This window comes from Pezoporus wallicus, unplaced genomic scaffold (assembly GCF_028554395.1).
Source record: "Pezoporus wallicus isolate ANWC-B61680 ecotype Strahan unplaced genomic scaffold, APGP_CSIRO_Pwel_v1 contig_7520, whole genome shotgun sequence".
NCBI lineage: Eukaryota > Metazoa > Chordata > Aves > Psittaciformes > Psittacidae > Pezoporus > Pezoporus wallicus.
Window position 1 is genome coordinate 29,113 of NW_026639089.1, and position 71,791 is coordinate 100,903.

General features: G+C 45.5%; 2 protein-coding genes and 1 pseudogene across 2 annotated transcripts; 2 read left to right on the forward strand and 1 right to left on the reverse strand.

The window, feature by feature from the left end:
- The first annotated feature begins 5,788 nt into the window (after window positions 1–5,788).
- On the forward strand, window positions 5,789–27,785 carry LOC130601498 (E3 ubiquitin-protein ligase KCMF1-like). The gene is made up of 5 exons (XM_057413606.1): window positions 5,789–5,925; window positions 14,041–14,142; window positions 17,423–17,597; window positions 24,914–25,193; window positions 27,162–27,785. Exons 1-5 carry the CDS (start codon window positions 5,860–5,862, stop codon window positions 27,412–27,414), a joined length of 876 nt encoding a protein of 291 aa, XP_057269589.1. The 5' UTR covers window positions 5,789–5,859; the 3' UTR covers window positions 27,415–27,785.
- Window positions 27,786–33,030: 5,245 nt separating this feature from the next.
- Window positions 33,031–33,812, forward strand: LOC130601497 (cytochrome c1-like). The gene has a single exon (XM_057413605.1). It carries the CDS (start codon window positions 33,033–33,035, stop codon window positions 33,795–33,797), a length of 765 nt encoding a protein of 254 aa, XP_057269588.1. The 5' UTR covers window positions 33,031–33,032; the 3' UTR covers window positions 33,798–33,812.
- A 9,592-nt stretch (window positions 33,813–43,404) lies between these two features.
- On the reverse strand, window positions 43,405–50,678 carry LOC130601496 (atos homolog protein B-like; annotated as a pseudogene).
- Between the last annotated feature and the right edge of the window lie 21,113 nt (window positions 50,679–71,791).

A 71,791-nucleotide genomic window follows, 5' to 3' on the forward strand; every position in this document is an offset into this window, starting at 1 on the left:
TTTATAGAGCTATTGAAACTAAAATCTGATCCCTGTAAGTTTTCATTTCTAACCCTAGTTGTACAATTAAATTTCTCTCTAGCAATTTGCTTCTTGTTTCAGGACTGTATACAATTGTCCTTGAATTGTTTCGCTATTTAATTCAAGGTAGTGTCTTCAAAAATGGGAACTCAAACTCCCTCTCCTTTTACTCCTGAAACAGTTATCCTTTGGTTTAATAATTTCAGTGTTCCTGATTAAGTGTGTGATTACATGTGCACATGCATGCTATTAAGTGTATGGCTCCACATGTGCATGATTATGTGTGCAAAGTGTGCTGTGCCTGCACTGGGCTGCTGGTGAGCAGCGTTTTCAGAGCTGTGGCTGGGGTACAGCCATCTAATCAGCTTGACTGCACAAATTCAAACAGCAAGTTGTGGAGCAGGCATTTCTACTGCAGGGTCAAACACCAATTTGGTGGCCTTCTATGATGGGGCTACAGAACTGATGGACGGGGTATAGCAGTTGATGTCATCTACCTGGACTTGTGTAAAGCGTTCGACACTGTCCCACATGACATCCTTTTCTCTAAATTGGAGAGACATCAATTTGATGGATGGACCACTTGGTGGATAAAGAACTGGCTGGATGGCCACACACAAAGAGTTGTCGTCAATGGCTCAGTGTCCAGCTGGAGACCAGTAACGAGTGGTGTCCCTCAGGGATCGGTGTTGGGACCGGTCTTGTTTAACATCTTCGTCCCTGACATGGACAGTGGGATTGAGTGCACCCTCAGCAAGTTTGTCGATGACACCAAGCTGTGTGGTTCGGTTGATACAATGGAGGGAAGGAATGCCATCCAGAGGGACCTTGACATGCTTGTGAGGTGGGCAGGTGCCAACCTCATGAAGTTTAACCATGCCGAGTGCAAGGTCCTACACCTGGGTCAGAGCAATCCCAGGCACAGCTACAGGTTAGGCAGAGAAGAGATTCAGAGCAGCCCTGTAGAGGAGGACTTGAGGGTGTTGGTTGATGAGAAAATGAACATGAGCCGGCAGTGTGCTCTTGCAGCCCAGAAAGCCAACCGTATCCTGGGCTGCATCAAAAGGAATGTGACCAGCAGGTCGAAGGAGGTGATCCTGCCCCTTTACTCTGTTCTTGTGAGATCTCACCTGGAGTACTGTGTGGAGTTCTGGTGTCCTCAACATAAAAAGGACATGGAACTGTTGGAACAAGTCCAGAGAAGGGCCACGAGGATGATCAGGGGACTGGAGCACCTCCCGTATGAAGACAGGCTGAGAAAGTTGGGGCTGTTCAGCCTGGAGAAGAGAAGGCTGTGTGGAGACCTCATAGCTGCCTTCCAGTATCTGAAGGGGGCCTATAGGGATGCTGGGGAGGGACTCTTCATTAGGGACTGTAGTGATAAGACAAGGGGTAACGGGTTAAAACTTAAACAGGGGAAGTTTAGGTTGGATATAAGGAGGAAATTCTTTCCTGTGAGGCTGGTGAGGCACTGGAATAGGTTGCCCAGCAAGGTTGTGAATGCTCCATCCCTGGCAGTGTTCAAGACCAGGTTAGACAAGGCCTTGGGTGATATGATTTAGCGTGAGGTGTCCCTGCCCATGGCAGGGGTGTTGGAACTAGATGATCTTAAGGTCCTTTCCAACCCTAACTATTCTATGATTCTAACTTTCCTGAAATACTCTAAGTCCTTGATAGCTCCCCCCCCCCCCCCCCTTCTCTTTCGTAAGATCAGTGAAAGAATTTATTGTTCCTGAAAGTGAGGGATTCTGACTGCTGGCTCGACCTGGCTGCAGCAGAGGGAGGCACCATGTGAGCCTCACACAGCCATCTCTGCAGCTTAGATCTGACCTGCATATGCACTCATCCTATGCCAGCCCTGGACATCCCCAATGCATCCTGCCCTGGCACTCCTGTGCCAGCATGGTGCTGGCAGCGTGCAGAGATGGCCTCTTTCCAGAGAGGCTGTGTCAACTGCCCTTGTCACCATCACATGACTGTACACACACAGCAGTGATCTGAGCATGGTTAGACTTCTCTGAGCCCAGTGACACTACACCTACCACGGCTGCAGATGCTGCACCTCCTGCTCATCAGGATTTTCAGGGGGTGGGCTATAAACTATTTGGGGGGAATCATATGGAGGGGGTAAACTCTTTAGAGGATCCCATGCCTTAGGTTCCTCAGTATTTCCCTTAATTTTCATTTGTTGTTTTTAAGGGGAACAAGTGAACTGCAGGGAGGGGTAGAATTTCTACCTCCTGCTTCACTGTTAATCCTGACTCAAGTCGCCCAGGAGACCTGTTACAATTCTCACACTCCCAGCATACTGCATAATCAGACTCTTCTTGTGAGAAAGGTTCCTTAACACAGAATCATAGAATAGTTAGGGTTGGAAAAGACCTTAAGATCATCTAGTTCTAGCCCCACTGCCATGGGCAGGGACACCACACACTAAACCATGTCACCCAAGACTCCATCCAACTTGGCCTTAAACACTACCAGGGATGGAGCATTTACCACTTCTTTGGGCAGCCCATTCCAGTGCATCACCACCCTCACAGTAAAGAACTTCTTTCTTATATCTAACCTAAACTTACCCTGTTTAAGTTTGAATACATTGCCCCTTGACATTTACATATTTTAAAGCTTGACATTCTTATGTTTCCTCAGCCCCATACTTTAGCCAAAAAGCCACCAATGGCTGAATACTTTCTCCATATAAAACAACAGTATTGTGTCATCTTTTTCCTATCTTTTCCCTTGGTATAAGACATGTCTTTCCAATTTTTCAACATCCTCCCTAAGGGACTTTCTGGAGGAATATTATTCCCAGGATGATTCCTCTAATCCCTTCTCTTTTCCTTAGGCCTATTTTTCTTATTCTCCATTCTGTTTCCCAAGAATTCCTTTCAACAAGTCCTTACACTTTGTCCTTCTCCAGCTGCATCCCTCACGGAATAACAGAAACCTGGATCCAGATTCCACACTTGTTTCGTACTTATTTGTACATCTCAGACACACACACTCACTCATGTCTTTTAGAATGTCCCAACCACCAAGGTAATACTTGAAGTCCAATTTTCTTACCTTGGTCTGTGCACAGAGTTGCCTGGTTACTGTAGTGGTGCCTACTTTTTCCTCTGTCTCTTTTTCCCCCTCTGGTTTACTGGGTCTACCTTATAAAAATGGTCTCAGGATTTCAGTCAGTGGCTGTGGAACCCCCATTGGCTCAGCACGAGGCCTTTGAAATCAACGGGACGTGTCTCCCTGTCCTTTGTCAGCAGAGGTCCCCTCAACTATGATTTGATCCCATATGAGCTCCCAAATTGTGAGAAATGGTCTCTAGATAAAAACTTAAGCTCAGGGTAGACACAGCAGTGAAGCAGCTATTTATTAATGTTTGTGCAAAAACAGGTGTCCTGGCAAGTAGGCACAGACAGCAAAAGCTGAACTATGATTTATATTTCCTATCCCGTCCTCAAGTTCCCTCCCTTGTTTCCCCATTGGTTGGGGACTCCAAGGTTTACAGCCTATCCGACGCATATAATCTACGTGCTAACTGTCCCACCTCTGGTTACATCTCCCCTTACTCGATTTCGTATGCCCCTTCCTCTTATTTATTCATTTATTTCCTTTTATGGTTTGATTTCATAACTCTCTGGCAGAAATGTGGTACCTCAACTTACTGTTTAACCTGCCTGCACCTGCTTAGTTTCATAGGTTGTAAAAAGATAGTATTCTTTTTAATCACAGAGTGTATCTTTCGTCTAGAGATGATCTTGTCTTTAACCACAGAGTGTGTCTTTCTAAGTTATGGAATCTCAAACAGTTTGTTTTGTTTCTTAGTAACTTAGCCCCAGCCCCAGTATTGAAAAATCTTAATATTGCAAACCCTTAATATTGATCTTAAAACTTGAATATTGTAAATCCTTGTATTGCAAAGCCACATTCCCAATTATGCAAAAACAACAGCTGCTCTCACAGCCATGGCTCCTCATCCTGTCACCTGTAAAGAGTCTGGCATCATCTTCTTGGCACCCACCTTTCAGATATTTATATGTATTAATGAGATTCCCTCTATTTCAGATATTAACGGTAAGCGTCCTTCCGCTCAAGAGGGAGGATATAGAAGGTACACATCATGGGGTGCAGAGTGGGAGGGTTGACCTTAGACCTGATCCTATAGTGAATTCTAATCTGTTTTTACAAGTAAGTGGAGAAATAAGTGTTATTTAAATTCTTCTGTCTTCTGCATACTTCATTAAATTAATGTTTCTCCTCAGTCTGCAAGCTCAAATTGTTACTTTTATTTCTGAATCAGCTCCTTAAAATACTGGTTTTGCCTGAGGAATGCCAGTGTATTTCTGGATGAGTGCCAGGAGGTTTGCAACCAGAGAGAAGAATGTGCTATCTCAGTAGTTGATGAAACAAAATTGTTCTTTTCCTTCCCCACTGAGATTGTCAGATGTCCTAAAGCCTTTTACTTTAGGAAACACTAGTTTCCAAATAGCCTTAGGCTTGAAATCTAATTTAGTATGGTATCAAGTTCCCTTTAGAGAGTGTTCTGAGCCTAAGCATCATCTAAGTGCTCTTACTCTATAAGCAGTAAAGGAAACTTTTCCTGGAGCAATACAATTTAGTATGAATTTAGCATGGTTTGTTAAATTTTCATGATCAGTTTGGCTCATGCTAATTGCTAAACTAGCAGCTTAAGGGAGGCTGCTACTTTGGTATTCAGGAAGTGCTGAAATACTGAAACTAGTACATAACATCTCCTTTTGCTTCACTGAAATTTCCCCTTATTGTTAAACACTGGTTCAGTTATGGCACCAATATCAACATATGAAGTGCTGGTGTCACTGAATGTTCCAGAGTTTGAGGATTCCTGGTTGAGAGAAACACAACACAATAAAGAATCATAACTAGTTTATTAATACAGGGAAAATATAGAGGTAACAAAAGATACAGTAAAGGATATCTCTGATGTTTGGTTATCTTACCAACCCCAAGGACCATGTAATGACGATCAGGAAACCAGCTCTGAGAAACATCATTGTAGTGCAAGGTAGCAGGCTCAACCTTAGCGGGCGTCCCCTGGGAGGCAATGTTGACCTGGGTGGCATGAGGTTCTGCCTCTCCACATTGCCTGAGGCTCGGGCCTTTATACTAGCAAAAATGCATACTCATTCTGACGTAGGGGGCCAGCCTACATCAGAAGAAGTGGCCAGCTATATCTAGAAAGGTCTCCAAGGGTTGGGACTTTTCCAGGGAGGAGCCAAAGCAGGACCTTCCTAGGAGGAGCTACCATGGACAAACAGTACTTTTCTATTTTTGTGTGTTCCACCACAGACCATTATTTAGTGTCACTGACACACTGAAGCATTTTAAATTATGATGTTTAACATTTTTTATTTTGCTACGAGTAAGGCTGTGAGAGCACAGAGCATCTACAGTGATCTTATCTGTAGTATGGTAAAAACAAGGATGGGGAGGAAAGTGATGTTTTGGCAGCACTGTCACCTCTTCCTGAATATTAGAAAGTTATGTTGTTTACGAGTGAAAATTGTGTAATCTGTCTATTCTTTTGGAAGTTGAGTCATTGAACAACTTTATAATATTGGCATATGCAGAATTAAAATGTTTATTTTGATTAAATAATGAATTAATTTGACAGTACTGCATGTGATTACATGCACATAAGTATATATATAAAGAGATTATATAAATAAAATAATGAGCTATTCTGCTTGAAAATAATCCCTCCTAAACTATCATCTTTTTCCAGATTTGTATTATGGTGGAGAAGCTTTCTCTGTAGAGCAGCCACAGTCCTTTACTTGTCCTTATTGTGGAAAGATGGGCTATACGGAAACATCTCTTCAAGAACATGTTGCTTCTGAACACACAGAAACATCAACAGAGGTGGTAAGCCGCTTCAGCACTGTTTTTCAATTCCAATGAAAGTATATGAAAATTTTGAGAAAATTAGTTGTTTTTCTTTTTTTTTTTTTAAGTATGTGTTCATTTAAATGCTGACTAGGAAGGTATGTACCATACATACATACACATCATGATGGTGTTTTCCCTCTTGACTCCTTGAGCTACTAAGTCCCAAGCTCAATGATACTACATCTGCCTACAACATCACCTGACATTCTCTCAGCAGTCTGAGTCAAGGTTATGCAGCTGAGTCCTTGGATCCTTGCTATGCAGGCCACTAAATCCTGATGTTACAGAGAGGGTTAAACCCTTGTAAAAATAAATAGCTTTTAAATATATTGTTTTTTTTATAAAGCAGCCCTTGCTTTTTCTCTTTACCCTACCACTTGATTTCTCTGATGATTTCAACAGTAGAGATTGGTGCAAAGCAATTACGGAACAATTATTTTGCTTCTGTTTTTGTCAGCAAGTGTTCTGATTGCCTCAAGTTTTTATATCTAGATGTTACTGTTGCTTTTGCCAGAAAGTCAGAAATTTTTCTGAAATGTGAGGTGACTTTGCTATGTAAATGATAAAATAATAAGTAACTTGGATTTTGATACTATTAGAAATAGTTTCTTCTCAGCTTTCATTTCAGTGCTGAGAAACATGCTACTTAGCGTTTGGACTACTTTCTCTTTAGAAAAGCGTAGCCCTGTTTTTAGATTTCCCTTTATGGTGCAGGGGTATGGTTTGTATTTATTTTTAAAGCCCACTTAACTAATTCGACAGTTCTGTGTGTTAGCAAACCAAGGTTAAATTATTGACCAAGAAATTTGGGTATCTTTCCAGCAGTGGGTGATATATTCATGTTTATGTGTGAATACTGTTTATGACTGACGAATGTATGATTATAGAAGGACATTCAGGGAACTCTTGTCTTATTTTTTTTTTTTGTAGATTCCCATAAAAAACGTGCATGCTTGAGGAAAATTATTAAAATCTTAATAAGTTGTGGGGAAATGACTTGTGATTTTGAACTTGTTTGTTCTGACCTCTAAGCTGTCTTCACTTTTTGAGAAATTATGTGGGAGGAGAATCTCTCTCCTTAGAGTCTACTAAGGGCCTTATGTGAAGGAATAGTAGAGGAGGTAAGACTGTCAAATCCATTCTGAGACTCAAAGGTGTCTTAGTCTTTCATAAGAACATATAAACTATTGGCATATATTTATTTTTAGAACTAAAACCTCAGTAATTATTATTTCTCCATTAAAGGATCAAGGATAATGATCAGCAATACAGGGCAAGTGTGGACAGACATGGCTGGTATTATGATGATTATTAATGTTGCCATTGCATTTCAGTAGAGCGGAGTGATTAATAAATAAAACACAGCATTCAGAAGTTTTTTAGGGTTGCAGCTGTACAAACTGTAAGAAATGCCATCAGATATCATAGAATCATAGAATAGTTAGGGTTGGAAAGGACCTTAAGATCATCTAGTTCCAACCCCACTGCCATGGGCAGGGACACCTCACACTAAACCATGTCACCCAAGGCTGTGTCCAACCTGGCCTTGAACACCTCCAGGGATGGAGCATTCACAACTTTCTTGGGCAACCTATTCCAGTGCCTCACCACCCTCACAGTAAAGAACTTCTTTCTTATATTTAACCTAAACTTACCCTGTTTAAGTTTGAACCCATTACCCCTTGTTCTATCACTACAGTCCCTAATATTTTAATTAAGTTTCAGAATAAAGAAAGCAGTTTTCTGCTACTCAATTACACTTAGATTCATTCTGTACTTACTAAGGCAGCAACTAGCCTGAAGTGAAAGGACCAGGTGGGGTGGGCCGTCTTTGGCTGGCAGCCAGGTTCCTACCAAACTGCTCTATCTCACCTCTCTCCCTAGCAACAGGATGGGTAGAAAATATGGTGAAAAGCTCATGGGTCAAGATAAGGACAGTGACATTACTTAGCCATTACTGTCATGGGCAAAACAGACTTGACTTGGGGAAATTAGTTTAATTTATTGTCAATTAAACTGAAAAGAACAATGAGAAATAAGAATAAATCTAAAACCACCTTCTCCCATCCCTCCCTTCTTCCCAGGCTCAACTTCACTCCCAACTCTTTCACCTCCTTTTCCCTCCCTGAGGAGGATGGGGAATGGGGGTTGCAGCCAGTACATCAGATATTGTCTCTGTGGCTCCTTCCATCTCATATTCTTCCCCTGCTCTAGCATGGAGTCCCTCCCACGGGATACATACTTCATGAACTGTTCCAACATGGGTCCTTCCCACAGGCTGCAGTTCTTCAGGAATAGACTGCTCCTGCATGGATCCCCCACAGGGTCACAAGTCCTGCCAGAAATATCTGCTCCTGTGTGGGTTCCTCTCCATGGGCTGCAGCTTCCTTCAGGGCACATCCACCTCCTCTGGTGTGGAGCCTTCTACAGACCACAGTAGCTGAGCTTGGTTCTCTCACATTTCCTCACTCCTCTCTCACAGCTACTGCTGTACAGCTTTTTTTACCCTTTCTTAAATATGTCATCACAGACATGCTATCACCATCACTGACTGGCTAAGCTTTGGCCAGGGGTGGGGCTGTCTTGGAGCTGATTTGAACTAGCTCTGCAGGCCATGGGGGCAGCTTCTGGTGTCTTCTCAAGCCCAAAAAGTTTTTAACATGTACAGCAAAAAAGGGAGCATGGCACAGATCAGATAAATTAATATTAAGAACAGATAAGTTAATATCATGTTCAGCAACAGTTAAACATATAATAATGATATGTTCCCTCTAATGCTCTGGTCAAATCTATCATCTCAAAAATTTTGAGTCCCACATTGGGTGCCAGAAACGTTAGTTGTGGTTTAATCCCATTTGGCAACTAAGCATGACACAACTGCTTACTCACTTCCCCCCTGCCCCTACTGTGATGGGGGAGGGGAGAATAGGGGTGAAAGTGCAAAAAATTGTGGGTTAAGATAAAGACAATTTAATAGGTAAAGCAAAAGCTGCCTATGCAAGAAAAGCAAAATAAGGAAATCATTCACTCCTTCCCATTGGCAGGCAGATGTTTAGCCATCTCCAGGGAAAAAAGGGCTCCATTGTGCATAATGGTTAATTAGGAAGACAAACAACATAACTCTGAACATCACCCCTTCTTAATTCCCTATGTTTTTTATTCCTGAACACAATTGCATATCAAAGAATCATAGAATGGTTTGGGTTGGAAGGGACCATAAATATCATGTAGTTTCAACCCCTTCCACTAGACCAGGTTGCTCCAAGCCCCATCCAAACTTGCCTTGAACACTGCCAGGGATGGGGCAGCCACAGCTTCTCTGGGCACCCTGTGCCAGTGCCTCACTACCCTCATAATGAAGAATTTTTTTCCTAATGTCTAATCTAAATCTATCCTCTTTCAGCTTAAAGCCATTTCTCCTGTCCTATCACTACATGCCCTTGTAAAAAGTCCCTCTCCAGCTTTCTTGTAAGCACCCTTTAGGTATTGGAAAGCTGCTATAAGGTGTCCCCAGATCCTTCTCTTCTCCAGGCTGAATAAACCCAACTCTTTCAGCCTGCCTTCATAGGAGAAGTGCTCCAGCCCTCTGATTATCTTTGTGGCCCTCCACTGGACTTGCTCTGACAGGTTTACATGCTTCTTATGTTAGGGGCCTCAGAGCTGAATGCAGTCCCCCAGGTGGGGTCTCATGAGAGCAGAGCAGAGGGGGAGAATCTCCTCCCTTGACCTGCTGGTTATGCTCCTTTTGATGCACCCCAGCATACAGTTGGCTTTCTGGCTGGGTCATGTTGAGCTTCTTGTCAACCAACACCCCCCAAGTCCTTCTCCTCAGGTCTGCTCTCAGTCCATTTTCTGCCCAGCCTGTATTTGTGCTTGGGATTGCCCAGACCCAGGTGCAGAACCTTGCAGTTGGTCTCGTTGGAGTTCTTGAGGTTTGCACAGGCCCACCTTTTGAGCCTGTCCAGGTCCCTCTGTATGGTATCCCTTCCCCTCCAGGGTGTTGATGGCACCACACAGCTTGGTGTCATCAGCAAACTTGCTGAAGGTGCATCAGTCCCACTGTCCTTGTCGACAACAATGATGTTGAACAGTGCCAGTCCCAATACCAACCCCTGAGGAATGCCCCTCATCACTGATCTCCACTTGGACCTTGAGCCATTGATCACAACTCTTAGAGTGCAACCATACAGACAAATCCTGCCACAGAGTGGTCCATTCATCAGATCCATTCCTCTCCAATTTAGACACAAGGATGTCATTCAGGACAGTGTCAAATGCCATGCACAAGTCCAGGTAGATGAGGCAACCTTCCCTTATCCACCAATGCTGTAGCCCCATTGTAGAAGGCCACCAAATTTGTTAGTGTCTTGGTTTAAGCCCAGCCGGTAACTCAGAACCACGCAGCTGCTCGCTCACTCCCCCCCTTCTTCCTCCCCCCACTCCCAGAGGGATGGGGAGAATGGAAAGAATGTAACTCCCACAGGTTGAGATAAGAACAGTACAGTAACTAAGGTATAACACAAAACCACTACTGCTACCACCAATAATAATAATTATTCCACTCTATTCTGCTCTTGTGAGATCTCACTTGGAGTATTGTGTACAGTTCTGGTGTCCTCAACATAAAAAGGACATGGAACTGTTGGAACAGGTCCAGAGGAGGGCCATGAGGATGATCAGGGGGCTGGAGCACCTCCTGTATGAAGACAGGCTGAGAAAGTTGGGGCTGTTCAGCCTGGAGAAAAGAAGGCTGCGTGGAGACCTCATAGCAGCCTTCCAGTATCTGAAGGGGGGCCTATAGGGGTGCTGGGGAGGGACTCTTCATTAGGGACTGTAGTGATAGGACAAGGGGTAACGAGTTAAAGCTTAAACGGGAAGTTTAGATTGGATATAAGGAGGCAATTCTTTCCTGTTAGGGTGGTGAGGCACTGGAATAGGTTGCCCAAGGAAGTTGTGAATGCTCCATCCCTGGAGGTGTTCAAGGCCAGGTTGGACAAAGCCTTGGGTGAGATGGTTTAGTGTGAGGTGTCCCTGCCCATGGCAGGGTGGTTGGAACTAGATGATCTTAAGGTCCTTTCAACCCTAACTGTTCTATGATAAGGGAAATAACAAGGGGAGAGAATACAATTGCTCAGCACCTGGTGACCGATACCCAGCCTGACCCAAGCAACGATCCCAGGGACTGGGAGAATGAATAACTGTCCACTGTAGGAGAAAATCGGGTTTGAGACCATCTAAGGAACCTGAAGGTGCACAAGTCCATGGGACCTGATAAGATACATCCATGGGTCCTGAGGGAGCTGACAGACATTGCCAAGCCATTATCCATAGTATTTGAGAAGTCATGGCAGTTCAGTGAAGTTCCTGCTGACTGGAAAAGGGAAATATGACCCCCATTTTTAGAAAGGTGTCCTGGGTTCAGCTGTAGCAGTCATTTTTCTCCTTCTTAGTAGCTGGTTCATTGATGTGTTTTCAACTTTAGCCTGAGAACAATGCTGATAACACACCAATGGTTTCAGTTCTTGCTAAGTAATGTTTACTCTGACCAAGGACTCTCATGCTCTGCCAGCGAGGAGGGGAACGGGAAGCCAGGAGGAAGCAGAGACAGGACACCTGACCCAAACTAACCAAAGAGGCGTTCCATACCACAGCACGTCATGCCCAGTATAGAAACTGGGGGGAGTTACCCAGAAGGCCCAGATCTCTGCTCGGGTCAGGCTGGGTATCAGTTGGCAGGTGCTGAGCAATTGTATTGGGCATCACTTGTGGGTTATTTTTGTTTTGTTTCGGTTTTCTTAGTTTTATATTCTCTCCTCATTATTTCCCTTAGTAGTAGTATACTGTACTGTAAGTGGCGAGGAGAAGCAAGACAGGCCAACCCAATATGGGTGATAAGCAAACTTCTACTTTATTTGTGACGCAGTTCACTTATATAGGCGTGGTATTTAGTCACGCCTCCTAGGCACAACAGTATTGGTTAGATCCACACAGCTTCCTCCACATTCTCCTCCCACATCAGGTATCCAGTTACCTGTGGGGCCTACCCCTTGCCTTGCTCGCACAGGCCTCTAATGCTCCATGGCCTTGCTCTTAGAGCCATTCTGCAACACTGTACTTTACTTATTGGACTGTTCTTATCTTAACCTGCAGCTTTTATGCTCTTTTGATTCTCCCCATCCCACCCAGGGAGGGGGGAAGGGGGGGGTTGAGAGAGAGGGTGCATGGTACTTTGTTGCCAGCTGGGTCTAAATCACGACACACAGGTTTCCTGCTTGCCAGATAGTCCCTCTTGATTCCCACTAGAATCACACATGCACTCATCCCACAGGCACTACACATTTGCAAGTTCCCTTAGGCCTTACTAGCACAGACTCTTGCCTACTTCATACTCCTGCCCAGACTCGAGGCTTCTCCCTACTTATTGGCTAGTCCAGCTTGAAGTTTGCACACATGCACACCCGGTTTGGGCAAGATGCAGACACCTACCTTCTCCCCCTTTACCCTAGCAGCTCTCACCAGGCACCACATGGACTGTGGGTGGTGGTCTTACTCCAGCCACCAGTGCTGGGCACCTCACTCATGCTGCCCCTTCCCAGCTATTTTTTGAGACACACACAGTTTCTGCCTCAGTGGCTGGAGGCAGAGAGCATGACTTGCTCCAGTAGCTGATGTTAAGACTTCACTCATTCCAGCAGCTGACACCACAGTGCTGGCATCCCTGGTCTGACTGGAGTAGCTGGCACCAAATCCACTCATGACAGCCCCCCCATAGTGAGCACTCCAAGCACAGTTTGTAGTACCTGCCCTAGGTCTAGAGAGGTATGGCCCCTCCAGCTACTGATGCTGGGACCCTCACTTGTTCCAGTAGCTGACACCACAGGGGCACCTACAGCCCCAGACTGAATCTAATAGCTGGCACCAAATTTCATTCACACATACACAGGTCTCACCAGTTGCTGGCACTTAGTCCTTGCAGCACACATACACATGGGATAGAGACTGAGATTATGCAGATAGATTGCTAAGATTTAATAAGAAGATATAAGAAGACGGGACAGACTGTGATGAACAGGCTCAGGGCTCAGCCAGACAAACATACTGACCAGCTCTGTTTTACATGTGACCTGACCACTTTATACCCCTTTCTGTCTACCCTCCCCTTTGTTCTTTGTTCCTCCCAGCTCTCCCTTACCCCTGCATGTCTCTTCATCATTTTGCATGGTTCATTTGATTCCCTCACCCCTCCTGGTCTGGTGCCCAGGGTCTCCCACCTAGTTTACAGTCTTATCAGTTGCAAAGTCCAGGTTGATCTCCCTGGAAGAGTAGTTAAGACCTAACATACTGTATGGAAGTATCTCCTTTCTCGCTTATTAACCTGTGATCTGTCAAATTTTAAGGCTGCCCTGCAAAACTGTTGCAAAGGACTTTTAAGGCACACTTCTCTCTGGTGGATGCAAAGTCATTGGGAGGAAAAATAAAAAATAATAAATGAAGGTTGCTATGGCAGCAAGTGTCCCTAGAATTTTTAAAATATGTGTTTAGGCTTAAGGAAAAAACAAAGCTATAATGCTGTCTCACAAAATTCTTGGTAAAAATAAGGAGTTTCTCTTCACTGCCAAGTCTCTACTTGCATGTTACTTCAGAGGATAGCCTCAGTGGTGATACTTTAATGAATATTCATATCTGGTTTCATTCTCCTTATCACACTTCTCTGGTGAGATGAATAAGAAGTTGCTTGGGGATTCAAAGAACAGTAAATAAACTTGATAATGTCATACGTAGGTGCATACAAGCAGGAATCCTGCATAACCAGACTGAAACACTGCAGATAGGATTTGCAAATTTTACTTTTCTTTTTTTTTTCATGGTATTATTAAAAGCATAATTACAAGGAAAAGTGTGTCTTAAAAAGATACTAAAATTAACAGCTGCATTTGAATACATTTACTGTTTTAAACCTGTGGCTGTTTAGATATAGGATTAGAATGTGACATTTAAAGTCAAGTGATCAACTCTGAATTATGTGTTTAGTGATTTATGTAAAGTTGGTTGTGTTTGGTTTTTTTTTTTCTCACTTTGTTGTTTCAGATCTGTCCAATATGTGCAGCATTACCTGGAGGGGATCCTAATCATGTCACAGATGATTTTGCAGCTCATCTTACACTGGAACACAGAGCTCCTAGAGATTTAATATCCTTTCTTAAATTGAGGGAAAAGGGATACTGTTTCTTATGATAGCTGTAACTACTTATTTTGACTTCTGTAGTCAAGTGGCTACATCAGTTTTGCTTATTTTTTAGAATTGGTGTTTAGTTATAGGGGATCTGTATGTCTGAATTTTTTATATGTATATATATTTATATCTATCAGACTGTGAATGGGCTTTAGGTGTAGCTTGGAAATGTGGGTGTGTGGTTTTATTTCTGAGAGCAAAACCTTTTAAAGATGTCTTTGATGCTGCTTCTTTCTGCACTTCATTTTTTACCCTTCTTGGTCATTAGTTCTGATACCATTTTGTGTATGAGAAAGCAGCAATCCATATGCAGTAGTGTATTATAGATAATTGCAAGACTAAAGGCAGTAAATTTCACTAAAAGCAAATGTGTTAGAGAATGCTTTGAGCTTTGAAACTGAGTGGGTTTAAGTGTTTGATTAGTTTTATCACCATATTTCAATGGGGTAGTTCCAGCCTGTTATTTATTGTGGTTTTTTGTAAGATATAACTAGAAGAGATATCAGGAGACTTCCTAGGAATTAAGGCTGTCTTTCAGTTATATGCAGATTGTAGTGATATAACTACTCTCAATGAGTGAAGAGCTCAAAATGTCAGCTTCTTTGCACTTTAAGTACAATTTTCTTTTATGTTACTTGGTGTTAGGAATAGTAATGTTGCTTGTGTTTTTGCTATACAATACCTACAACATAAATTTAGAAGGTACTCTTACTCCATGGAAGTACAAGCCATCATGAAAAGCTCTCGTTAAGTGATCTCTATAAATTATTTATCTTTCTGTATCTCATTAAAAAAATACACTACTAGTGTAATTTAATAGTGCCCTTTTTGTTCAGGGCTTCTTAAAAGAAAAAAAAAAGGCCTAACAACTCAAGTTCATTATATTTATGAATAGCAATATTATAGGAAGTGGTTTCACTTTGGTTGTGATCTGTATTTACATTTACATTTAAATTTGTTATTTAAATAGTCCCAATTACACAGTTTCCTACTAAAGTGAATGAGGTGTTGGATTAGAATTCACACTTCTGGAGCTTTTTCTCCCTCTCTCACATCAGTGATATCAGATGATAACTTAATTGGGAAATGTGTGTTTATTATTAGCTACATAAGAGCTAGAGAAATCAAAATAATCTTTTCAGTTACTGAGTAAAGGCCACAGTGTCAGTCATCACGACACTGATGGGGGGGAGCTTTATAAATTGGACCATGTTATAAATAATTATAGAAAATGCATGTGGAAGTTTTTGTACAGCACTGCTTTATCAGTCAGTGTTGCCAAGTCCATAAAACTTGACAGAGAAAATTTTTCTGGGCTAACTGTTCAATGTTGGGTGCTATTTCATGTCTTCTGACAGCCAAGACTAAAAGGAAGAAAAGGGGGGAAAGATTTCCCCCCATGCAGTTGCTAGCAGTTTAGAAAAGGATATTGTCTTCTGTGTAGTAGTTAGAAGGGTTTTAAAGCTGTTTTAAATGGCTGCACATATTTCTCTTGAAGAATCCTGTGCAACCACTGCAAGATATCACCTTTATCCCTGGAGACTCTGAACAGCTGAATAAATTCCAGTTTCTTTCTTAAACAATTTTCAACTGTTTTACTGATTAAAACATGATTTTTGTCTTGACCGTATAAATGTTTCGAGCTTGGTTGCTTTCAGTATATGTTTGCAATGAGTTAAGAGTTCCCAATGCTTTTTTACCCCCAGCATAGTTGGGTGATATACACAATATGCATGATATACATCAATATACTCTAAACTAGTATTTAAATAATGTTGTCTTAACACTTTCAAAGGTGCAGTGAGCAAGCTACTAAGATCCTTTTCTAAATGAGATGAAGGCTGGAATTTTCCAAAGGATTTATATTAAGCATGTTCTAGTTATCTTATTTCCTAAGTTTACTTAAAGAAAAATAAAATCCCAGAATGGGGGCATTTTTCTGTCAGATGTAGCTATGGAAAGCTTCCCAAACTGCATGAGAGCAGTAGTCAATATTAGTGCCAATGTTCTGTCACTACCATTATACAGTATCAACAGATTCAAAGCAAGAACAAACCAATCCGTGCTAGACAACTATATTCTGTCCTAGGGGAGATTCCCCTCCCCAAACCCTGCAATTGAAAAGTTTTATGCTTTATAGCATAATAAATTTGAAAGAGTCAATTCTTCCTGAAAATATTTATTATAGTAACTGTATATTCTTACTTGCCAAAAGAAGTCTAATAGTTTTCCAGTATTAAACTTTTCAACTCATGAGGAAATGAATTCTACACCATAATCGTACGTTGTAGGATAAGTTGGGCACCGGTCTGATACAAGTAATAGATTTTATACAAGTGATAAACATGCTATTATTGAAAATAAGAAAATTGGAGATAAGGTGAGCTAAAGGTACTAATTTAGAAATTTGGAAAATCAAATATGTCCAAGTACATTATTTCCTAGCTTAGTAGTTAATTCCACTAGTGTTTCTTAAGATAAAAGGAAGCTTTAGCTAGACTGTATTAAGAGAACTCATGTTAACACTGTTTTGGGAAAGGTAATCTTTAAATTATTTGCTGATAGTCTCTTAGTATGTATGAAAAAGCTTATATTTCAAGTCATAGCTTTTATAGACATTTCCTAAGAAACACAGGAAAAAAAAGTGGAAGAGCTTGTTTTCATAATTGGAGCAAATTGAATTTGTGTGGAGAAAGAGAAGGAAGATGAAGCAAAGGGGTATTAGAGAAGTGCTGAATTCTCTGTTGACCTGCATTTCCTTGAAGAGTGGAGTGGGTGAAATTTCTTGGATAAAAGTATAAAATGCAATAATTACTGTGTGCTCTTGGCAAGACTGGCAATAAAACTTTGTAGATTATTTTCAGTATTGAAATACCCTTTTTTCCCAATTTTTATGTTAAAATCTTTATGTTTGTTGAGTAATGTGTTTTGCTGAATATGCATCATCAGTTTAAATTACTTAGTAGAAAACTGTTCCAGAATGCAGGAAATCCATCCTGACAATTTTTAAACATGATAAAAAGTCTGGGAAAGATGAATTTGGTGCAAGCAGCCCTGGATGCCTTGGGTTCAGATCTATAGGTCTGACTGGCACTATAGCTATGATTTCAGTACACTTAAAATTTGAGTCATTGTTTTATGAATGAGGAATAGTGTGTTGCCTGATTGTTCCACCTGGTAAACGTTCTTGCTATTTAATACTTGATAGCAAAAGACTTTTCTTAACTGTTTGGTTATGATGAATCTAGTGGTGTTCGGCATGTACGTAGAATGTTTCACCCAGGCCGGGGTTTGGGAGGCCCCCGTGCACGTAGATCAAACATGCACTTTACTAGCAGTTCCACTGGTGGGCTTTCATCTTCTCAGAGTTCATATTCTCCAAGCAATAGAGAAACCATGGATCCTATAGCTGGTAAGAGCTGTAACCACAGATTTTAGCTCAGAGTCCTTCAATAGACTTTGAAACAAAATCCAAGATTATAATAGTTGCCTTGGTTTTCTGTGTTTTGAAAAAAAAAAATAATGTGTGTATATTTATATACGCTTCCCAGTGTTATAATTGTTGGGTGTTTACTGATGAAAAGTATCTTTACTTGGACTGTCCATTACACTCCCTCCCCCTCCCCCCCCCCCCCAATATATACATAGATAAGATTCCTCCCATCTTGAGCCTTCCTGTTTCCAGGCTGAAGATTCCCAGGTCTCTTCTCATATGATATGTATGTATGCATTTTTAAATGTAATTGTTTCTAACTACCATTACCTACTTCAATGTATCTAGCCTTAATTTGCTGTGTGCACAGTGGTGTTCGAGATTAATCTTAATTTTTTTTAGCACAAACCAAGTGCTGTACTTGAATTCATCAAGATGAAATTGGTTTAATTGGAATATTCTTGTTAGACATTTAAAATGTGCTCAGTTTACTTTCAGATTACAGTTTGGATGACAGGCTTGCTGATCTTTAGGAGGTCTTTTAACTCTTTAAAAATTCTTTAAGAACTATTTTAATAAGCATTTTATATAAAGCTGAACAACAACCCTGCCTTAAGGTTGTGCAAGGGGAAGGTAAGTCTGAATCCAACCTTGAGCTGATTGACGCAACTCACAAGATGAAGGAGACTGGACCCTTGTCCAGTTACAGAATAAAGAGCACATGAGTGTGAGAACTGGTCTCTAGGTTCAGGCAGGCCTCAGTTAGACACAGTAGTGAAGCAGCTATTTATTAACATTTGTGAAAAACAGGTATCCCAGCAAGTAGGCACACACAGCAGAAGCAGAACTATGATTTATATTTCCTATCCCGTCCGCAAGTTCCCTCCCTTGTTTCCCCATTGGTTGGGGACTCCAAAGTTTACAGCCTATCCGACACATAAAATCTATGTGCTAACTGTCCCACCTCTGTTTACACCTCCCCTTACTCTATTTTGTATGCCCCTTCCTCTTATGTCTCCTTTTATGGTTTGATTTCATAACTCTCTGACAGACATGTGGTACCCCAACTTACTATTTAACTACAGAACCAGTTTGCACAGGCTTAGTTTCATAGATTGTACAAAAAAAGGATTCTTTTTAACCAGAGAGTGTATCTTTCATCCAAAGATGACAATGTCTTTAACCACAGAGTGTGTCTTTCTAGGTTATGGTATCTCAAACCCTTTGTTTTGTTCCCTTAGTAACTTAGCCCCAGCCCCAGTATTGAAAAATCTTAATATTGTAAAGCCTTAATACTGCAAAGCCCCATCCCCAATTATGTGAAAACAACACTGTTTCTCTCACATGAGTAATGGACAGGATCCAGAAAAAGCTGACCATGGAAAGTTGATCCAACCACCCACCCAACATTAAAACCAGTGCCACCAGAAAAAGCGTGTAAAGTATTAGTAATTGGAGATTCTGTACTAAGACATTGAAATACCCATTTGCCATCCAGGCAATTTCTCTAGAGAAACTTGCTGCCTACCAGGAGCTTGCATTTGTGATATTACTGAGAGGCTGCTGAGCCTGGTGAACCCAGCAGATTATCATCCACTCCTACTATTCCACATAGGATCCAATGATACTGCAACAAAGCAACTTAGAACCATCAAAAGAGAATATATGTCCCTTAGAACAACTGAAAAAGGATCAGGAGCATAAATGGTATGCTCTATCCTCCCAGTCAGATGAAGGAGTTCAGGAAGAAGACCAATTGAACAGGTGAATGTCTGGTTGCATAGCTGGTGCCATACTTAAGGTTTTGGCTTCTATAATCATGGAACTGCCTTTGGGAAAGTGGGTCTGTTAGGAGCTGATGAGATTCACCTGATCAAATGGGGTAAGAGGGTCTTCATCAGCAAGCTGACTAGACTTATAAGGAGGGCTTTAAACTAGATTTAATGGAGAAAAAGGGTTGGGGTTGTGAGTATCAGATAGGAATCATAGGTTGTTGATGTATTAGGAACCAACAGGGAAACACCTGTGAAAAGCCTCAAAGGAATTTGGGCATGTTCCTCTAAAAAGGTGACAAGGTTGATAGCTCAGCTGAAGTACTTCTATATCAATGCACATAGCATGGGTAACAAAGAGAAAGAGCTAGAAGCCACTGTGCCGCTAGAAAGGTATGATGTAATTGCTATTGCTAGAACATGGTAGGATGAGTTGTGTGACTGGAGTGTTGCAACTGATGGCTGTAAACTGTTCAGAAGGGTTAGACAAAGAAGAGGAAGTTGCCTTTTATGTAAAAAAGAAAAAAAAAAGGGCTGAGTGTACAGAGTTGTCTTTGAGAATGGACAGGTTAAGAGCTTATGGGTAAGAATTAGTGGCCAAGCCAACAAAGGAAACTTTGTGGTTGGTGTTTGATACAGGCCACCCCATCAAAAGGAGCCTGTTGACAAAGTGTTCTTACTCCAGCTACAAGAGGCATTGCACTTGCATGCTCTGATCCTGCTGGGGGACTTCAGTCACCTTGCCATCTACTAGAAAATTTGGATAATTTTTTAATCTGGATAATAGCCCAACCAGAGGAGAAACACTGCTAGACCTGTTGCTTACTAACATAGATAAGCTAACTGGAGAGATCAAGATTGTTGTAAGCCTGGGTTGCAGTGATCATGCCCCAGTGGAGGAAAGCTTGAGGGATATAGGCCAGGTGAAAAGAATAGTCAGGACTCTAAACCTTAGGAAAGCAAACTTTCAGTTGTTTAAAGAACTAGTGGATGTGACCCCCTGGGAAACTGCCCTCGGGGACAAAGGAGCAGTAAAGCAGATAACTCTTTAAGAGCATTTTTCTTGGAGCACAAGAGCTCTCAATTCCCGTGTACAAGAAGTCAGGCAAGGAGGGTGGCAGACTGGTATGGCTGAGTAAGGGCCTCCTGATTAAACTGAAGTGTAAGAAGGAAATGCACAGGCAGTGGAAACAGGGATGTGTATCCTGAGAAGGGTATAGGGATGCTGCCTGGATGTGTAGGGATGGGACCAGAAAAGCCAAGGTGCAGTTGGAGCTGAATTTGGCAAGGTATGTGAAGAATAATAAGGGCTTCTATCAGTATGGTGGCCAGAAAAGGAAAATTAAAGGAAATGTACCCATCCCAAATAAGATATGCGAACTAGTGACAACCAATGTGGAGAAGGCTGAGGTGCTCAACAATTTTTTGCCTCAATTTTCAATGGTAATCTCTCTTCCTACATATCTCAAGCCCCTGAACCTCAGGGCAGGGACTGGGGAAGCAAAGTCGCTCCCACTGTAAGTCAGGCCAGTCAGACTCATCTTTGTGCCTGGTAAGATCATGGAACAGATCCTCCTGGAAGCAATGTCGAGGCATATGGAGGACAGGGAGGTGATTAGAGACAGCTAACATGGCTTCAGCAAGGGCAAATCGTGCCTGAGTAATCTAGTCACCTTGTATGATGGAGGGGCTGCATTGGTGGTCAAGGGAAGAGCTACAGATGTCATCTATCTGGACTTCTGCAAGGCCTTTGACGTGGTCTGCTCCAAACTGGAGAGATATGGGTTTGACAGGTGGACTGTTAGGTGGATAAGGAATTGGCTGGATGGCAACATCAGAAGAATTTCAGTCCAAGCTCAATGTCCAAGTGGAAACCAGTAATGAGTGGTGTCCCTCAAGGGTCTATACAGGGACCAGTGCTATTTAATATCTTTATCAGACAATGGGATTTGAGTGCATCCTCAGCAAGTTTGCAGACAATGCCAAGCTGAGTGATGCAGTTGATTCCCTAGAGGGAAAGGATGCCATCCAGAGGGACGTTGCAAGGCTTGAGGAGTGGGGTCCATGAGAACCTCACGAAGTTCAATAAGACCAAGCGCAAGGTTGTGTGTCCAGCTCTGGGGTCACCAGTACAAGGGCATGGACCTGTTAGAGTGGGTCCAGAGGAAGGCCACAGAAATGGTCAGAGGGCTGGAGCACCACTTCTATGAGGAAAGGCTGAGAGAGTTGGGGTTGTTCAGCCTGGAGAAGAGAAGATTCAAGGGAGACCTTATTGTAGCCTTTCAATATATAAAAGGAGCTTATAAGAAAGATAGAGATATTTTATTATCAAGGCCTGTAGTGACAGGACAAGGGGCAACAGTTTTAAACTGAAAGAGGGTAGGTTTAGATTGGATGTAAGGAAGAAATTTTTTACTATGAGGGTGGTGAGACGTTGGGATGGATTGTCCCATCACTGGAAGTGTTTTAGGTCAGGTTGGACATGGCTTTGAGCAAAGTGATCTAGTGAAATGTCCCTGCCCATTACAAGTCCCTTCCAACCCAAACCATTCTTTGATTTACATGTCATATTTTGGTCAGGTTTAGGAGAATTTTCAAGGGGAAGATGTCTCATTTTTAACTTCTAACAATCACACAGACATGGTTTTAGATTTACAGATATAATCTGTATTTTTTCAACTTTGTAATTTTCAAGAATAATTTCTGTATAAAGACCTAAAAATAAAAATTGATCAAGTTGTTGATTTTTTTTTTTTTTTTTTTTATCTTTTTAAGAGATATATTTTTTCCTAATGTGTAGGACAAGGGGTAACGGGTTAAAACTTAAACAGGGGAAGTTTAGGTTGGATATAAGAAGGAAATTCTTTCCTGTTATGGTAGTGAGCCACTGGAATAGGTTGCCCAGGGAGGTTGTGAATGCTCCATCCCTGGCAGTGTTCAAGGCCAGGTTGGACGAGGTCTTGGGTGATATTATTTAGCATAAGGTGTCCCAAGGTCTCCTTGGGTGCGCTCATTAAGTGAAAGGTAAGTGTCAGGGAAACTTCAGAACTTCCTGCACTTACCTAAGTTCCTGATATTATGTGCCTTTGCTTCAGATCCTGGAAAGGCATGAATGGAGCTGCTTATTGTTAGGCTATGATTCCTTCAGAGGCAGTGAACCAACTTAAGAGTGCATTGCTTTTGAAAGAGGAAGCTGTGACTCCACCCCCTTTCCCCTTTCCATAGGCATAGTTCCTTTGCCTCTGTTGTGCTAGCTGCTCTTCAGGCCCTCTGTGACCTGATTTAACTCATTGAAATGGCAGAAAAATAATAGAAAAAAATAGTTTTGAATTGACCTCCGCAGGTTGTCTGTTTCCAACCCCTTTCTCAAAGGAGGTCTGTTTAGATCAGGTTGCTCAAGGCCTCATTCAGTTGAGTGTTGAATGCCTTCAATGACAGATCCTACAACCTCTCTGGGCAACCTGTTCTAGTATTTTAAAACCTTCATGTTTTAAAATGGGGGGAGGGGGAGATACAAAAAAAAAAAACAACAAGCCAAACCCCTTTGGTTGTAATTGGAATGTCCCATGTTCCCTTGAATAACTTGTCCTACTGCTGCATGACTCTGAGAAGAGTCTACCTTAGTCTTCTCTGTATCTTCCCATCAGGTAGATTCAGACAGCAATCTTCCAAAGTGTTCTTTTCCAGGTAGACCAAACACTCTTTCCTCATGTACTGTGTTCCAGCCTCTTGATTATCTTGGTGGCCCTCCACTAGACTTGCTCCGTTATGTCTATGTGTCTCATCCCAGGGAGCCTAAAAATGGACACAGCACTCTGGATGTGGCTTCACCAGTGCCAAACAGAGGGGAAGAATCACTTCCCAGGAGCTGCTGGCTGTGCTCCTACTACTAAAAATATTCCAGCAAAAGAAGATGAAAAAATTTCTGTCATCTTAATGAGTTAAGTTAGGTGGTGGGTCTGTAAAGCACTAGAGTTAGTGCAAGGAGGAAGGATGGTTGTGTGTCCTGGAGTGCAAGACTTTCTCTTACTGTTACAGTGGTGTTAGTTCAGTTGAGTTAAATGTGAAGTGGCTGCCTTGGTTTATTTCAGCCTCACAAGGCCTTCCCATTTAGGAGCATGTGTAAGAAAATTGTATTCCTTTGAGTCCTGTGAGTTTTTTGTTTGACTGGGTTTTTTTGGTTGGCTTGTTGGTTTGGGGTTTTATTTGTTTTTTTGGTAGAAGTAATATATTTTTTGCATTCAGAGAATGTAGTGCAGCTTGGCTGGGTGTCTGTGTCATGCATGCCAAGCCTGTGTCTCAAATTCATATCTGCTACCAGGGATCTGTTAAGTTGTACTCAAGGTGATCTTACAAACAGTAAGGATAAATACATCTGTTTTACCTGGCAGTGTTGTAAATCTTCCTTTGTACTGGTATAATAATTAGTACATGCTACCAGAAGTTAAAACTTGTGCTTGTAAGAGACTTGTAAACATTATTTATTTATTTTTCTCCTTGTGGTGGTTATCAGTTAATTAGTGAAATAAAATATTGGTAGTTAATCTCGATATGATTATCTGTGCTAATGACTTGAGCATTTACTTTTGGCATTCCAAGTGTTCCTGATGCAAAGTGCTACTGCATTGTGCTTTATTCCCGTAAGAAAAGCCTAGTTTCAAAGGATTATATCTTGAAAGTAAAATGGGGAAAATTTTCATGACATGTAATAACAACTTGCAGCTTTAATGAGAGTTGAATGGATGGGGCGGGGGGAATAATCTATTACTTCTGCCCTCCTTGCATCAAACAAACAAAATAGTACTCACAACTTTGTGTGGAATGTAATCTGTAGTAAATCACTGAGCAATAACTTATTATTAACATTTATTTTGGAAAATGCTTAGCATGGACAGAATTTGTCACAGTCTTGAACTCTGGAGGAAAGGAATCCAGGCTAGACTTTTTTTCTTTGTTTTTTGTTGGGTTTTTTTTTTTTTTTAATTGTTAGAATATCTATCACCAACAAAAAAAAAAAAAGCCTTGCTGTGGTCAAATATTTTTCATGTAATACAACATTTGAAAAACCTTTGTCTTCTCTGCAGCACACACAGCTTCCCACTAGAATATGCATTGGCAGTGCATGGAGGGATGGATATAAAGCCAACAACTGAAGTCAGAATTTAAGAGGTTTCTTAGTCAATAACTATTTTTGACTTGAAGTTAAAATTTTAGAGGATTATTGTACAGGATACTGCTTATATGGTATTCTTCATGGGTTGGCTCTCATTCATTTAAAAAGCTTTAAACTTTGACTCTTATGCACAGTTCTTTAGATGATTCTTAATCTTCCTTACCCTATGGGCTTTGAGACATGGGATACTTGTAATGGATACCCCATGAAGCTTTATTGTTCATTAATTTCATTGATGAAATGTTTTAGGAAGCAAACTAATTGATTTACTGGTTTTCAGGATATTTATGCTGTTCTGTGATCTGTATTTAAACAGATTTCACTGTAGAAACTTCTCTCTTTTCTGGCAGAGCTTTTATCTCAATTATCAGGCGTGAGACGTTCTGCAGGGCAGCTCAATTCTTCTGGCCCTTCTGCTTCTCAGTTACAGCAGCTGCAGATGCAACTGCAGTTGGAGCGACAGCATGCACAAGCAGCAAGACAACAACTGGAGACTGCACGCAACGCAACTAGACGCACTAACACGAGCAGCATCCCCACCACTCTTGCACAGTCTATAGCAGCAACCAATGCATCTAATACAGAAAACAATCCTCAGACTATACAGAATTCCCAGTTTCTTCTTACAAGGTAACTTCTGTGGTTTTAACTCTTCTGTCATTTCTGTTTTCCTTGGTCCTCTTATGGACATTGAGTTCAGTGAAACTGCTTCCAGATGCCTAATGAAGTTTGTAGTTGAGATATTATGGTTTTGTTTGTATTTGTAACGTCTCCTTTTCAAGTCTCCTGTGCATTTCTTCCTAGGCAGTGAATAAATATTACTTCCTGTTTCTCAATTTGAAAAGAAACATAAAGGATATTACTTTTGTAAACTGTGCTTGTTTACCCTGCTATTTCTGATAAAACAGAAGGCTTCTGAGCCTTTGTAATAATATGTTTCAAACTTTTATGCTGATAGTGAGTGGAGAGAACATAAAAGGTAGCTTTATTTAATAGGAAATGATTCTTTAATGAAGGCTGAAGGTTGAATAGAGGTATATATATTAAAGTATTTTGGATGAAAAAAGCAAAGAATTAATTATTAATAAGCAGAGTACATATCTGCTTCAGAAAGTATAGTTAGATCCTAGAGTTCTATAGAATAGAATAGTTCAGTTGGAAGAGACCTACAATAATCATATAGTCCAATATGCTATAGAAGATTTGCCCACTCTCATTCCAGCTCTTTTAGGAGGTTTAGAATCTTGATTTTTCTTCATTGAAGAGTGTGTGTGTGTGTGCCTGTCTGTCTCAATTACATGTTGAGAAAGAGCACAGGCGTTTAAACAGTTTCTGTGTTTAGAAACCTGGGTTGGGATGATTTATTGCTTACATGCTGATTTTTATCAAAACTTGTGACAATATGTCATGGTTTAAGCCCAACTGGCAACCCAGAACAATGCAGCCGCTCACTCACAACCCCCCTCTTCCTCCCCCCGCTCCCAGAGAGATGGGGAGGAGAACTGAAAGAATGTAACTCCCACGGGTTGAGATAAGAACATTCCAGTAACTAAGGTATAACACAAAACCACTACTGCTACCACCAATAATAATAATGATAAGGGAAATAACAAAGGAACAGAATACAACTGCTCACCACCTGCTGACCGATACCCAGCCCAACCTGAGCAGCGATCTAGCCCTTCTGGGTAACTGCCCCCAGTTTATATATTGGGCATGACGTGCTGTGGTATGGAATACCTCTTTGGCTAGTTTGGGTCAGGTGTCCTGTCTCTGCTTCCTTCTGGCTTCCCCTCCTCCCTGGAAGAGCATGAGACTCAGAAAGTCCTTGGTTGGAGTAAACATTACTTAGCAACAACTAAAACCATCAGTGTTATCAGCATTGTTCCCAGGCTGAAAGTCAAAACCACAGCACTGCACCAGCTACTGAGAAGGAGAAAAATGACTGCTACTGCTGAACCCAGGACACAATATTTCAATCCAAATTTTTTTTTTTAAATAATAACTTTAATGAAAGTATCTGCAAATGTCAGTCACTGATATTGTGAGCTAGGATAGAACTGGAGTAAGCAATTTTCTTGCTTCTATTAGGTGATGGTGCATGCACTGATAAGTGAAGTGGATAATGTGCTGTGCTTTGGGAATCTCTGGGCATTATGTGTGTAGTAATGTATTTTGTGTCATGCTTGCATTTAGAGGTTGTCCTGGGGGCAAAATAAGCACTTAAGGGATGACTAGTGGTTTTTAACACCCCTTAAAATAAAGCCCCTCTGAAGGGAAAGAAACTTCAGAAATAGCTTTTTTTGTTTGTTTTTTTTTCCTTCAGCCTTAGAATCTACTTCTGTGAAGTTTTTTTGAAGCATCTGGGAACAAGTTTGTTAAACTTCTGTATTCTTGTATCAGGAGTGCTAGGTATTGTCAATCTGTACATGTCAAAAGAAGTGCAGTAGTACCTAGGTACCTAGGTGGTTTCACAGTGGAATGGCTTTCAGATGTTATACAGCATGCATCAGACCAGCTGTTTAGGTAATTAGTGAAAGCCCATTTTGTTGATGGTACTACTAAGCCTGTCTTTTCTCTTTCTGTGATGCTGTGCAGGTTGAATGATCCCAAGATGTCAGAAGCAGAGCGTCAGTCAAAGGAAAGTGAACGGGCAGACTGCAGCTTGTTTGTTCAGGAGCTTCTACTGTCGACTTTGATGCGGGAAGAAAGTTCCTCCTCAGATGAGGATGAACGGGGAGAGATTGCTGATTTTGGTGCTATGGGCTGTGTAGATATTATGCCTCTCGATGTTGCTTTAGAAAACCTAAATTTAAAAGAGAATAATAAAGGAAATGAACCTCCTCTTTGATGGCATCCCGCTTTGCAGACAATGTCCTCTGTGCTGTATTTGCCAATGAAAGTGGACAACATCTATCTTGGATTTGTTTTGGTGATTGTAGTTTCAGGTCTGTCACTCTTGTTACATTGTGCACATACAAAGGAAGAGAGAAAAGATATATACAATAATCATTTCCACTTAACCAATTTTTACTTTTAGCGGGTAAATATAGGTTGCAGTGCAGAGAAGAAAAGCTCTGTATCCTGTAGCTTGACATGCAAAAACCTCTCCTAATACTCCACATTCAAACTGAAAAGAAAAAAAAGAAAAATCTCTAATGAAGCTGCTGTGTGTATTTATGAATATTAATGAATAAAAATTGCTTGGATGGTTTAATGTAACTGCTGCATGATTTTTACTTTTTTTTTTTCAGCGTGCATGAGTTTTAGTGATCTTGTCATTTAAAAATGTAACTACAAGGAGTACAACTATAAAACCCTAAAGCTTTCCCATTATTCAAAGGTAATGAAATAAAAAAAAATAATTAACACTCGCTAGCAGTTTGTGACCATGAAGTAGCTTTTGAGAAACACGTGACCAATGATCTTTTTATGTTCTATTCCTGCATATTAATGCAAGCTCTTCTTCAGTGGGCTGTATTTTTGTGTGACATTTTGCTATATTGTGACCACTGTGTTGCCCTGTTAGACATCACATCCATGTGGAGTTGAACTTTGCATTCATCTGCAGGAGACAAAAAATAAGCAAGGGCCACTACTGGGATCTATTACAAAGGGCTTCTTTGTGCCCTAAAACCAAATTTTGTTCACCTTTCTTTAAAGTTTTTTGTTGGTGTTTTATTTTTATATCCCCCCCTCGTGTGTGTGTTAAATATACTGTATTTAGGTGTAAATGATTCGTATATTCACTGTTGGGGTGGGAGGGAGGAGTTAACCTGGATGATGTTTTCTTACTTCTAAGCCTTCACAGTCCTTATCATTTTGAGTCAGTTATGTATTTGCTTCATAGTTTGTAGAGACTCCTTAGTATCAGGAGGCCTTAAGGATTTGACTTCCCAGATATCACCATATGTTACAATCAAGTTCTTAATGCTAACTTCCCATCAACCTTTATTTGTTGGGGTTTGGGGTTATAGTTCTGACAAAAAATAAAGCCTTTTTAATTGAATCATGTTACCTATTTGCCTATACTGTTAATCCTTTAAGTTTTTTCTGGATGGATTATTATAATAGCCCCAAAGCGAGGGACAGCAAGGCTTTAGTTATTTGGTATGAAAAGTTAGCTTATAAAGGTAAAAATGCACACAACTAACTTCTAAAAACTAAACTTGAAGACCTGATGATGTTCCTAAGAGAACTGTGATATGTATGTTAATCTAACAGCAACAAAATAAGCTACCCCAATAGCTAACATTTGAGTTCTATTCTCATTTTCTCAATTCTCAAGTTCTGATTGTTTCCATTTAGTACTGTATTAGCATTGGTTTTTTTTTTAGTCTCTGCAGTAGAAAATGGTTTAAGGGAACTTTTTACACTAGTCTTCTGGCTATCTCAGGAGCTGCCCTCAATAAAGATTTATTTTTATTTGATTGTTGAGGATGTTAAAAAGAAAAAAAAAATCAAACTGAAGTCTTTTTGGACACAACTTCTGCACATTACAGAACGACTCAGTTCAATAAAGCATTTTAAGGGCTGTGGTTCAGTTAATTCTTTGATGATGATGTATTATCCAGATAGCTGTAGAAGAAATTCTGAAATTAAACTGTCCTTCACAACTATATGCAAAGACATTTCATGGTGAAACCCTGGCCAATTTACATAAGCACTTTTTAAAATGTGTGTATTCTGTGCAGTGTATAGTAGTGTTTAAGCATTTAAGCTTATAGATTCATAGAATTTCTAGAAAAGACTTGTTTAAAAACTATCTTAATGACTATTTTTATTTTTAAAAATATATATAGCTGGTCTATTGAGGATGTTTGCATTGCAGGGTTTGCAAACTCCATTCTGCTTTTACACAAAACACTTGGAAAACCTATGAACTTACTGTCCATGCTTATTATTAAAATCTGAGTATCTGCTGGCTTACATTTCAAATTAAATTTAGTTACTGCATTAACTTCTCTAAGAATCACAAGTGTGTTACATTTTGTTTGTTAGCTTAGAAATAATACCAAACAGTGACTGGGAGAGTGTCATTCTAGCACTCTGCTGAGTATTTGTAGGGAAGTGTTCATTGAAAGAATGTTTCCCAGGGTTTTTTTTTATTTTTTGTTTGTTACTTTCAAAATGCTGTTTATTTTCGTAATGCTGTGGGCTATAGTGAAAATAGCTTTTGAGAACTTTTCAAGTGGAGCCGAGAGGGGGGATATCACATAATTTCCTGCCTTAAGACCAACTGCTTCAGAAAAGAGGACCCTAGCATCTGGCATACTTGGCATTCACAAGAAGTCTGTTGAATACTGTGCATTTGTGTGAGAGAAGTTTATTTTCCCAAAAATGTGGTACAGCCTGTGGCAACCTTTACAGAAAGGTTATATTTATGAATAGAGAGCTCAGACGTTGAATTTTGCAGGGGAGGGGAGGGTGCCCATGTGCACTTAGACTGAGTCTTGCAAGATGGCAAATGAGATTCTGCCTGTGTTAGAATGTTGACTCCTGTGTGTGTATGTTAGTTCTGGAGACCAGTGAGACTGTTAGGTCATCTTGGTCTTTTAACTGCATTCTGTGCTGACTGAAAGCTCTGTAGCTGTCCTTAGCATAATGCTGATACTGAGCTTACAAACACTGCAAAAATCATCCCTTTTGGGGAAATAAGAGCATATTCATATATAAAAATGGGAAGAGATGTGAACTTTTTTGAAGCTGTTGAGGAATGAGTCCTGTTTTAGGTGCTTGTGGGTACTTATGTTTAGTATGCAAGGTGCAATTCACATTATTGCAACTCTTCTAATCTGATTTAACCAGGTTTTTCATTTGTTTGGTACTGTGCCAGAACCAGACATTTGCAGGAGGTGGGTGGAACATGCAACAGAATGAAATTACATTTTAACTTAAACATCTCTAGGGACTTTAAAGTAATCAGTCAAATGGGATGGCCAGGAGGTGAAGTGATTAACTACATCTTACTAGTATTATAATTGGTTCTGGAGACTGTCAGACCTAATAAACCTCTCAGTAGAAAGCCTTTAATGGTTGTCACTACTTCCACTGGGTAGTTTATTCTGGAAATGAGGCTTTGTTCTTCCCATAGGAGCGTCTTGGTTCTCTCACTTCTATAATGTTGTTAGCCTTTACCAGCTTGTCCTGTGTTCAGCAGTAGCAGTCATTTTTCTCCTTCTTAGTAGGTGGTGCAGTGCTGTGTTTTTGACTTTAGCCTGAGAACAGTGCTGATAACACACTAATGTTTTAGTTGTTGCTAAATGATATTTACTCCGATCAAAGACTTTTCAGTGTCATGCTCTGCCAGTGAGGAGGGGCACAAGAAGACGGGAGGAAGCAGAGACAGGACATCTGACCCAAACTAGCCAAAGGGGTAGTCCATACCACAGCACGTCATGCCCAGGATAGAAACTGGGGGGAGTTACCCAGAAAGCCCAGATTGCTGCTTGAGTAGGGCTGGATATCGGTCAGCAGATGGTGAGCAATTGTATTCTGTCCCCTTGTTATTTCCCTTATTATTATTGGTGGTAGCTGTAGTGGTTTCGTATTATCCCTTAGTTACTGGACTGTTCTTATCTCAACCCGTGGGGTTCACATTCTTTCGATTCTTCTCCCCATCCCTCTGGGAGCGAAGGGAGGGAGTGAGCGAGCGGCTGTGTGGTTGTGGGTTACCAGCTGGGCTTAAACCATGACACAGCTTCACCTATTGGAAGCTTTTCTATTTTGTGGGAGTTAAGACTATTGGCTCTGATTGGGTCATTGTTCCTGTTTATTGAGAGGGACAAAGTTATTACTGATGTAGCAGGGAAAGGACAGTCAGTTCCTTAGCAAATACTTTGTCTGGGAAATGACTGGGGAAGAAACATGCCATTTGATCTGGATGAGATTTGGGTCTAGATGAAACATGATGGGTTGCAAACTTAAGCATGGGATGTGCTCAGCTGTCTGGGCTCAGCACACAAAGGTAATGTTTTCATAGTGATTCTACACAGAAGGTACCAGAGTTATTGTTCATCTGACATGCAGTGAGGCTGAAAGTGGAACTGTGAGCTTTGGCAGTAGCTCTAACTTGTATATCTCCGTGTCTTTGAAAGAAATTAGAGCCTATATATCTTGAATGTGTTATTTAAGGGTGTGGACTCTCATTCACAGATTACTTAAGGACATTTTAGCTTGCCTCAAAAGCCAAGTTTCTACATCTGCATGCATTTCTGTCTTGGGGCCTCCATCCTTAGAATCATGGAATGTTTGAGGTTGTAAGTGACCTCTGGAGGTCATCTGGTCCAACCTGCTTGTTCAAGCAGGGCCACATAGAGCTGCTTACCTCGGATCATGTCCAAATGGCTTTTGAACATCTCCAATGAGGGAGACTCCATAACCCCACTGGGCAGCCCGTTCCAGTGCTTAGTCATCCTCAACATAAAGAAATTCTTCCTCATGCTCAGGTGGAACTTCCTGTGTTTATGTTTATGCCCATTACTTCTTGTCCTATTGCCTGGCACCACCAAGAAGAGTCTGGCCCCATCCTCTTGACACCATCCCTTCAGATACTTATACACATTGATCAGATCTTCTCTAGACTGAACAGACTCAGCTCCATCAGCCTTTCCTTATATGAGAGATGCTCCAGACACTTAATTGTTCTAGTAGCACTTTACTAGACTCGCTCCAGGAGTTCCATGTCTTTCTTGTGCTGGGGAAACCAGATCTGGACACAGTACTCCAGGTGAGGCCTTACCAGGCCTGAGTAGAGAGGGAGGATTACCTCCCTCAACCTGCTGGCAATGCTCTTCATAATTGTCCTGGGTTCAGCAGTAACAGTCTTTTTTTCTCCTTAGTAGCTGGTGCAGCACTGTGGTTTTGACTTTCAGCCTGCGAACAGCGCTGATAACACCGATGGTTTTAGTTTCTGCTCAAATGTTTAGTCTGACCTAGGACTTTCTGAGTCTCATGCTCTGCCAGGGAGGAGGGGAAGCCGGGAGGGAGCAGAGACAGGACCCCTGACCCAAACTGGCCAAATTGGTATTCCATACCACAGCATGTCATGACCAGGATGTAACTGAGATTTACCCGGAAGGGCTAGTTCACTGCTCGGTCGGGCTGGGTATTGGCGGGTGGTATTGTATTCTCTTCCCTTGTTATTTCCCTTATCATTATTATTGGTGGTAGCAGTAGTGATTTGTGTTATACCTTAGTTACTGGACTGTTCTTATCTCAGCCCATGGGAGTTACATTCTTTTTGATTCTCCTCCCCATCCCTCTGGGAGCGGGGGGAGGGAAAGAAAGGGGGGGGAGGGAGAGAGAGACCACATGGCTGATACATGGCTGACTGGATTTAAACCACAACATTTCTTTTTTGGCACCCAACATGGGGCACAAAGTGTTGAGATATCTGCAGATCTGACCAGAGTGTGTCTAATCGTATTTGTGATAAGTGTTTATTTTTTTGGATTAATAGTCATCACAATGCTGATTTATTGGCTCTCAAAGTTGTTGCTCTTGATCTCACAGTTTCAGCATGTCGGACCTTACTTACAGCCGGTATTTGCTGTGTTAGTGTTTATTGGCTGGGGGCCTTGGGCTAAGGTTCTTGTTTCATTGTACTTTATGGTAATGATTTGTAATACGGGCGAGCTCCAGCAGCAGAGTGGGATGGACGTGGCCATGGATTTATACCTGGCTGTTCCACTGCTCTTCACCGTCCTGGCCCTTGTCCTTACCTCTGTCTTCGTGAGGCTGCGGGGAGCCAAGGGGGAATGGCCCGCGGAGCTGCCGGCAGCCGGAGCAGCCCGGGAGAGCGGCCCCAGGGACCCAGCGGCGGCAGGAGCGGGACCGGAGGCCAGGAGGGTGCGGCTGCCGGTGGAGGAGGTCGGGGCAGTCGAGGAGGGGAAGGAGGCGGCTGCCGAGCAGTGGGAGGAGGCGACAGAGGAGCCGAGCCCCGCGGCCGAGTCCAGCCCCGCGGCGGCCAAGAGCATCCCCCGGGAGCCGCCCGCCGAGCCCCACGAGCCCAAGCCCCAGAAGGATGCGGAGAGCAAGATACTACCTGTGGGAGCCTCAGCTGGTCCCAGCCCTGGGCACCCGGGACAAATGGAGGATGCAGGAGACCAGACAGCACTTTCCAGCAAGGCAGAGGAGGAAGATCTGGACTCAGAAAAAGAGAAGCTGGTGGTGAGAGCTGGCAAGCACAGAAGCTACACCAGCCCCAGTGACAAGTACAGCAGCATCATTTGAGAGTTCTGAAGGTTTTGAATGTCCTTTTGGTCCCTTGGGACCTGCCTGCTGATTGTGATAGGGATCAGCATGTTGGCACACATACAGACTGTGTTTTACCCATGACCATTTTTTCTGATCTCGAAATTTAAGTAGACTTGGCTTTGGGTCTTGTCTAGGGTTAGACAATGATATAGGAGGACAGAGAGGTTTTCGCCAAGGCTGGACAGTCATGAGTGGCAGGGTGTGTGGGACAATATGGGCTAATATCTAGTCCACTGGGCCCCTCCAGTGCTTTGGAAGCATTGGAGATGGAAGGCAGCTGTACGGAGTCCCCAGTGACAAGTTGCAGAAACTTCTGCAGTGGAGGGTGAATTATTTTGAGCCTGGTGGGCTGCAACACAGAGATGCAACATAGAGATGGACTCATGATCGAGGGGTGGACTTAGCAATGGACACTATTGCCCAGGTGATTCACGAGTGTGAACACTCCACACAGCCTCTCCTGCTCTGAAAGACTGCTACAAGAGATGGAGCCCGACATCTTGGACCGAATGGACTCAGCAGCTTTATAGGCACTGGTCCATGCAATAAGAGTGCACTGAGATAAGAATGATGGTGTATTGAAAATGTGGGATCTGAGCATGACGTGAATGGTATGGAACAAGGGGTGGATACTGTCCTGGGTTCAGCAGTAGCAGTCATTTTTCTCCTTCTTAGTAGCTGGTACAGCACTGGGTTTTTTTTATTTTCAGCCTGGGAACAGTGCTGATAACACTGATGTTTTTAGTTACTGCTCAAATGTTTAGTCTGACCAAGGACTTTCTGAGTCTCATGCTCTGCCAGGGAGGAGGGAAGCTGGGAGGAAGCAGAGAAAGAACCCCTGACCCAAACTAGCCAAAGAGGGATTCACTACCACAGCACATCATTCCCAGTATATAAACTGGGAGCAGTTACCCGGAAGGGCTAGATCACTGCTCAGGTCGGGCTGGGTATTGGTCGGCGGGTGGTGAGCAGTTGTATTCTCTTCCCTTGTTATTTCCCTTATCATTATTATTATTGGTGGTAGCAGTAGTGGGTTTGTGTTATACCTTAGTTACTGGACTGTTTTTATCTCAGCCTGTGTGAGTTACATTCTTTTGATTCTCCTCCCCGTCCCTCCGGGAGCAGGGGGGGAGGAAAGGGGGGAGTGAGGGAGCAGGCTGTGTGAAATGAACTTTGATGATACCACGGAACTCGTCTGGTCACTGCAGAGCTCGTCTGGTTTAATCAAAGTTCATTCTATGTTGGGATAATGGTCCGAGGGAAGTCAGGTCCAGTTGCTGCTGACCTGAAGACATCTAGTTGGTGGGCTATAAAAGTGCTACATACCAGGCAACAGCATATAATTGAGTTCACTGGCTGTTTTTCCCCTAAAAACAAATCCCCTTGAGGTACACATTGGACTTCCCCATCTTCCTGCATTACCCAACAAGTATATCCAGGTCCCTGAGAAAAAGCTATCCCAAGAGTGGGTTTGCCTTTACCTGAGGCAGGAATAACCCAGACTGTCTTCCCCAGCAAATTTTTTATGTGTACCACAGGAACTTTGTCCCCTTCTACAGTATGTAAAAGTTCTGACTGGGGCTTGGCTAGCACTGTTGGCAGATCCTCTGGTGTTGACCAACCAGGTGGCCTTTGGTAAATGTGTATCCCAATGCTTGAAAGTCCCACCACCCATTGCTCTCTGTATTTTTTAACAGCCCATTGTACCGTTCGAATTTCTCAGAGGCTCGTGCATATTAGGGGATGTGATATACCCACTCAATGCCATGTTCTTTGGCCCAAGTGTCTATAAGGTTGTTCCAGAAATTAGTCCCATTGGCTGACTCAATTTATTCTGTGGTGCCGTGTTGTCACAAAATAAGTTTCTCAAGGCCCAGGATAGTGTTCCGGGCAGTGGCATGGGGCACAGCGTATGTTTCCAGACATCCTGTGGTTGCTTCCACCATGGCAAGGACATGGTGCTTGCCTTTGTGGGTTGGTGGGAGTGTGATATAGTCAATCTGCCAGGCCTCCCCATATTTCTACTTGAGCCATTGTCCTCCATACCAGAGAGGCTTTAACCGCTTGGCTTGCTTAATTGCAGCACATTTAACATTTGTGAATAACCTGGGCAATAGTGTCCATTATTAAGTCTACCCCTTGATCACGAGCCTATCTATATGTTGCATCTCTGCCTTGATGGCCTGAGGTGTCATGGGCCCATGGGGCCAAAAATAACCTCTCCTTATGTTGCCAATCTAAGTCCATCTGAGCCACTTCAATCTTAGAAGCTTCATCCACCTGTTGGTTGTTCTGGTGTTCATCAGTGGCCCGACTCTTGAGTACACAAGCATCTACATGGAGTACCTTCACCACCAGGTTGTGCACCCAGGCAGTGATGTCTTACCACAGTGCAGCAGCCCAGATGGGTTTACCTCTGTGTTACCAGTTGCTCTGTTTCCATTGCTGCAACTACCCCCACAGGGCATTTGCCACCATCCATGAGTCAGTAAAGAGATAAAGTACTGGCCACTTTTCTCGTTCAGCAATGTCCAAGGCCAGCTGGATGGCTTTCACCTCTGTAAACTGATTCAATTTACCCTCTCCTTCAGCAGTTTCTGTAACTTGTAGTAGGGGACTCCATACAGCTGCCTTCCATCTCTGCTGCTTTCCTACAGTGTGGCAGGACACATCAGTAAATGAGGCATGTGTCACCTCTTCCTCTGGTGACATTCTGAAACTTTTGCCTTCTGTCCAGTCCATAATCACTTCCAAGATTCCTGGATGACTGGGATTTCCTATTTGAGCTCCTTGTGTGATCACTGTGACACACTTACTCCATGCAGCATCACTTTCATTATGTGTAGAGATCTTCCTTTTGAACATCCAGCCCACAGGGACAACTGGGGTGCCAGGAGGAGCTGTGCTTCAGTGCCAATCACTTCCGAAGCAGCTCGAACCCTTTCATAGGCTACCAGTATCTCTTTTTCAGTTGGAGTATAGCCGCCCTCAGATCCTCTGTGTCCCTGACTCCAAAAGCTGAGGGGTCTACCTCGAGTGTCCCCTGGAGCTTTCTGCCAGAGGCTCCAGGTAGGACCATTCTCCCCGGCTGTGGTGTAGAGCACATTTTTTTACATATGGCCTGGTCTGGCCTGGTCCAAGGGCATGGGCTATCTCTCGTTTAATTTGTTCAGAGGTTTGTTGTTGCTCAGGGCCCCATCTGAAATCATTCTTCTTCAGGGTCACGTGACAGAGAGGGCTTACAATCAGACCCACAACACCTGACTGAAAAGTCCTTGATCCGAGTAAGCATTACTTAGCAACAACCAAAACACTGGTGTGTTATCAGCCTTGTTCTCAGACTAAAGTCAAAAACACAGCACTGCACCAACTACTAGGAAAGAGGATAATATCTGTTACAGCTGAACCCAGGACAGCCCCTTTGAAACTGTATTTGGGAAATCATACTTGTCGTGGTTTAAACCCTAGCCAGACATCTTGTTCACTCACTCCCAGTGAGTGGTGCCGGGCTGGAAGCAATCAAGGCCCCCCCTCCCGGGGCTCTCCCCTTCCCCGCTCCCGGAGGGATGGGGAGGAGGATCGAAAGAGTGCAACTCCCACGGGTTGAGACAAGAACAGTCCAGCAACCAATGTACAACACAAATCACCACCGCTACCACCAACGACAACAATAAGAGAAAATAACAAGGGAAGAGAATACAGTACCACCTGCCAAGAAATTACTCCGACCCAGAAGCCTGTGTCCTTCCGGGTAACTCCCAGTTACCACCCCAGGCATGATGTGCTATGGTATGGAATACCTCTTTGGCTAGCTTGGGTCAGGTGCCCTGTCTCTGCTTCTTCCCGTCTTCCCCTCCTCCCTGGCAGAGCATGAGCCTCACAAAGTCCTTGGTCAGGGTAAACATTACTTAGCAGCAACTGAAAACATTGGTATTATCAGCACTGTTCCCAGGCTGGAAGTCAAAACACAGCGCTGCACAGCTACCAAGAAGGAGAAAAATTGACTGCTACTGCTAAACCCAGGACAATTTTCTACAAACTTTTTGAATGTTAAGGGAGAGCAAATGCATATAAAAGGACAGGCTACAATTAAAGAATATTTGATTTCTCTTTTGCAGACTTTCTTTTCCCTACACAGGTACCTAAATCAAAAGGCTCTCCTTCCTTTGGACATACCAGTACAACCATTCCAACCGAGAGACAATGTCTTTGGGTGAACATGGAAGTTTGTCCCACTGAAAGAAAAGTGCAAAGGACCTACACTGTATTGCTGAAAACTTATACTGCACTGAAGGTGGAAGGAATCAGCTCCTGGATCCACTACTCACAAGTGGACACCATAATCTGATCAACATAAGCAGACCCCTGTCCTGACTGGGGAGCTCAAACTCCAGTTGACAAAAATTCATTGATGGACTGCACCTGGGAAACAAGACTGACTTATGTAAAGGTTGAGCCCCCTAAGGTTAACCGTTTTTCTCTGTTTAAAATGAACACTTTTCATAGAATGACATTTTCTTTTGCGAGAATAATTATAGAAACCCTTTAGAAAATATTATTGATATAACTCTTCTAAGATGAAAATTATAGATGTTATAATTATATACTATCTGCTGCTGTCTGTAAAGGAAATTTAGTTTTGCAACTGATCAAGTCATTCAGGAGAATCCGCCATAGTTGTTGTATGACTGCATGTCTTCCACTACCAAAATCTGCTGAAAACCCCTAGATTAGGGAATCTTAACTCTAGACTTACTTAAGTCAAACCTTTGAAGCCCATGATAAATGAAACTGGATTAATGGAACTTAAGTATACTGGGAGTAATGTAATTAGCTTTGGATATTGGTCAAAGTTAAGACAAATATATAATTTGAACCAGCAACAGTTATTAAACTTATGTTGGTGAGTTCCATGTGTCCAGACAAGTCTGTTTAGAAGTAAGGAAAATCCTGGATTTACAGGTCCTGAACCATGTGAAAAATTCCCATGGGGGGGAATCAGCCCCAAGTACGGGCCAGCCCCAAGGAAGGTAAGTAGCATTATATGCAAAATACATCCTGGTGTATTGAATGGACTGGAGAGGAAAATTTTATAAAACCAAATGTGAAAATACTGACAAATATATCAAAATCAAGGAGTAAAGAATCACACCATTCTAGATGGAACCGTACACAAATTTTTAATTGCTCTATAAGTAATTATGAAATTCAATGATTAGGCTAAATTGCTAGAGCCTTACAATTGGGATGTCTCTGTAGAAATTACCCATAAAAATGACACCTGGACATGGACCATAATTCAAAAATGAAACAGCCCTACTGATTGTAACAAAGGAGCAGTGCCTTCTATGGGTCATACAGTTTGGGTTAATAGTGATGGAACTTGGACAACCCAATTATCTTTAGATGGAAAGGTGCAGCAACATACTTTAAGTATGTTAACCTTGTGCCCCCATGGAGGAAAAGACTGCTGAGTTTTCAGTTGTGGGGAAAAATAAGACAAGAGGAAACAGATCCATGGAGGCATTCTTCCACTGGCACAAAAGTGGGCTGGATGTTAGAAGCAATTTCTAGGCCTCAAATGACATTGTTTCAGAATCATATGTGGTTATACAATTTATCTGGACAAGTAAATATACTGGCAAATGCAACAAGACTGGGGTACAGGATTTGAATGCTCAGTTACAAGCTACATCTAAAATGACTTTACAAAACAGGTTAGCCCTAGACCTACTGTTACTATACAAACAGGGTGTTTGTGCATATTTAAATTTAAACAAAAGATTGTTGTGTTCACATCCCAAATATCACTGAAAACAAATGACAATTAGACAAAATAAAACAAGTTGAGAAATCAAGTTGTGATTTAAGGGTCTCAATGAAAATGGGATGCCTAAACAATGTATTACATGACTTAAAATTCTTTCTCATTGGAGAGTTAGCAAGTTTGCTTCAAACTTAAATTGTGATTGTTATTATTATCATTATAACTTGTATTGATTTCTGTTGTATTAAAAGGTTAATCTTGTAAGCCACAATGGGGACCTATGCAATGTTAATGAAGAAAACTAGTGAGACATATGAGACTCATCAAACGTCGTCTCATAGTCTCAAAGGAGGGAAGTGATGTAGAGAGAATGGAATTTGCTATGGTGATAACGGTGTCTAGATTGATTAACAAACAACATCACTTAGAAAACCAAGACTTTGTATAAGTAGTACATTCCTTACTAACAACCTTAACCGTGGAAGAAGAGCTAAAGGACTGATAAAGGAGAACATCTACACCAGGAGATACTGAAGACAAAACAATTATTAGAAAAACAAGTAGTCAACAAGAAACAGCAGTAACTGGGTGAAAGATAAAGGTGGCAGGGGGAGATCGCAACCACTGACTCAGTTCAGGACTGAAAATAGCTTGTCGCCCCCACCTTCACAGAGCATGTGTGCTAATTTACATGGCAAGTGAGGACAATTTCCCAATAGAAGATAGAGTACTAATTAATCATATATTCAGTAACTTTTGACCAATAAAAAGTAATTTCTTTGTTCTCTGAAAGGTATATAATCTGACATACAAAAACCTAAAGGTGTGCTAGCTTTGTGGAGCTTCCACCTAGCACCCTACTTTGCAAAATAGCTGACAATAAAATACCTTGACTCTATGTGTATATTGGCATTTTGCACACCAGATAACAATCCCACTTTTGGGACAACAGCAGCACAGAGGAAAAAGCCATCTGGGCTGCTGCACTGTGGCAAGACATCACTGCTGGTTTTAGTTCACTGATGTTTTTAGTTGCTGCTCAGTAATGTTTACTCTGACCAAGGACTTTCTGAGTCTCATGCTCTTCCAGGGAGGAGGGGAAGCCAGAAGGAAGCAGAGAAAGGACACCTGACCCAAACTAGCCAAAGAGGTATTACATACCACAGCACATCATGCCCAGTATATAAACTGGGGGCAGTTACCCAGAAGGGCTAGATTACTTCTCAGTCTTGCTGGGTATCGGTCGGTGGGTGGTGAGAGGTTGTATTCTCTTCCCCTGTTATTTCCCTTATCATTATTATTATTGGTGGTAGCAGTAGTGGTTTTGTGTTATACCTTAGTTACTGGACTGTTCTTATCTCAACCTGTGGGAGTTACATTCTTTCCATTCTCCTCCCCTTCCCTCTGGGAACGGGGGGGGGGGGGAGGAAAGGGGTGTGTGTGGGGGGAGTGAGCAAGCAGCTGCATGGTTCTGTGTTACCAGCTGGGCTTAAACCATGACATCAGGGAGCCCCCAGTCCTAGGGTCGTGCCCACCCTGCCGCAGAAAATATATGGACTCAGTCAGAGATCAATATGATCAGACAAAAGGCCGTTTATTACAAAGCCTTAACCCCTTAAATACTATTTCTTACATGCACTTACAGTGATTTGGCATATTATGATTGGATACATGTCTTGAAGACCCTTTGGAACTAGCATATAATTGGTTAAGCACAGGTGTGGGAACTTGACCTCAAAAGCTTGCCAACAGTCCACAGTTCTCATTACCTCAGTGAATTCCAGCTTCTTCTTATCTTGCTTGCTTAAGCTTCCTTGGGCCTTTCATGGCCTTGCTGTATCTTTCAGGATTATCCAGCGTTTATGTACCAATTATCCATTCTCCCATGAGAACACTGTCTCCACACCACCCCAATGAGGTTGCATCCTGGCAGTCCTCCCTTCATGAGCATAGCAGAGACCCCAGGTCATGGGGATTACACAGATGGGGTACATGCAAGATCATTTTGCCTTTGTCCCTGCCCCTCTCACCTCTGACCCACCTGGCACTCCCTTAGCTGCAGCAGAGATTGGCACTGCTCCAGGTCACTCCCAAACACCCTCCTGAAGGTCCAGCCGAACTTCCATTTGATGCCTTCTGCTCCTTCCCCTCTTCCCAGGGACTATCCTCCAGCACCTGATCATGATGCCAGCAGACCCCTGCCCAAAGCCATCTCCTAGTTGGGATTCACCTCACATGTGCAGATGGTACAAAGCCCTGATTTTTTTCCAATCTCTACCTTCTTTCAAATCCACAGCACACATAGGCTCTGGAGGCTCCTGCCAGGAGGGCTGTCCTCATGCTCCTGCAGAGAGCCCCAGGTCCCCATCCATGGAACAGCCACATCTCTTAGCTTCAGGAGCAATGGCAACACCCAGTTCCCTGCCAGCCACAGATTTCTTTGGGTCTGGCTTGTGAGAGAAACAGCATTGTTTTCACATACATGGGAATGGGGCTTTGCAATATTAAGGCTTTGCAATACTGGGGCTGGGGCTACGTTACTAAGGGAATGAAACAAAGGGTTTGAGATACCATAACTTAGAAAGACACACTCTGTGGTTAATTACAATGTCATCTTTGGGCGACAGACATGCTCTGTGGTTCAAAAGAATGCTATATCTTTGTACAACCTATGAAACTAAGCCTGTGCAAACTGGTTCTGTTGTTAAATAGTAAGTTGGGGTACCACATGTCAGCCAGAGTTATGAAATCGAACCCTAAAAGGAAATGAATGAATAAATAAGGAAGGGACATACAAAATCAAGTAAGAGGAAGTGTAACCAGAGGCGGGACAATTGGCATGTAGATTATACACGTTGGATAGGCTGTAAACCTTGGAGTCCCCAACCAATGGAGAAACAAGGGAGGGAACTTGCAGATGGGATAGGAAATATAAATCATAGCCAAAGCAGAACTGTGTGTGCCTACTTGCCAGGACACCCATTTCTGCACAAATGTTAATAAATAGCTGCTTCAATGCTGTGCCTACCCTGAACTTTTACAAGAAAAGTTTTTATCTAGAGACCATTTCTCACATGGCTTGCCCTAAAAGGATAGGAGGGCAAGTCCAGGCCTCCCCAAGCTGCCTGAAGTGGGACTGGCCCTACAGAGCTGGTGCCCAGCCTGTCTCAGATTCTCCCAGGGTTTTTAACACAGCCCCAGCATGGGAGCTGCACCTTGGCCAAGAGGTGGGCCACCTTCTCCTTCCACAGCCCAAGGTATCCTCATCCCTGGTCACTCTCACAGCCCTGCTGCAGCCTGGACAGCCCCACACTGCTGAGAACAGCCTCCCTGCTGCCAGGGGCCTCATCCAGCACTGAGAGTGTGGGGGGAAGAACCTAACACTTCCAATGTTCCACACAAGCTTCCTCTGTGCTCCCAGCAGCAATAAATACTAACAAATACAAATTCTTCCACGTTTTCTGCTCCCAACCCCAGGACCAGTGTGGGCAGCCTCACCCAGGGCCCCCAGCCCAACTTCACTCCCCCCTGGCTCGAGCCACAACTCTGAGCTGGGAGCAGTGCTGGCAGAAGGCTTGGCCATATCCCTGGAGCACTGTGGCTGCTCCCAAACCTCTGCCTCTCCTGGTGAAGCCCCCTCAGTGATCTCAGCCCTGCCACAGGGCACAGTCAGGGCATCTGTGTTGCTCAGGATGGAGGCACACAAGGAGGATGATACTTCAAGATGGTGCTTGCTCACTGCCCCTTTACTCATCTCTCCCTGAGGTATTGAGCTGGAGGCTCCCCCGTGGCCCTGGGGGATGGAGAAGTTCAGGCTCAGGGTGAGTAGCAGGGGTTCCTTGGCATCTCTGTAAAGCATTTCAGTTCATAGGGGATCCCCGAGTCTACTTTGATGGACTTGTGTGAGAAAAGCAGCCAGATATCATCGTGAAGGTAGGTCTTCCCCAGTTTGCAGCTGTAAAACCTGAGTGGAGACAAGAGCAGGGTGGAGGGACCTCAGGCTCCCAGGCAAGAGCAGGACAGCCTTGACAGTGGCACGACCCCCTCACCTACTTTGGGCTGTAGTCAAGGTGGCCATTCTGTTTGCTCTCAGGCAGGGCAGCAGCTCTGATCTCCCTGAAAAAGCAGCCAGTCATTGCTCCTCCCCAGAGCAAGAGGGTCAGGCTGCCATCCTCCCACTCTGGCAGAAGGGCCTGCATGTTTGGGGGAGGCAGGGACACATGTGCAAGGAGCTCAGGGTTAACCCCGGGGCAGGTGTCCATCCTACCTGCCATGCCCTACCTTAGGTGCATCAGGTAGCAGAGGACCCTGCGGGGTGGGCCAGTGTCTGGTAGGTTGCTGGGGCCCACAGTGGCCTTTTCCTCCTCCCCCACAGGCACCAGGAAGATGCAACGGCATAGGAAGGTCATGTGGTTGGCCGGCATATCCTGGAAGTCGTACGTCACCAAAAACATCTTCACCACAGTCTTGTTGGGGTTAAATAAGGTCTGTAGAGGGTAGGGGGTAAGACCAGGAAGGTCATAGGAATGGATCCATAGGGATCATCTGGGGCATCTGGGGGTAGCACCAGTGGGTCCAAGGGCACAGAAAGCCCCACATCAGCCTGAGGGCTTAGCCTGAGGCCCACAGGCCAGTCCTTTCCAAGACCCTTGTTTCTCCCCACCAACACCTTTGTTCCCTGCATCTCCCATCACCCTGTCTTCCTGCCAGCACCCTGGGGACCCTGTGTTCCTCTCTGCTGTGCTTTTTGGCAGCCATGTACTCCCTCTGCACAGAGCTTTCTGGCTGCTGCCCCTGTCAAGCAACGTGATAGAGTATCTGCCTTGGGGAGCAACTGGAGCCCACCTGTCCCCCTCTCCATGGAGCTGCCAGAAGCCAATTCACCACTTGGATGGTACCAGCTTTGGGGACCCTTCTTTCCCAAGGCCTCCAAGTCAATCACTCCCTGGGGCAAAAGAAAGCACATGAGAGAGGGAGAAAGCCCATGGAGAGCCCAGCTGGGACCTAGCATGGGGCCACAAGCCCCTCTTGCCTGGCACAAAGCAGCAAGACGATGCCCAGCTTAGTCCTTCTCTAGACAGAAGGACGAGCAAATAGCAACACAGGAGTGATGGCAACGCAGCAGCCATGAGATGGTTGGCTAGCAGTCTGCCTGTTTATACACCTGTAAGGGTTCCTGCTTCTTTCCCTCTTTGCTTTGTGAGTTAAATATTGCTCCTGGCACAGCTAGCAGTCTCCTCAGGTAGGTGGCTGCTCGAATCACATTCTCCAGAGAGGGGAGAGAGGCAGCCCCAGAGGATGTGTGGTGCCTGGGTACAGCTCCCACTCACCTCCCCCACAGGCCCAGCCCTCCCTCATCTGCATATCAGGAAAGGTGAGGGCATGGTGTGTTCAGAGATGTCAAAGTAGGTGACATCAATGGGCAGAGTGGCATGCTGGGGGCAGTAGGAGATGCTGGCACAAATCTCTGCCATGAACCCCTTGATCCTCCCTGATGGCACAAAGCATCCTTTCAGGATGGACTCCTGAGAGAGGAGGGAAGCGTTAAGGACTTTCAAACACCAGTCCTGCCCCTTGCCTCTAAGCTGCAAGTGAGATCAACCCCATCTCCACTGCAACCATGTCTGCTTGCCCTTGCATGCCTCCTGGCTCTCTGGAGAATGCCCTTGAGTCGCCCCGACTGCTCACTCCAAGACAGACCCATCCTGAATCGGTGGGCTGAAACCAGCCATCTAACAGAGAGAAGCAGTGGGATTGCCTCAGCTCCATGGTGGCCATCTCAGCAGGGTGTGGGGTCCTAGCATGTCACGCAAAGATCTGCTGGTCGAGCCATTCCTCTGGTGGATGGTGGCTCCGCAAAGAGCCACTTAATGCCAGGCCCATGGAGACAATTACCCCAGCCCCACACTGGGGCTCTCATTGGGCTCAGCCTCTCACCAGCCCAGCCTGGAGCCTGGTGGGACCCACCTCCCTCTCTAACAGGTGGGTGCCACTACCTCAAAGTTGCCCAGCAGAACATGGCTGATGGTGGTGGCCCAGGGCACTGTGGAAGACTTGGTATTCCTCTGGAGACTGCTCCAGAGATGTCGCCTTTGAAAGAGGAGAGAAAATCGGTGTCAAACCAGAGAGCATGCAGCCTTGAGCTGCCCTAGGGGTGAAGATCCCTCTTCAGGTCCCTCCATCCCTTTCTTTGGTGGAGGTTGAACCCACGTTCCTACCCCCCAGGGGCAGAAGAAACCTCCCTCTGCCCCACAGCTTGGGGTCTTGTGGAGGAGAGATGCCTGGGGCAGTGAAGGGAAGAGGATTTGTCCCAATCCAACCCTCCCATGGGGATGCAGGGTGATGAGGTGGCTAGGCACCCCCAAGCCCCCATGGCTGTCCCTCAGGGCTGCCGAGACACGATTTGAGGCTCAGCCTGCTCTTCAGCCTCTTCCCAACCACAGTGCAATCTGCAGAGCTCTGCAGGGGGCATGAAATCAAGAACTGTGTTAGGACAGCAACTGGGGACTGTGCATCCCCAGAATGTGCCATCATCCCTTGCCCTGCCCCACAGCCCCATGAGGGTCCCAGCATATTGGGCAGGCTGTCAGTGGCCTCTGCAGGGGCATTCAGCAGGGCAGCACAAGGGCTGGGGTAGGGATGTGGGGCTGATAAAATCAAGACCTGTCTTCAAGGGCAGGTCTTTACACTCCCAAAATTTCTCTGCTGGGGAAGGGGGTGTTGGTACCCAGCTTGAGTGTGCAGTGTGTAGCTCCCACCCTGCAAAGAAGGTCTCAGGGCTAGCCCCTGTGAACAAGACACCCCCAGAAGGAGCCATGCACCAACACCCCCTTGCACCTCTCAGGGAAGAAAAGTCCTGTGCCCAGGAGATTCATGAAAAATCCTTGGTAATGCCACCTGCTTGCCCCTGCCCACAGCCAGGGTCCTACAGCTGTAGGGTGGGGTGTTAAAGCCAAGGCAACACTGCAACTTCCTTTTAAAGATGTCCTGAACAAGCAGCTACATGATACTTAGTTACCAGCTGGGTCTAAACCACAACAAAGGGGGACACCCCCCCCCCCTTCCTTCTGGAAGCCACACGAAAGGATGGTGGAGCTGGCTGGCTTGGCAGGAATACCAAGTGAAGCTGCTGGAGGGCTTTACTCTGCAAGGGCAGTGCTGGGGGCAGTGCTGGGGGCAGCCAGGCTGGAGGAGCAGTCACCAAAAAGGGCACGTGGGCAGGGATGGACCTGTACCCCCATGGACTGTGTCCTGGATCCAGACAGCAAGAAACCAGGGTAGTTCTACTGTCAGTCCCTGCAGGACGCTGTACCATGGGATGCCCCAGGGAAGGAGAGGAGCATGACAACTCTGGCATGAGCCTGCTGCAGCCTCAGCCAGCAGGACATGGTGAAGGCAAGGAGCTGGTCAGGAGGGGCTGGTAAGCAGTGAAGAATTGCAGGCAACTCCTGAATTGCCAGGGTGGTTGCAAGCCTCTGGAGTCTGCCCCATTTCTAAGAGCTTGTGGCACCCTGGGGACATGCTACAGGCACCCTAGAACTGCAGAAAAGCCAGTGGCATCTCTGCACATAGCACTGGGGTTCCCACTCCCTGGCCAGAGCATGTCCAGTCCTGCTCCTTGCCACCAAAACCCTTGTCCAGTGGGCAGAGTGCCCTGATGGATATCATGGCCAGGGACCCAAGCCATCCCACTCCTCTGCATTCTTCTCCCCCAGGGCAGGCAGAGGACTCTTCCCAAGCCTGCCAGTAAGTTTGGCTTAACATGAAGCTGTCAGACACCGACTGTGGCCCCATGCCAAATGGTCAACTCTTGCTGTCATGGAGAGGTTGTGTCCTGTTCAAATCACAGAATCATAGAATGTTTTGGGTTGTAAAGGACCTTAAGATCATCTAGTTTCAACCCCCCTGCCATGGGCAGGGACACCTCCCACTAGACCAGGTTGCTCAAGGCCCTGTCCAACCTGGCCTTGAACACTGACAGGGATGGAGCATTCACAACTTCCTTGGGCAACCTGTTCCAGTGCCTCACCAGAGAGCTGGTTGCAAACAGCCAATCAAGTGATTACAAGGTGTCAAGAGCCAGTGACAACCTACAGATGGCACGTCCCAGGGCTGACTGCTGCCCTGCTAACACCAGTGCACTGGGACAGAACAGGGTGCTGTGCCATGACGGAACACAGGTCCATGAGGACCACATTTTCCCACAAGGACAGCCCTGAGCTCGGGCTGTCCCTGGGCCATTTCCTGCCTCCCCCCACAAGTGACACTCAGCTGTGGGAAGTAGGTGATTCCAGAAAGGTGCCCCCTTGGCAACAGTGCTGTAGCAGGCTGTGGGCAATGGATGGCATGACAGGGCTCTCTTCTTCCTTGCTGATGGGGGCAGGCTCTCATGGGGAGGAGTCAACCACAACCTCATCAGCAGGCATCAGCTTCCTTTTTGCTGGGCAGCTGCTGCTGGCAAACCAGCTGCTCCCACAGGGCGTCTTCTCCAGTGAACGCAGGTTGCTGGGCTCAGTGCTGAATGCTGCCTGTGGAGCTAGGAGGTCCTTGCACCCATTGGCTAACACTAGCCTTTCCTCTTCTCTGTTAGCCATGCTTCTGTGAGTCAGGCTGCTCTCTGACTTCTCTCTCTTCCCATCAGAGTCCAGCTGCAATCTTTTAATATGCACAATCTGCAATGTTGTGCAAATTAAAGTAAAGTAGATTGTGGTCACTCACCTGCTCCCTGTTATCCCCATAGTCTGTGGGCTGATCCCCCAGCAAGACAGGGCAATCATCTCTCATGTGCAAAGTACTGCAAGCAACGGGCCAGGAGAAGACATCCTACAACAAAACACAGACTAGGGGACAACGTGGAAGCTACCAGGAGAACTGGCTACCCTGGATTTGGAGAAGGCTGAGGTTCTTAATGACTTCTGTGCCTCAGTCTTCACTGGCAAATGCTCTGACCACACCACCCAATGCTTGGAAGGCAGACACAGGGACTGCGAGAATGAAGACCCTAGGCCCACTGTAGGAGAGGATCTGGTTTGAGATCATCTTAAGAACCTGAACATGCACAAGTCCATGGGACCTGATGAAATCATCCACGGGTCCTGAAGGAGCTGGTGAATGAAGTTGCTAAGCCACTGTCCATCATATTTGGAAAATCATGGCAGTCAAGTGAAGTTCCCGACGACTGGAAAAAGGGAAATATAGCCCCCATTTTCAAGAAGGGGAAAATGGAAGACCCAGGAAACTACAGAGCAGTCAGTCTCACCTCAGTGCCTAGCAAAATCTTGGAGCAGATTCTCCTGGAAGGCATGCTAAGGCACATGAAAAACAACAAAGTGCTTGGTGACAGCCAGCATGGCTTCACTAAGGGAAAATCCTGCCTGATCAATTTGGTGGCCTTCTATGATGGGGCTACGGAACTGATGGACAGGGATAGAGCAGTCAATGTCATCTACCTGGACTTGTACAAAGCGTTTGACACTGTCCCACACGACATCCTTGTCTCCAAATTGGAGAGACATCAATTTGATAGGTGGACCACTCAGTGGATAAAGAACTGGTTGGATGGCCGCATGCAAAGAGTTGTGGTCAATGGCTCAATATCCGGCTGGAGAACAATAAAGAGTGGTGTCCCTCAGGGATCGGTGTTGGGACCGGTCTCGTTCAACATCTTTATCGGAGACATGGACAGTGGGATTGAGTGCACCCTCGGCAAGATTGGTGATGACACCAAGCTGTGTGTTTCGGTTGATACCCTGGAGGGAAGGGATGCCATCCAGAGGGACCTTGACATGCTTGTGAGGTGGGCAGGTGCCAACCTTATGAAGTTCAAACAAGCCGAGTGCAAGGTCCTACACCTGGGTCAGAGCAATCCCAAGCACAGCTACAGGTTGGGCAAAGAGATTCAGAGCAGCCCTGTGGAGAAGGACTTGGGGGTGTTGGTTGATGAAAAACTTAACATGAGCCAGCTTTAGTGTGCACTCGCAGCCCAGAAAGCCAACCTTATCCTGGGCTACATCAAAAGGAGCATGACCAGCAGGTCAAAGAAGGTGATCCTGCCACTCTGCTCTTGTGAGACCTCACCTGGAGTATTGTGTACAGTTCTGGTGTCCTCAACATAAAAAGGACATGGAACTGTTGGAACAAGTCCAGAGGAGGCCATGAGGATGATCAGGGGACTGGAGCACCTACTGTATGAAGAGAGGCTGAGAAAGTTGGGGCTGTTCAGACTGGAGAAGAAAAGGCTGAATGGAGACCTCATAGCAGCCTTCCAGTATCTGAAGGGGGGGCTATAGCCCCTCTCCAAGGGACTCCTCATTAGAGACTGTAGTGATAGGACAAGGGGTAATGGGTTCAGACTTAAACAGGGGAAGTTTAGATTGGATATAAGGAAGAAGTTCTTTACTATAAGGGTGGTGAGGCACTGGAATGGGTTGCCCAGGGAAGTTGTGAATGCTCCATCCCTGGCAGTGTTCAAGGCCAGGTTGGACAGAGACTTGGGTGACATGGTTTAGTGTGAGGTGTCCCTGCCCATGGCAGGGGTGTTGGAACTAGATGATCTTAAGGTCCTTTCCAACCCTAACTATTCTATGATTCTATAACTTATCCTCTGTTCTGGCCTTGGGGCTGTTCTCACACCAGTGCTCCACCACCTGCAGCCTATTATGGGAAAAGTCCTGGGCAGAGACACACAGACATTGTTCTTCCACCAGCAGACTCCTCAATGGTGTCATCAGCCAAGGTAGCCTGCCCAAGCCCCCTGTCATGCTTGCCATCCACCCCACCACCACCCCGTGAGTTTGTATGGGATCTCGTCCCCCCTGTGGAGTTTGCTGATCAGGGTAACCCTTTTTGATAGGTGGCTGGCTGCCTTCCTGCTGCTCTGTGCTCTCAGAGGAGCTGGAGAGATGCAAGAAGATAGAGACCTGGTAAACCTTCTGGTGCTTGATCTCTGTCTCATTGTAGCCTGTGAAGATGCCGCAGCGGGTGCATCACTGCGAGGAAGGCTCCAAGGGCAACTCTCCACTGGGCTAGGCCAGGATGGGGTCAGTGCTGTGTTCCAGGGGCAGGGATGTCTCCACGTGCATGTGCCGCATGGATCTTTACTTGCCTGGACTCTGAGCAGAGCTGGAGTCAGGGAAGCCCATGCAGCAGCAGAAGAGGAACTGTAAAGTGCCACAGGTCACAGTGTGAGGATAGGGGTTGAGAGCTGGACCACGCCTTGCTCAGGATGTCCGGGTGAACCCTTTGCTATGGGGTGCACTGCAGTGCAGCATCTGAAAAGAAAGAGCAGGAGGATGGAGATTAGCCCCGGATTCCCATCCTTGTCCAGCCTTTCAGCCACAAAGGACCTGCTGGGATGTGGGCAGCTCACCATACAGCCCCATTTGGACCTTCCTCTCTTGGGACAGGAAGAGGAACCAGGCTGGTTCCTCTCCAGGGAGCCCTGTGGCATCACACACCTGCAGGATCAGGACTTCCTTCCTGGCCTGGGCATGGAGAGGAATCTCTAGCTAAGGCTAGAGCTAGTACTCACCAACAAGGAGGGTCTGGTTGAAGCGGTGATGGTCAATGGCAGCCTTGGCTGCAGTGACCATGAGATGGTGGAGTTTAGGATCCTGTGTGGGAGGAATAGAATACCTAGCAAGGCCACAGTTCTGGATTTCCGAAGGGCCAACTTTGGCTTCTTCAATCAATTGCTAAGGGAAGTCTCATGGGAAAGGGTACTAGGTGGGAAAGGGGCTCAAGATAGTTGGTCAGCATTCAAGGACCACTTCTTCCAAGCTCAGGATCAGAGTGTCCCAATGGGAAGGAAGTAAAGTAGGGGAGCCAGGAAACCAGCATGGTTAAACAAGGAACTGCTGGGCAAACTCATGTGGAAAAAAAGAATCTATGGATTATGGAAGGAGGGGCTGGCCACTTGGGAGGAATATAGGACAATTGTTAGAGGATGTAGGGAGGCAATTAGGACAGCTAAGGCCTCCTTGGAATTTAATCTTGCAAGTCAGGTTAAGGACAATAGAAAGGGCTTCTTCAAATACATAGTGGATAAAACTAACACAAGAGGCAATAAAGGCCCACTGCTGAACGAGGTGGGTGCCCTGGAGACAGAGGATATAAAGAAGGCAGAGGTGCTGAATGCCTTCTTTGCCTCTGTCTTTACTCCTGCAGACTCTCCCTGGGGGACCCAGATTCCTATAGACCCAGAAGGAGTCAGGATAAAGGAGGAGTTTGCTTTGGTAGATGAGGATTGGGTTAGGGATCAGTTAAGCAATCTGGACATCTATAAATTGATGGGTCCGGATGGAATATGCCCGCGGGTGCTGAGGGAGCTGGCGGAGGTCATTGCTGGGCCACTCTCCATCATCTTTGGTAAGTCGTGGGAAACAGGAGAGGTGCCTGAGGATTGGAGGATGGCAAATGTCACGCCGGTCTATAAGAAGGGCAAGAAGGAGGAACCGGGTAATTATAGACCGGTCAGCCTTACCTCCATCCCTGGAAAGGTGATGGAACAACTTATTCTTGACACCATCTCTAGACATATCAAGGATGAGGGGGTCATTAAGAGCAGCCAACATGGTTTTACCAAGGGGAAGTCATGTTTGACCAACCTTATAGCCTTCTATGAGGAAGTAACTAGGTGGCTGGATGATGGTAGAGCAGTAGATGTGTTTTTTCTTGATTTCAGTAAGGCATTTGATCCTGTCTCCCACAGCATCCTCATAGATAAGCTAAGGAAGTGTGGGCTTGACGATCAGGTAGTGAGGTGGATCAAGAACTGGTTGAAAGGAAGAAGGCAGAGAGTTGTGGTTAATGGGGCAGAATCTAGCTGGAGGTCTGTGACTAGTGGAGTCCCTCAAGGGTCGGTGCTGGGACCAGTGCTGTTTAATATTTTCATCAATGACCTGGATGAGGGAACTGAGTGTACCCTCAGCAAGTTCGCTGATGATACTAAACTGGGAGGAGTGGCTGACACACCAGAAGGCTGTGTTGCCATTCAGCGAGACCTGGACAGGCTGGAGAGTTGGGTGGGGAGAAACTTGATGAAATTCAACAAGGGCAGGTGTAGAGTCTTGCATCTGGGGAAGAACAACTCCATGTACCAGTACAGGTTGGGGGTTGACCTGCTGGACAGGAGCGAAGGGGAAAGGGACCTGGGGGTCCTGGTGGATAGGAGGATGACCATGAGCCAGCAATGTGTCCTTGTAGCCAAGAAGGCCAATGGCATCCTAGGGTGCATTAGAAAGGGTGTGGTTAGTAGGTCAGGAGAGGTTCTCCTCCCCCTCTACTCTGCCTTGGTGAGGCCGCATCTGGAATACTGTGTCTAGTTCTGGGCCCCTCAGTTCAAGAAGGACAGGGAATTGCTTGAAAGAGTCCAGCGCAGAGCCACAAAGATGATTAAGGGAGTGGAACATCTCCCTTATGAGGCGAGGCTGAGGGAGATGGGACTCTTTAGCTTGGAGAAGAGGAGACTGAGGAGTGACCTCATCAGTGTTTACAAATATGTAAAGAGTGAGTGTCAGGATGATGGAGCTAGGTTCTTTTCAGTGATGTTCAGTGATAGGACAAGGGGCAATGGGTGTAAACTGGAGCATAGGAGGTTCCATGTGAACATCAGGAAAAACTTCTTTACTGTGAGAGTGACAGAGCACTGGAACAGGTTGCCCAGGGGGGTTGTTGAGTCTCCTACATTGGAGATATTCAAGGCCCACTTGGACAAGTTCCTGTGTGATGTACTCTAGGTTACCCTGCTCTTGCAGGGGGGTTGGGCTAGATGATCTTTTGAGGTCCCTTCCAACCCTTGGGATTCTGTGATTCTGTGATTCTGTGATTCTAGCTGGGATGTAGGTTACTGGTGACAAGTCCAGACAAGTGCGGGAAAGAAGCCTGCCCTCTGCCAGAGACTTGATATGATTGTGCTTTTCCGTAGCGCAGGAGTCAGGCAGGTCAGATCAGTCTCAGGGGCTCAAGCCTGCAATCACCCCTTTGGGCAACAGCAACAAGATCTCCCGGTGCTAGCCAAGAAAACATATACCAGCTGCATGTGCTGAATGAGACAGGGCTAGTGCCCTAAGCTTCCCACCCCATGGCAGGGATGGGAACCTGACCTGATATCACAGTTAACTCTGCCGGATTGGACCAGAGACCTCCATCACATCAATTAGCAGCTGGGTGGTACCAGGGGCTGCAGAGCCCACCACCTGCACCATCCACCCATTCCTGTACAGTCCATATATCACCCACTCCTTCCTGCCCTGAAGGCCTGACCTCCTTGCTGCATGGGTCCTTTCTTTTGATTTTCAGTCCAGTTTCAGAGCTGTGAGAATTCTGGTCATGATTTTTTCTGGCATGATGTTGTGGTTTAAGCCCAGCCAGTAACTCAGAACCATGCAGCTGCTAGCTCACTCCCCCTGCTTCTTCCCCCCCCCCCCTCCTGGAGGGATGAGGAGGAGAATTGAAAGAATGTGAACCCCATGGGTTGAGATAAGAACAGTCCAGTAACTAAGGTATAATACAAAAACACTACCCCTACCACCAATAATAATAATGATAAGGGAATTAACAAGGGGAGAGGATATAAAGCTAGAAGGGTAAAAGGAAAAGAAAACAATAAACACAAGTGATGCCCAATACAATTGCTCAGCACCCACTGACCAATACCCAGCCTGACCTGAGCAGTGACCTGGGCCTTCCAGCTAACTCCCCCCCAGTTTCTATCCTGGGTATTACGTGCTGTGGTAGGGACTACCCCTTTGGCTAGTTTGGGTCAGATGTCCTGTCTCTGCTTCCTCCTGGCTTCTTGTGCCCCTCCTCACTGGCAGAGCATGAGACTGAAAAGTCCTTGATCTGAGTAAACATTACTTAGCAACAACTAAAACCATCGGTGTGTTATCAGTGTTGTTCTCAGGCTGAAAGTCGAAAACAGCACAGCACCAGCTACTAGGAAGGAGAAAACTAACTGTTACAGCCAAACCCAGGACACATGATAAGTACTGAAATGGCTGTGAGAGCAGAGGAAATGTAGGAAAAGCCACTGGCAGGCTGAGGAGCTCCAGATCCTGACAAACAACCCATGTCTAGCCGCTCTGCCCTTTGCCTGCCCGCACAGCTCTGCCTGCTCCTTTGGATCCAGATAAAGCCAAATATACATGACCCATGTGGCAGAAATTTACATGGAGTGCACCATCATCATATGCCTACTCATTGGCATCAATGACCTGGAATGACATAGTAAAACCAACAGTAGATAATTGATACATCAACTCCGAGAGTTTGAAGACAATATCACTCCTTCCATCATTCCAGCTGTGGAAAAACTGTCCCAGGAGTTCAAACACTTGCAAGCAATGGGTGGTGGGACTTTCAAACATTGGGATACACATTTAGCAAAAGCCACCTGGTTGGTCAACACCAGAGGATCTGCCAACAGGGCTGGCCCACCCCAGTCAGAACTTTTACATACTGTAGAAGGGGGACAAAGTTCCCGTGGTGCATATGAAGAGTTTGCTGGGGAAGACAGTCTGGGTTATTCCTGCTTCAGGTAAAGGCAAACCCACTCGTGGGATTGCTTTTGCTCAGGGACCTGGATATACTTGGTTGGTAATGCGGGAAGATGGGGAAGTCCGATGTATACCTCAAGGGGATTTGATTTTAGGGGAAAACAGCTAATGAACTCAATTATATGCTGTTGCCTTCTGTGTAGCACTTCTATAGCCCATGCTATAGCAGAAACATGACTGCTACTGCTGAACCCAGGACAATACCCCAGCACATCATGCCTGGGATGTAACTGAGAGTTACCCGGAAGGGCTGGTACACTGCTCTGTCAGGCTGGGTATCAATGGGTGGTATTGTATTCTCTTCCCTTGTTATTTCCCTTATCATTATTATTATTGGTGGTAGCAGTAGTGGGTTTGTGTTATACCTTAGTTACTGGGCTCCTATTGTCTCAGGGAGGGAGTGAGCAAGCGGGCTGCGTGGATGGATGACTTATGGCTTGGGCTTAAACCACAACAGAAGATCAGTTCCTCCTGGCACCCCTCATGGGGCCTACAGGAAGGCAGGTAGAAAAGCAACTGAACGCCCACAGCAGTGGACAGATATTGAGGTGGTAACCTGCTGCTCTCTGCCTACCTGGAAGTTGGAGACCTCTTTCGCCAGGCTGCTGCTTCCCTCCTCCATCCCTGAGGGATATTTATACCATGACTTGTGTGGCACAGTCAACTGCAGGAAGCAAAATCAACAAATGGTGGCAAGAGTCAGCACGGTGTGTCAGGAGAAAGCCATACCCTTCCTGCACATGTCCATGCTGGGACAAATATTTAGTTTCCTTTATTCTTCTCACATCCCTCTGCAGTCACAGCCCTTCCCGAATCCTCATGCAGTCAAGACAGACCTTTGCTCCCCAGTGGCAGCTGCCTTTCAGGAGAATGGGTCTATCAGGAGAGTCTGACATGCTGACACTACAAATCCATCCCAGCTGAGATCTCAATGCCAGTCACCAGGTCATGCCAGCATTAGCTAGTAGTGCACATGCCTAGCATGAGGGGCCGCACCTTGTTTTGCCAACCCAGGTAGCGTTGCCTGAAGCACTGTGCTGGGAAATGCCAGGATTTCCAAGGGGGATCTTGCAGTAGTCATCTGCTACTGGCCTCCAAACCAAGATGAGAAGACCGACAAAGTAATATTTGGGTCACTTAAGCAGCAGAACCTGGTTGTGGATGTGTGGAGGACTGCTTCCTCATACAAATGTTAGATGTGCCAACCAGGAAAGAGGCACTGCTGGACTTACTACTCACCCAGAAAACCTGCTTTGTAATATCCTGGTTAGCAGTAGTCTTGGCTGCAGTGATCATAATATTGTGGAGTTTGGGATCCAGCTGAGCATGCTGAAGGTTGGTACTAAGACAAAGGTTTTAGATTTCAGAAGAGCAAACTTCAGCACTCTCAGAGCCCAGCTGGGAGGGATTCTGTGGGAAGCTTACATGGAGGACAAAGAAGCTGGTGAGTGCTGGGAGTTTTTCAAGAACACTCTCCTGGAAGCACAAAAGAAGTTACCTTTTAAAGGTAAGGGAAGTAGCAAGAGACCCCATTGGCTTAACTGTGAGCTTCTGAGTCTGCTCAAAACCAGAAGACAAGCATACCAGAGATGGAAAAGCAGACAAATAACCCCTGAGAACTACAAGGCATTGCCAGGGTGCGCAGAGATGCAGTTAGAAAAGCAAAAGCCCAGCATGAGCTGAAACTGGCCAGAGACATCAAGAACTACAAGAAAGGGTTCTTCAGGTACATAAACAACAAGCAGAAACAAAAGGGAAATATTGGCCTGCTTTTAAGCAAGAGAGGGGAGTTAGTCACCAACAACACTGAAAAGGCAGAGGTTCTCAACACTTTCTTCTCCTTTGTCCTTACCAGCACTGTTGGGCCCCAAATCCTGGGATTTTGTCTCAGGATACAAAATCCAGGTTGATGCAGACATGGATCCACTGTCAGTGAAGGAAGAGTTGGTATGTGAAATGCTGCAAGAGCCTGACCCCTACAAATTGATGGGCTCTGACAAAATCCACCTGAGAGCGTTAAGAGAGCTGGCTGACATCATTGTGAGGCTGCTCTCCATAATCTTTCAGAAGTCGTGGATATCGGGGGATGTCCCAGAAGACTGGAAGAACACTAATGCAACCCCCATGTACAAGAAGGGCTCAGGGGAGGATCCAGGAAATTATATGCCTACCAGTCTTACATCAGTCCCCAGGAAAGTCATGGAACAAATCTTCCTGGGAGCTATCACAAGTCAAATCAAGCATGTGATTGAGAAAAGCCAGCATGGATTCACCAGGGGCAAAAGGGGCAAATAATGCTTGACAAACCTGGTCGCCTTCTACGACAAAGTAACCTGTTCAGTTGATGTGGGGCAAGCGGTGGACATTGTCTACCTGGATTTCTCCAAGGCTTTTAATAGAGTTTCCCACAGCTTCATCCAAGAGAAACTGACACATTACGGTCTAGAGAAGTGGTATGTGCAGTGGGTGGGGAGCTGGATTGACCAGCTGCACCCAGAGGGTGATGGTGAATAGCTCCTTTTCCAGCTGGCAACATGTCACAAGTGAGGTCCTCCAGGGATGGATATTGGTATTGAGTGAACAAGCTATCTGGCTAGGGTTTAAACCACAACAGCAAGTAATGCCCAGTATATAACCTGGGGGCTGTTACCCAGAAGGGCTAAATCTCTGCTCAGGTCAGGTTGGGTATCGGTCAGCAGGTGGTCAGGTGGTGAGCAGTTGTATTCTCTTCCCTTCTTATTTCCCTTCTCATTATTATTATTGGTGGTAGCAGTAGTGGTTTTGTGTTATACCTGAGTTACTGGACTGTTCTTATCACAACCTGTGAGAGTTACATGTGGTGTATCAAAGACAGACTCCAGCTCTGGTGAAATCTGAAGACTTATTTCGCATCTCGCACCCCTTTTATAGTCTACTAAGTGCTAAGCAATAAGTTTCCACTCTTTTACCCCCTTATCATCCCCATTTAGCAAAACTACTAAGTGTTACAAATATTCACATTGTTTGGTCTGTCTTTGAGATGCACATCCTGCTTTATCTTGCAAACCACCTGCTCTGTTTTGCTAAACGATCTTTACCTTACATTGTTCTCTTTACAGTTTCCGAGGCTTAGGCATGAGCAGGGCATTAACACCTGGTGTTTTCTTCAGTTCCCAAGGCTTGAGCCTGTCCAGGGCAACAGCACCTAGTATTTTCTTTACTGTTCCCAGGGCTTAAGCTGGACCAGGGCGATAATGCCTGGATCCATTTCTTTAACTATTTCTATCCCGTCACTCACATCTCCCCCTTTTTGTTTTACAAAAAGACAGCCTCTATAGATTTATCAATAAGTTGTTGTAAACACGGCACACAAATTAGAATACCTAAAAAAAATAACAGAATGATTAAGATAAAATAAAGCCATTCTGTAATGCTCAAGCCAGAAAACACTTTGTTCAACCATTTCAGTCCCTCCTTTTCCTGAAGGTGAGCTGTCCTTGTTATTAAGTCCGGAATGCTTTTATGGATGATCTGATAAATTCGTGCAGCACATACCATCAAAATCTTCACACCCATGGTCTTGAGCTAACAATAGAAATCAACAGCCCTTCCGTTCTGTAGTGAGGTGTGCCTCACAGAATCAGTGCCTAAAATCAACCCTGTTGTCCAGTGGTACCCTTTCCGGGCTTAAATGTTCCCAGTCTGTTACTAGTGGCTGGAAAGTCCAGTTGCAATACACTCCTGCATGGATACACTCTCTGTTGACTGGTTCTCCAAAAAGAGACTGGTTAACCTTGCACAGTTCCCACAGGTTAACTTCAAAGCAGCGATGAATCGGCATCAATCTTCATTGGCAGCCATCGCTTGTATAAACGGATGGGTACATCACACGGGGATCCATCAGGGTCCTCGTTCTGTAGAGACACAAGCATAGCCTCTTCCCCAAATAATTAACCTAAAAGGACCTTCCCAGTTATGATTTTCCAAAGACTTTACCATTACCATAATGGGTTCTTTCCCTGGTATCAGGTCTGAGCCTACTTGGGTTGGTGCAGAAAAATGCCTAATCACTGGGGGGACATTCATGCCTGTGTGTAAATCAGAACTGGATAATGTTAAAAAATTTAAGACAAACAATGCTTTATTGATTCATGCATTTGGGGTCTCCCCTATCATTTCCCCTTTTTGTTTTGCTAGCATGTTTTTTACAATTTGGTGTGTCTGCTCTATCACTGCTTGACCTGTGGGGGAATGTGGAATTCTGGTAATATGCTTTACACCCCATTTTGCTAGAAAGGTAGCTATTTTCTGGGATGTATAACAAGGACCCTGGTCTGGCTTTATTTCCGATGGCACTGCCAATGCAGCAAATGCTGCCATCCAATGAGAGATTGCATGTTTTGATGTTTACCCAGACAGCGGTGAGGCCCAAATGGCCTTTGAAAATGTATCTACCGAAACGTGAAGATATTTATAATGTCCAAATTCTGGTACATGAGTGACATCAGTCTGCCACAGTTGTAAGGCTCGTAAACCTTGTGGGTTGACTCCTGCAGGGTGTAAGGGCGCTATTCACTGGCAAACTGGACACATTTTTATGAGTTGCCTTGCATAATCTAGTGGGATGTGAAACATCCTTTGTAAAGATTTGGCAGATTGGTGATAAAAAGCATGAGATAAGTGTGCTTGTTGCGGAGCATCTGGCAGTGAGGCAGGACAAGGGGTAACGGGTTAAAACTTAAACAGGGGAAGTTTAGATTGGATATAAGGAGGAAATTCTTTCCTGTTAGGGTGGTGAGGCACTGGAATGGGTTGCCCAGGGAGGTTGTGAATGCTCCATCCCTGGCAGTGTTCAAGGCCAGGTTGGACAAAGCCTTGGGTGATATGGTTTAGTGTGAGGTGTCCCTGCCCATGGCAGGGGTGTTGGAACTAGATGATCTTAAGGTCCTTTCCAATCCTAACTATTCTATGATTCTATGATTCTATGTTGCCATCCTGGTCATACCAGAGAGGGACAAACCATGGCAACATGCTGGGGCTTGGCCTACGCTTACAGAGCCCTGTTCAACACTATACAGCACTTTCAAAGGGAAAAAGATCTGATCTGATCTGATCTGGATCTGATGACAAAGCAACAGACAACGCAGCTACTCCGACTCCAAATATAGCAGCTACAACAACCCCAGTGAGAAGTACAGCAGCTACTCAAACTCTGACTACAACAGACAATGCAGCTACTCCGACTCAAAGTACAGTAACTACACCAACCCCAACGACAAATACAGCAACTACACCAACATCAATGACAAGTACAAGAGCTACTCAAACCCAGACAGCAACAGACAGCGCAGCTGCTGGCGCTACTCAACCCCTAAGTGTAAGCGGCGAGGAGAAGCAGACAGGCCAACCCAATATGGGTGTTAAGCAACTTCTACTTTATTTGTGACACAGTTCACACATATATAGGAGTGGTATTCAGCCACTCCTTCTTGGCATAACAGTATTGTTTAGCCCCCACAGCTTCCTCCACATTCTCCTCCCAGGTCCGGTCTCCGGCCACCTGTGGGGGCCACCCCCTGCCTTACTTGCACAGTCCTCCAGGGCTCTATGGTCTTGCTCTTAGAGTCATTCTGCAACACCTAAGCACAGTGGCTGCACCAACCCTGACAACAGATACTGCAACCACTCCAACCACAGTGATAATCACTGCAGCTAAACCAGAGGACCAATTTGTGCCAATATCGGCTACCCCTGTATGCAAGGGGAAAAGCAAACAAGAGGCACAAAAAGTAACCTGTACAGTGAAGAAAGATGAAGAAACAATGCATTTACTACACGGGACAGCATCCAAACAAGAGTTATTATTATGTGGATCAGAGGAAGAGGAAGAAGAACAGGTGACTTCTCAACCCCGAACCTCAACTGAGCTACGGAATATGCAGAAAGATTTTACCCATCATGCAGGGGAGCACACTGTCACTTGATTGCTCTAATGCTGGGACAATGGGGCAGACAGTCACAAACTAGAAGGTAGGGAAGCTAAGCATGTGGGATCACTTGCTAGGGAAGGGGGAATTCACAAAGCAATTGCAAAAAAGAAATGGTCCCTCAGCCTTTGGAGGCAGCTCTTGGCACCTGTGAAAAAAAGGTTTCTGTACAAGGATGATGTTATGAGTCGTTCGGCCAACTGGACCATGCTAGAGAAAGGCATCCAGTCTCTGAGGGAATCAGGCATTGTAGAGATGATCTGTCACAGGCCAGATGCTGGGAATGCATCCATAGATCCAGATAAAGCCAAATATACACGACAAATGTGGCAGAAATTTACACGGAGTGCACCATCATCATATGCCTACTCATTGGCATCAATGACCTGGAATGACATAGTAAAACCAACAGTGGATAATTGATACGTCAACTCTGAGAGTTCGAAGACAATATCACTCCTTCCATCATTTCAGCTGTGGAAAAACTGTCCCAGGAGTTCAAACACTTGCAAGCAATGGGTGGTGGGACTTTCAAACATTGGGATACACATTTAGCAAAAGCCACCTGGTTGGTCAACACCAGAGGATCTGCCAACAGGGCTGGCCCACCCCAGTCAGAACTTTTACATACTGTAGAAGGGGATAAAGTTCCTGTGGTGTGCATAAAGAATTTGCTGGGGAAGACAGTCTGGGTTATTCCTGCTTCAGGTAAAGGCAAACCCACTCGTGGGTTTGCTTTTCCTCAGGGACACAGATATACTTGGTGGGTAATGCAGGGAAGATGGGGAAGTCCGATGTGTACCTCAAGGGGATTTGATTTTAGGGGAAAACAGCCAATGAACTCAATTATATGCTGTTGCCTGGTATGTAGCACTTTTATAGCCCACCAACTAGATGTCTTCAGGTCAGCAGCAACTGGCCCTGACTTTCCTCCAACCATAGTCCCAACAAAGAATGATGAAACCAGATGACCTCATCAGTGACCAGAGGAGTTCCACGGTGTCATCAGCAGGCAACAATCCAACACTGCACACAGCCTTTCCTTCCCCAAAAGACTGTTACAAGACATGGAGCCTGACATCATGGACCGCATGAACTCAGCAGCTTTATAGGGATTGGTTCATGCACTAAGGAATGATATCTCTCTCTTTGTGTGTGTGTGAATATATATATATGAGACAAGAATGATGTTATATTGAAAAATATGGGTTCTGAGCATGACATGAATGTTATGGAACAAGGGATGGATACTGTCCTGGGTTCAGCATCAGCAGTCATTTTTCTCCTTAGTAGCTGGTGCAGTGCTGTGTTTTTGACTTTCAGCCTGGGAACAACACTGATAACACTGTAATGGTTACTCCGACCAAGGACTTTCTGAGTCTCATGTTCTGCCAGGGAGGAGGGGAAGTAGGGAGGAAGCAGAGACGGGACACCTGACCCAAACTAGCCAAAGAGGTATTCCATACCACAGCATGTCATGCCCAGTATATAAACTGGAGGCAGCTACCCGGAAGGTCTAGATGGCTGCTGAGGTCGGGCTGGGTATTGGTTGGTGGGTAATGAGCGGTTGTATTCTCTTCCCTTGTTATTTCCCTTCTCATTATTATTATTGGTGGTCGCAGTAGTGGTTTTGTGTTCTAACTTAGTTACTGGACTGTTCTTATCTCAGCCCATGGGAGTTGTTACATTCTTTCAATTCTCTTCTCCATCCCTCAGGGAGCGGGGGTAGGAAGGGGTGGGGGGGAGTGAATGAGAGGCTTCATGGTTCTGTGCTTAAACCAGGACAAGATCTTATCACCACATTTCAGTACTTAAAGGGTGGCTTACAAAGAAGATGGAGACTCCCTTTTTACAAAGAGTCACATGGAAAAGACAAGGGATGATGTGTATGAGTTCCTCCTGGCTAGATTCTGACTGGACATGAAAGGAAAATTTTTAAACAGTGAGAACAATCAGACCTTGGAATACTTTCCCCAGTAAAGCGGTGGATTCCCCAACCCTGGACACTTTTAAGATTCGGCTGGACAGGGTGCTGGGACATCTAGTCTAGACCATGCTTTTCCTAGAAAGGTTGGACCAGATGATCCCTGAAGTCTCTTCCAACCTGGTATTCTATAATTCCCCAGCCCATCCCAGAACTGTTTCCAAGTACACCTTGAAAGTTCCTTGTACTTCTTCCCAGAGGGCTGTCCGGCAGCCTGGGATGAGGAGCAGCTGGAGCACAGCACTGCTCCTCATGCTCTTGCAAGGCATGGACTGTAGTCAGAATAGGTTCCTTCCCCTATCCCCTAGCCTTCAGGTTTCTCTTGTCTGTGTTTAGCACTGCTTCCCAGGGCAGCTCCTCCCCACTGAGAGCCCAGCCAGCTCACAGCAGTGCTCAGCCTCTTACAGCACCCAGTGGGAGCCCACAGTCCCCATATAGAGCCAGAGAGCAACATGGGGACCAGGGGCTCCTGCACCCACAGCAGAGACGGAGACAGCACCTGGCTGCCTCTAACTTCTCATCCCCCTAAGCTGGGCATCTTTGGAGCCCTGCTTCTGGCCACCTGGATGGGAGAGAGCCAGGTCCAGGTCCTCACCAGCTCAGCTGGTAAGTACCATCCCCTGGACACAGCACGTGGGGCTCCATGTGACCAAGCCAAGGATTCAGCCCCTCCTAAGCCCAAGTGATTGTGATTTCATCAGCATTTCAGCCCATGCTGGTGCTCTAAGATAGGACTTAAGTGGTTTCCAGGTGCTGGGACAGAGAAACTGTGGCCCCCAGGGACATCAAGCCACCAGACCCTGATGTAAGATGACACAGTCAGGCCTGGGGGGTGAGAGGGGGGGACAACACCATCCCTGGGAAAGTGATGTACCACCTTATCCTTGGTGCCATCTTAAGGCATATCAAGGATAAGAGGGTTATGAGGGGCAGTCAACATGGCTTCACCAAGGGGAAATCATGCTTGACCAATCTCTTAGCCTTTTATGAGGAAATAACACGGTGGATGGATGATGGCAGAGCGGTGGATGTGGTCTACCTTGACTTCAGCAAAGCATTTGACACAGTCTCCCACAGCATCCTCACAGCTAAATGGAGGAAGTGTGGTCTGGATGATCAGGTAGTGAGGTGGACTGTGAACTGGCTGAAGGAGAGAAGCCAGAGAGTTGTAGTCTATGGGGCAGAGTTTAGTTGGAGGCCTGTAACTAGTGGAGTGCCTCAAGGGTCAGTACTGGGACCAGTATTATTTAATACATTCATCAACGATTTAGATGAGGGAATTGAGTGTACTATCAGCAAGTTTGCTGATGACACTAAGCTGGGAGGAGTGGCTGACGCGCCAGAAGGCTGTGCTGCCATCCAGCGAGACCTGGACAGGCAGGGTTGGGCAGGGAATAACTTGATGAAATATAACAAGGGCAAGTGTAGAGTCCTGCGTCTGGGCAGGAACAACCCCAGGTTCCAGTATAGGTTGGGGAACGACCTGTTAGAGAGCAGTGTAGGGGAGAGGGACCTGGGGGTCCTAGTGGACGACAGGATGACCATGAGCCAACACTGTGCCCTTGTGGCCAAGAAGGCCAATGGCATCCTGGGGTGTATTAGAAGGGGGTGGTTAGTAGGTCGAGAGAGGTCCTCCTTCCCCTCTACTCTGCCCTGGTGAGACCGCATCTGGAATATTGTGTCCAGTTCTGGGCCCCTCAGTTCAAGAAGGATAGGGACCTGCTGGAGAGAGTCCAGCACAGGGCAACAAAGATGGTTAAGGGAGTGGAGCATCTCCCTTATGAGGAAAGACTGAGGGAGCTGGGTCTCTATAGTTTAGAGAAGAGGAGACTGAGGGGTGACCTTATTAGTGTATATAAATATATAAAGGGGGAGTGTCACGAGGATGGAGCCAGGCTCTACTCAGTGGCAAACAATGATAGGACAAGGGGTAATGAGTACAAACTGGAACACAAGAGGTTCCACTTAAACTTGGGAAGAAACTTCTTGGTGAGGGTGACAGAACACTGGAACAGGCTTCCCCAGGGAGGTTGTGGAGTCTCCTTCCCTAGAGACATTCAAAACTCGCCTGGACACATTCCTGTGTAACATTCTCTAGGTGTTCCTGCTCCGGCAGGGTGATTGGACTAGATGATCTTTTGAGGTCCCTTCCAATCTCTAGCATACTGTGACTGTGACTGTAACACACACAACACGACTTGGCTTACCTGCTGGTTTCATGCCTATTAGCAGAGGGGACCCAGGATTAACAGACCATGGTCTCAGTCTGGTGGCAACAGAGCAGGATAGCGGGTGAGGAAGGGTCCCTGTCTGGGTGATGCAGCAGCTGTACCACATGCCAGGCTGCAGCCTATAAAAGGATCTGTTGCTGTTTTGACTGGACTGTACCAGCCAGAAAGGAAGTGGTATGGGTGCAGGGGCAGCTCTGCCAGCCAGGGGGCATCTGCCAAGGGGCAAGACAGGGAGAGCCCTTGGAAAGAGGAAACTGGCAGGGCTGGCAGCATAGCACTGCTGCAAGGAGGAGAGCAAGAGCTGTACCCAAAGGTGCTGCGCTTGCCCACACAACTTCTAAGAGCAGCACTGCCAGCCAGTCAAGAGGACACACAAATGGGGGACAAGAGACTTTAGTCTGAGCATTGCTTCCTGGGGCAGAGTGCCATGCCTGGGGACTGGCAGGGCCGAGAGGTCCTTGCACTATCTAGACCAGAAAAAAAAGAAACTGGTAGCACCCCTGCCCACCCAGCCCAGCAGGCTCAAAACTCAGCGATACAGCCCTCGGCCACCCAGCTCCAGTGTTCGACTGGTAGTCCAGGAAACCTGCAGCAGGCAGGGCAGGGAAATCCCATGCAGCAGGCACTCACAGGGAGGACAGCCCTAGCTGAGGACAGCCCTTTATTTCTGACAGTCATGACTGCCGCCAGGGGAGGAAGAGAGGGGCGGTGGGGGACAGCAAGCAATGATAATACCCCTAGAGGGATATCACAGCTACATTAATCACTTGGAATTCCAGCCAGCGCAGACCTGGGAACTGCAAATATGGGCAGCAAACTGAGATGCTCAAAGCTCTGAAATAACTTTATCCTTTCACAAGAGCCGAGCCCAGAATCTAGCACAGGAATTCAGTCCCAGCTAGAAGCAGAGATCAAATACACAGGGAGGCAGGTTCAACACAAGCAATTCTCAGCCACCACCATATCTGGCTCTGCAGCCCTTGGCACTGTGCTAATCTCAGGTGCCTTCTCTGCAGAAGCAACGGTGAAGGAGGATTGCAGCTGAGAGCCTGAGCCCCCAGTGGAGCCAAACTGAGGACTGGCCCCTTCCCATCTGTGGAGAAAAGCTGTGGCCTTGCCAAAAATATTATCAGGAATAGTGAATAAACACAAGAAATTGCTGTACTAACAGAAAATAACTTCTGCAAATCATGTAGCAATATGACCACTAAGCATAGCACAGAAACTGCTTTACTCACGGAAAATAACTTCTGCAGACAATGTGGCAATATAACTACTAAGCATTGCTAGACTTCTGCTTTTTGGTAGCCTGCAGCTTGTGCAAGCAGAATAGAAAAATTATTATAGGCATACCAGGCAGCTGTAACCCCCCACTATCTAAGACAAAGGAAAAGGGGGGAGGGACTCCACAGACAAGATAGGTGTAAATATAGTGTTAGTGCTAAGAAAATTTGAGAACCCTGAACCAGGTGTGTCTGCTGGGGATCTTCCTTTATTCCAGTAAAGCTTTAAACCTCACTCTGCTTCACGAGCTACTCTATTATCAAAACTAGGTTTTCCTAACACTGTCCAACTCGTGCCAACTTGTGGCAAGGTGCAGAAACACTGCCAATGCAAAGAAGGGTTTAGCAGAGGAAACAAGTGGTCTCAAAGTCCTGCTTGAGTGAAGGAACAGCCCATGGAAAGGAGACTCCTGAAGCTATTGGCTGGCCTCTGCAGCCCTATGAGGGCAATGCCCGTCCCGGTGGGCTTGCCAGCCTGCATCATGTTCCCAGTGAGACGTGCACACAGTACGTGTAGGCTCCTTCTCCACGCCTCAGCGGCAATGAAAAGGTACAGAGTCTTCTGCCAGGAAAGAGAGGCAGAGCTAGGCGTGGGGAAAATTCTTCATCGCGCAAGAGGACCCCTGCAGAGACAGCAGGATGCTGCTGGGCTCCAACCGCAACTACTCACCCTGCAAGCCCAAGGTCCCACCCACTCGCCTGGCGCAGGGAGTGGGGAGGGTGGGCCAGCCCCCGCTCCCCTCTCCAAGGCAGTATGGGGTGGGAAGTGCTGGAGGACGCAAGCCAGGCCCAGAACAACAGTTGGCCACAAGGGGAAAATTCCACCTGGCTGGCTTTGCTTCATAAAACGCTGCGTCTTTTCACCTCGGGATAATCGCTGCGCAACACAGCTCCCAGTGGGGTGGTGGGGCGGGGCGCAGCCAGCACCGCTCCTGCAAGCTTTGCTGCCAGGGGAATTTGCAGAGTCCAACAGCAGCGGCACAGCAGCCTCGGCAGTCACCCCGGGGCAACAAAGAAAGCGCCCAAAGTTTCGCCGCAGAGAAAGCAAGGCCTTGGCCACCCAGGAGCCAGGTACGTGTCGGCCAGCTCCCTTCCAGTCCTCCCATCCCTCTTCAGGGTGCTATGGCCCAAGGGATGGGGACCTCAGACACTGGATGAACACACAGACTGGCTACTCTGTTCCAGACCTTGCTGCCAACTGCAACCGATAGAAAAATTTCTAGCATTCGGGATACCAAAGTCATGTGCATGTGCAACTGGTCACAGGATAGCTGCGAGAAGCCAAACGGGTCCTGGCAGAGGGGCAAGGACCACTTCTGCTTTGCACTTGCATGACACCTGGGGTCTCTAGCTGTGACTGGGTCACCAATGCACTGCCATGTTTCAAGTTCAATAAAAACATTTGTCCAAGGGAGCCATCCCCCAGGTCCAAGCAGGACTAGGGCCTCACCATACTAAGTGACACAGATGTTTAGGCATTAACAGTCCTTTTTATGTCCCAAGAGGAGTGATGCCCTGGGGTTAGTGTCTTCAGGGGAAACCTTGGGGAACCCTATCCCAGTCCATTTAACTCAACCCCAATGGAAAGGCAATTGCTTATTGTTAACTCCCATCCCATCAGCTGCCTTTCCCAGGCTGTGTGCTACAGAAAGCATGATCTAACCATGCAGTGTGAACAGCCCAGCCAGCTCTCCATCACTACAAGCAGGGCACAGAAATGTGAGACGCTGAAAAGGGGGGTGAGGTGGGGTGCGTGTGTCACGCTTTGCAAGTCCGGAGAAGACAGTACGGCAATCAGCACATGGTAGGACCCTTTTTGCTCCCACCTCTGCTGTCTCCTCTCTTCTCCCTCTGGCCACCACTGCACACAGACACAGCCATCCACAGCCCCATTTTCCCTCCTTACCAGGACAGCTCCTTCTGTACTCCAGTGCCCTGTAGCCATCCGCACTGCCTGATCCTGGATGCATAATCCTTCAATGATGCGTGGATAGACTCCACAACTCATTAAAGTTGTAAAGTAGGTATGCTTTATTCAGCACTGAGGTGTATGGGGGATAGCTTCTCCAAAAGCATGCGCACCTCAGCATCGATTTTCTCTTTGCATTTATCCCCTAAAGTTATACATATGCATGAGGTTGCACAACATGCCTATACATATTCATGTCCTATCCCCGCTTCATATTATAATGAGATGAGAAGTCCTTTGAGCCTGTGCAGTGCCTCCTAGTGGTCGTGGGCAAGGGTCTCAAGATGAAGTAAACAAGTCTTCCTCGAGCCTAAACTTTTCACCTCTAGTCATTACGCATGCTCCCTGGAGGCTTGGTCATTGTTCAAAGCACGAGCTAATTTCAGCTGGACTAGGCGTTCAAAGGATGGGAATCAAGTCACGGTCCCTACCTCTTAACAATAGACACGTCCTTATATCTTGTTCTATCATATACAGCGAGTACGATAAGCATGAACGAGTAGTAACATTTTTAAGCAAGTGGCTTGATCTACCGCCTTGTACATTGTAAGTATGATAAGCATAAGCAAGCAGTAACATTGTTAAGCAAGCAGATTGACCTACCCCCCTGTACATTGGTTAACCCTTCACATCAGCACCTTCCCCACATCTTTCACATGACAGCCAGGCTCTGCATCCCCACAAGCGTGATCCTCTTCACTCCCACCCCAACCCCATCCTCCTCCACCATTAGATCCTGCCCTGTTTACGTGTACCCCTGTGCATGTCCCCAATGTCCTCAGCTCTTTACCTGTGCCCTGTTGCCTCCTGATTGCTGCAGCTTGTATCATAGTTTACCCCAGTCTCTCCCCAACCCTGACTGCCATTTACCTACAGCCCTATCAGCCTGAGCCTCCTTTCACACACTTCACTGTCAAGTCCCTGACACCTGGGAGAGCCACGGCAACATCACCTTTCCCTTTCTTCCCTGACCAGTCACCAGGACACTGCAGAGCAGAGGTAAAGGTCCTGGGGATGCTGCATTACCCTGAGCAGCTCTGGACACATGCATCAAAGTTACACATGGGAAGAGTGTCTGTGGTGGGAAGGGCAGCAAGGACTGTGCATGCAGCATTTACCCCATGGGAACCTCCTGTCCCCACTGCAACCCCCCTTGCAATACACTTCCTTTTACTGTAAGAGCCCTCCAAGGAAGGTGTTTAGGCATAGGCACTCAGGCCTCTGGCCCAGCATTACCAAGCTGCAGCCTACAGATAAGGCTGCAGCAGTTGTGGAGACATTCAGCACCTTTTCCACTCCTTATGCTAGACATCTATGTGGCACTGGGGGGCTGGGGGGTGGTGTTGTGTGTGTGTGAAGGAGATACCACACACACACAGAGCCATGCACACCAACCCAACTCACCCCTTGCCGGCTGAGATTTAGAAAGTCTTAAGCCTGTTAGCGTAAGAACTGACACATAACCACTGGAATGGTTATATGAGGTGCTTTATTGCAGTGCTGGGAAACCGGGAGCACGCGCCCAAACCTGGCTTCAACCCCGTCACATCGCTCTCGCAATTTATACACTAAGAATTTCATAGCTAATGCATATTCAGCACAGATTGCATCATTGACTAATACATATGCATCAAGGATTGCCACATCAGTCTATTACGACATCAGCCTCTTCTGCGCTTGCGCAGCCCCCTCTGGTGGTCGTCCTGATGAAGTAAGGAGTCTTCCTCGGATGAAGTAAGAAGTCTTCCTCAGCTTGTCCTGTTCATCTTTCTGTTCCTTGGACATGTCCCAACCATTATGTGGACGCCAGCATTCTCTTATTTTCACTTGACTACTCCTGGTACTTTCATGAGTTCTGCTTCAGTAGAGTTTCACAATACTCCCCTAAATCCACCCATATACCCTTTCCCATATATGGCTATGTTAATTGCTTATCGTTATAGCTACCATTGTAATGCTTAGTTATAAAGTAACTAAGATACACAATAGAAGAATTTCAGCTTGTTCTTAAACTTTCCTAATACATAAAACCCCTCTACTGATTAACAGATTTTCAAATTTAATCATCTTTTCTCTTTGTATTATTGTTTCAACACACAATTTCACCTATTACTAACAAGACTAGCACAGTGGTAACACAGGCTAGGCAGGGTTTTGGGCTGTAAGGGTGAGGGTTTGTACATCTTTGACTGTAAAGAGCTGGACACATCCAGGGCTACTGTAGAGAAAGAGCGTTTCCACCATGAATTCGATGTCCTGTGCCTTGTCAGGGAAAGTCTCTCCTTCCAGTGGGACTGAAGGTGGGAAAGAAACACCCTGCTTGCCCTTGGGATGAAAGTGGGCCCCTGCCTGGACCCAGGACCTTGCATAGAGATGATGGCATCAAGGAAGCCAAGGCTTGACTGGTGCTTCATGTCAGAGGCTGGAGAGGACCTGTCTATCTATCTATCTATCTATCTATCTATCTGGCAAGCGCAGCCTGCAAGGACTACACAGTGATTCGGAGAAAACTCCAGGAAAAAACTCGCCAACAGAGTTTCAAGTTGACAAGCAGGTATTCTTTACTGCGGTGCCGGGAGACATGGGGGATAGCTCCTCCTAACGTGTGTCCCCGTATTGCCATGCAGGCCATCCTTATATGGTCACTGGGCATATTACATCATTTTCCAGAAAGTTTCCCTCATGCACACAAAAATGTGATGGTGCTCTTTAAGGGTCATTTACTTTTCCCAACAATCTTCATAACAAGCTTAATTAACATTACAGACATAGGAATCATCCTGTCCTTCTACTTATCAGTTAGTTTAACTGCTCCCATCCTGGACATCAGCTAGTCCAGGATACTCCCCAGTAGATGTTTACACCAGCGTAATGGGTTTATTAACACCACAAATATAGCAATAATCCTGTCCTTCTACTTATCAGTTACTTTAACTGTGCCCATCCTGGACATCTGCTAGTCCCAGATATTCCCCAGGTCCTGTTTTTCTATTCTGCTTTTCTTACACCTTTTGTACTGAAACAAGGGGGCACAAAATCACAAGATGGAATATAGAAACCTTTATAATTAGTTTTAAGTAATGTTAAGTTTGATGGGTTTGTAACAGTAGCAATGGAAAATTACTGAGGTGCATGATACATAGAGAAAAAAAAAAGAGTACAGCTAGAGAACATACTGAGAATTCTCACAAGATAAATCTTTATAGTTGTGACATA

Coding starts and splice junctions, on each gene's coding strand:
- LOC130601497 (XM_057413605.1), top strand. CDS start 33,033: ATGCTGATTTATTGGCTCTCAAAGTTGTTGCTCTTGATCTCACAGTTT.
- LOC130601498 (XM_057413606.1), top strand. CDS start 5,860: ATGGGCTATACGGAAACATCTCTTCAAGAACATGTTGCTTCTGAACAC. Junction 5,926..14,040: donor ACACAGAAACATCAACAGAG/GTGGTAAGCCGC, acceptor TTGTTGTTTCAG/ATCTGTCCAATATGTGCAGC. Junction 14,143..17,422: donor ACAGAGCTCCTAGAGATTTA/ATATCCTTTCTT, acceptor CTGTTTGGTTAT/GATGAATCTAGTGGTGTTCG.